Source organism: Aegilops tauschii, chromosome 5 (genome assembly GCF_002575655.3).
Source record: "Aegilops tauschii subsp. strangulata cultivar AL8/78 chromosome 5, Aet v6.0, whole genome shotgun sequence".
NCBI lineage: Eukaryota > Viridiplantae > Streptophyta > Magnoliopsida > Poales > Poaceae > Aegilops > Aegilops tauschii.
Window position 1 is genome coordinate 169,385,771 of NC_053039.3, and position 72,089 is coordinate 169,457,859.

The 72,089-nt window shown below is 46.4% G+C and overlaps 1 protein-coding gene across 1 annotated transcript; it reads left to right on the forward strand.

The window, feature by feature from the left end:
- Positions 1-42,702: 42,702 nt before the first annotated feature.
- Positions 42,703-47,160, forward strand: LOC109742056 (adenylate kinase 3). Its single transcript, XM_020301137.4, has 6 exons — positions 42,703-42,957; positions 43,721-43,866; positions 43,959-44,078; positions 44,208-44,375; positions 46,369-46,458; positions 46,798-47,160. Exons 1-6 carry the CDS (start codon positions 42,855-42,857, stop codon positions 46,894-46,896), a joined length of 726 nt encoding a protein of 241 aa, XP_020156726.1. The 5' UTR covers positions 42,703-42,854; the 3' UTR covers positions 46,897-47,160.
- Positions 47,161-72,089: the final 24,929 nt, after the last annotated feature.

Genomic DNA, 72,089 nt, shown 5'->3' on the forward strand with positions numbered 1-72,089 from the left:
AAATTACGGTGAAATTACGCTCTCCAGGTTGTTACGGCACACACGGTTGGTAAAACACAAATGTTTGCGACATACACCATAATCCAAGACGGTTCACAGAGAGGAAACGTGTGCAAGCATGCACACAATTGCCGTTTGCTAAGCGTGTGCGATGTCAGACAATATCACAAACGGTGCAGGCAAACTAAACGTTTGTGTTAGTTGCCTTATCATACACGATTCGCAACCATGAACTATTTCTGATGAAGTATGCATCGTAAACATTGCACCACTGAATAGCGTGTGCGATAGTTGTCGTGTACGACGATGTTACAACGGTCTGACATTTCGTAATCCTGCCCAACACTCATATGACAATTAGCTAATCTTCTTAACAGTGAACCATTTGTGATGGGTCGCGCATCATACACGTTCTATAATAGTGAACTGTTCGTGATGGGCCGCGCATCATAAACGTAGCACCATAAAATACCGACTATGATGGCAATGCGAGCAGAAACGAGTAGGAGTACTATAGGGGCCCTATCCCCGACGGTTTATGGGTCATGTGGGAAGGACCCCCCTATCGCCCACACTCACTTGGCGACGATTCCAAATGCCGTCGCGGAAAGGGGTTAAAAACCATTTGTATAGCACCGGCACGCACTAGTGGTTGTTGATTGTGAATGTTGGCTATGAATATGAACGTGTCCTGTGAACCTGAGTTTGATACGAATGTTTACCTTTTCTGTTGTACTTGTGTGTGAACTTGTTAGTATGTCTACTGTGGGATTTGTGACGTGTGGGTGTCAACGGCACACCTTCTTCCCGAGAAGAATTGCACCTGCTTTGTTACGGTAGCAACGGCGCATCAGCTTTTTTTAATATTTTTGCTCTGTCTTCCCCCCTCCCCCGCCCAACCCCTGCCGTAATGTTTTTGGCCTCAAAACAAACATAGTACTGCGTTGTTTTGGGGGCTTGATGAAAAATCGAGTGCTGGTTTCTGTAAGTTGGCCTGCCCAGCAAATAGGCTGCTGGTCCACCACGGACTGGGAGGCTAAAAATACAAGTTGTATGGTGCAGAGGCAAGTAAAAAATCGCCAATGAGAGCCATCCACTAAAAGAAAAAAAATCGCGTCTGATGTGCTTCTTCAGTCGCACTGCTGGCCCCCTCTTTAATCCAGTTCGCTCGGGGATCTAGCTGGTATCATTTTTTCCAAAGGGCGAACAAGTATCAGCTAGGCCTAGGTTTTGTTTTTTAACATGTGTAGCCCACGACCTACGGAGACAGTGGTTTCAATTTATTTTTTGATGATAGAGGCGAAGGTGTCCCGATGTTTCGATGAGATAGCAATCGTTTTCTATGGGAGTCGACTTTGACGATCCGACTACGAACGTGTGAAGACGTCGCGCCTTAGCAATCGCTAAACCAACTTCCGAGGGGTTATTGACCACGCTGGAGCACGATCAACCTGACCACGAGGGTCTATTTCCTGCGAGCAAACAAAGAACAAGCAAGAATGAGATTGCAATCTGGATATTGCGAATAAAACAGGAAAGCTTTATTAATGAAGGTGGGGTTCTGTGACGCCTTTGTCTGGTCGTTGAACACAAACGAAGTACGCGAAGTTGCAGCTATGGCGAGCTTTTAATCTAAACAAAACCCAAAGTCTAAACGGTGCCCTAAGGGCTGTATATATGGAGGAAGAGGGGGGAATTTCGTGGCCCTTGGGGATGGGGTCCGAAACCAACCCTATCTCTTGTTTCCCCACACATACGGACTCTAAAAACAGCCTATACTTATGTATTTCGAAATTACATGGGCCTGGCCCAATAATAAGGTGACGCGGCACCTAGAATAGCCTCTGGACGAAATTTATGAAGTGGCATCTTGTATATTTCGTCCAAGGCTTCATGCACTCCTTATGGTGGCTTCAAAGTCCTGAAATCATCACTTGTAACTCCGTTCTTGTTCCCCTTGCTCCAATGTTCATCCTTCTCCAAGCTAGGCCCTTCATTTGTAAGCAAAACAAATGTATCCAATTTAGGCAGCATCATATTCTCATGAACATTAGAATCATTACCAAGAAACGAAAGTACCTGGTAATTTAATTGGCGTGCGCGAGCTCTAGTAATTGGTTCAGTATATGTAACAGTAGGGGCTGTGGGTGTAACAATGGTATTGATGTCCTCATTATTTGAGGTCCATACCGGCCTATGGGCCTCCCAGCGTAGGTTTTACTTTTTCTTAAAGATTTGCAGCCCAATGTATTTTTTTAATAAAACGCAGATCTATGTTCTATTTATCTATATATAAGAATAATAACGTTGTGTCCAATTTATCTTTTCCCTTCTAACCATATTATATATATTTATATTATTACTATTGTCGTATATTTTATAGAGACTTATATATACATTATAAAAACATCCCACGTGTTATGAACTTAGAAAAGTAAATGTTTAACAGAAGTTGGCAAGGAAAATCCTGGTTGTTTTTGACTCACAGGCAAGAAAATCTTGGTGATTGCGTACAAAAGCTTGCGAAGATTTTAAGGACCAATGTAATAATAACGCGCTAATTTTTATTTTGAGCAATAAATCGCTAATTTGTTAATTATATATATATATATATATATAATGTGTCGCTCTGGTTTATTTTTTGATATTAATTGCTCCTTCTAACCTAACATTATATATAGAACGAGCCCAGCTAATTTGTGTATTTCAAGAAAGTGCAAATGGGCTGGGATTTCTTAGAAAATATTAAATGGGCCGCATTGACGCGAAATTATTTGTTCACCCAGCCCAGCAAATGGACTGTACATTCTAGAAAACATGGGTTAAATATATGCCACATTTTTGCAGGCTGACATGTGGGCCAATAGGTCGAAGCCTACGTAGGGCGTTGTCAACTTGGTCAACAAATGATTATGACATCCACAGCCATTGGATTTATACCCAACGGCCGGCATGCACCTTCAATCTCTCGTCTTCTTCCTCCAGCATCGCTGGGACCGCCTGGTCCGGCCTCCGGGGCTAGCGGCTCTGCTTAGCACGCATCGCTACGAAGCACTACCCCACCACCGGCCAGGCTATCCCTCCACACCTCCTGTTATTCTCCACCGACTGCAGCCCCACGCCATACCAGAACCAGTTATAACCCTTGTACTCCTCTCAATCTACGACTCCACTGCCGCGTCTTCCCATCTCCGGGTCGTTCCCGTCAGGGGCCTCGCCGTCGTCCACCGCCTCGCTGCGCTCGGCGCGGCGTGGTCAACAAAAGAGAGTCATCGGAAGAGGACTGTACGTGGAGAGCCTGACGGCTGGGACCCATGAGGTCCATGGTCGCACGCAAGGAAAGTTCCTCCTTATTAAGCTGAAAAAATGTTTCCTCCCCCTGACAGCTAGGACCCACCGGATGTATCTTCGCACGGAAGGAAGTGCCTCCTTGTTATGTGAAAAAACTATTCCTCCCATTCACAGCTGGGACCCATCAGATTTGGTGGCTGACTTGTGGGCCTACTAAGCGGACGTGTACGCAGAGCTTTGTCAACTTAATCAACAAATGATTCTAGCAGCTGGACCGTTGGATGTTAATCCAACAGTCGTGCTCCTTCTTCAACCTCTGTTCTTGCTCCTGTCTCCCGTGGGCGGCACCGCGGCAGTGCTGCCGCGCACCCGAACCAGTCAAGTTTCCCACTCCTCTCCATCTGCGACTCCACTGCCACGTCTTCCCCATCTCTGGGTCGTTCCTGTTTGGGGCCTAGCCGTCGTCCATCGGCCTTGGTGCGCTCGGCACGGTGTGGTCAATGTGGTCAACAAACGAGAGTCATTGGAAGATGACTGTACGTGAGAGGCTGACAGTGGGGACGCACCACACCCATGGACGCATGCATGCAACTGCATCCTTTTTACCCTGAAAATTAATGTTTTCTCCCCCTGACTACTGGGACCCACCAGCTACATTTTCGCACGCAAGGAAGTGTGTCCTTATTATGGGCAAAAAATATACCCCTGACAGTTGGGACCCAGCAGCTATATCTTCGCACGCAAGGAAGTGCGTCCTTATCCTCCCTGACATCTGGGACCCACCCGATCGAAGCGTATGTACCGTTGTCTGTCTTGTCGGAACGTGTACGTACATATTGGTTGATCCATGGCCGAGTAAGTAGCGGCACATGTCATAGTAGAGACCCCCACGTAGCAGTTCAGGTGTCCCGTCTAAACCGTGTACACGTACATATAGCCACACGCCAAAAAATACGGCCACGTACATACATACGTGTGGGGTCGCGAAGGCCTACTCGCGCATACGTACGGCTAGGGCTCGTGTACATGGCTGGGTCGGAACGGAGAAACTGCGTCGTTGTCGTGTTCATGGGGAGGCAACAAAATGCGTCGTGTTCTTCGGGAGGCAACGGAATACGTAATGTTCATCGGGAGCCAACCAGCTTGGACGGAACAACCAATCAAAACGAGGCCTAGCGTACCGCAGAACGGAAGAAACGGCCTTGTGTTCGACCGGCCATGGTCGAAACGGGATCCTGTTCATCGAGAGGGGTCTGGCGTACCGCAAAACGGAGGAAACAGACTTCTCTTGGACCTTCAACAGTCGAAACGGGGTCATGTCGATCGGGAGGGGTGTGGCGTACCACAAAACAGAGGAAACAAACTTGTGTTGGAGCGCTACGGTCGAAATAGGGGTCCTGTTCATCGGGAGGGGTGTGGCATGCCGCAAAACGGGACTCCAGGGGATACTGTTCATCTCCACCGGCGACCTCCTCCAGCCTCCACAGGCTACTGTTCATCCACCGTCGACCTCCTCCAGCCTCCACCTGCGACTGTTCATCCATGGGCTCCTGTTCATCCAGCCTCCATCGCTCCTCCACCGGCTACTGTTCAACCGGCCCTCTCCACAGGGTCCTGTTCAACCACCCCTACACGGGCTACTGTTTCCAGCCCTCCACCGGCTACTGTTCAACCAACCCTCCACGGGGTCCTGTTCATCCACCCCTCCATGGGGTCATGTTCATCCACCCCCAACCGGCTCGATCGGGGTCTTGTTCATCCAGCGGCAATGGCCTCTACTACCACGGGGTCCTGTTCATCCACCCCCCACCGAGAACTGTTCATCCAACCCCCAAGAATGCTCACTGTTCATCAAGAGGGAACAGGTTCGATCGGCTTCAGTTAGCAGCAGTAGTGAAGGAATCGCTCGATCGGGTTCGGTTAACAGCCGTCGATCGATCGCTCGGGTTCAGTAACGCGTAGCCTGTAGTGCAATCGCTCGGGTTCAGTAGGCGAACGCCTCGCTCGGGTTCAGTTAGAGCCCAACGCCTCGCACCCACGCGGATACGTGTATGAGAGCAACGCGCATTGCTCGGCCACCGACCACCCACCGTAACCGGGAACTCCCCGATATTTTCCTCGCCCTCGCTTCTACCACGGTTTTTTCGTCATGGGCGGCCCAAAGAATGTCATGCAGCTGCGTCTCCGGGCCGCCCAGGACGAAAAGCCCATTTTCCGTCATGATTTTTTTCATAGAAGTAGGAGCCCACCACATCTATGATGATACCGGGTTTTCTCACAATTATTGTCATAGAAGTGTCATAAGCATGATAGAAAAAATTCGTTCGACCCAAAATATCACGGATGTGTCTTTTTTTTGTAGTGTGAGGCAAGTCCTTCGTGGGCGATGGACATGGTGGGATAGACAAGGTTGCTTCTTCGTGGACCCTTCATGGGTGGAGCCCTCCGTGGACTCGCGCAACTGTTACCCTTCGTGGGTTGAAGTCTCCACCAACGTGGATGTACGATAGCACCACCTATCGGAACCGCGCCAAAATATATGTGTCTCCAATTGCGTTTGCACACTCCAATCCCATCCCTTTACTTTCTTGCTACTTGCATGCTTTACTTTCTTCTGCTCATATACTCTTGCCATGCTTGCTTGAAATGTATTGTGAATGTTTAAACTTGTGCTAAAACTCCACCTTAACTTGAAGAATTTAAAAACTGCTACTTTTCTTTGTTGAGGGTCTAATCACCCCCCCCCTCTAGACACCTCTTCTCGATCCTTTCAATTGGTATTAGAGCATTGGTCTCCATTTCTTTGGTTTAATCACCATTGGAGGAAGATGGATGAGTCTACGATGGGGAGTTTTAGACGTAGAGTGCCTATGCTTGATGGAGAGTTCTTTAATGCTTGGAAAAATGAGATGCTTGAGATTTTCAATGAATATCATTTGAACAAGTACATTACTAGCCCTGGTGTGCCTCTTGTTGACCCCTTGCATCCTACCCCTGATGAGTCTCTCGACATGATCCGCAATCTTAGAACTATCAATCTTATCATTAGAGGATTGCCTAGAAATTTGATTGTTTGCTTGCCTACTCTTGAATGTGCATACACCATATGGAGATTTCTTGAGGAACGGTTCCCAAACTATTCCTTGGAAAATCTAGATGTGATTCTTCAAAAGTTCATTGCTTTAAATAAAATGAATCCTAATGATCCTAAGTTTGGTGATTGTTTATTTGAGCTTCCTCACCTTATGTGTGCCAAAGGAGATGTTGGAATCATTAGTAACATCATCTCGGAAGTCATTAGAATTCATAAGGATGAACATTGCCATGGTCATACATCTAATGAATCACTCTCTCTAGGTGATGGTCAATCACAAGATCATGTTGAACATGGATACTATGATGAGGATGATGATAGTGACTTTGATCTTGATGATTCTATGAGACACTTTGGTCTTATGGCTAACCTTCCCGGCTACATGGCTGGAGGAAAGGAATGGGTTCTTGATAGTGGATGTACCGATCACATGACCGGAGACAAGGATATGTTTCGTGAGCTTGCTGAAATTGACGACCTTCGAAAGTATGTCACTTTTGGTGATAACTCAAAGGGTAAGGTGGTTGGCCTTGGTAAGGTGGCCATCTCACATGACAGCTCCATCCAAAATGTTATGCTCGTTGAATCTCTTGGCTATAATTTACTTTCCGTATCTGGACTAGCTGACTTTGGATTCCATGTCCTATTTACTGAAGTAGATTGCCAAGTGTTTCAAAGAGATAACATAATATGGTTTTTACCGGTATACGTAGAGGTGATCTATACATTGTTGACTTCACTAAAAAGGCTCAACCTAGAACTTGCTTAATTGACAAATCATTTGAAGGTTGGTTGTGGCATAGAAGGTTATGTCATGTGGGCATGCGAAATCTTGATAAGCTTATTAAAGGTGATCATATCCTTTGAGTGAAAGATGTTATATTTGACAAGGATAGATTGTGTAGTGCGTGTCAAGCAGGAAAATAGGTTGGAGGAAGCCACCTTGTGAAAAACATCATGACCACGAGAAGACCACATGAGCTGCTTCATATGGATCTTTTTGGTCCAAACGCCTATAAAAGTCTCGATGGTAATTCGTTCGGTTTAGTCATTGTCGATGACTTTTCAAGATTTACATGGGTGTTCTTTCTTGATGATAAATCGCAGGTCCAAGAGATCTTCAAGAACTTCGCTAGGAAGGCCCAAAATCAATTTTAAGTGAAGATCAAGAAGGTTCGCAGCGTCAACAGGACGGAGTTCAAGAACGCAAATGTGGACAGCTTTCTTGATGAAGAAGGGATTTCACATGAGTTCTCGGCTACGTACACGCCTCAACAAAATGGAGTTGTTGAGAGGAAGAACCGGACTCTTATTGAGATGGCGAGAATGATGCTTGATGAGTACAAGACGCCAAAACACTTTTGGGCGGAAGCGGTTGAGACAGCTTGTCATGCAACAAATCGTCTATATCTTCACAAGCTACTCGGCAAGACGGCGTACGAGCTTCTCACCGGTAACAAACCCCAAGTTGGATTCTTATGAGTATTCGGCTCAAGGTGCTATATTCTTGATAAGCATCGTCGTTCGAAATTTTCTCCTAAATCTCATGAAGGTTTCCTACTCGGTTATGGCTCAAACTCTCACACATACCGTGTCTACAACAATTTCGCCCGAAAGGTTGAAGAGACGGTAGATGTGAAGTTTGATGAATCTAACGGCTCGCAAGTAGAGCAATTGCCAATTTATGTAGGAGACAAAGACCCTTCGGAAGCAATCCAAGACTTGCCTATTGGCAAGATTCGCCCAATGGAGGTGAAGGAGAGTACCTCGTCCATACAAGTGGAAGCTTCTACCTGACAACAAGGTGAACCACGAGTTGACTCAGAGGCATCCACAAGCGGGACACACCAAGATGAAGAAAACGATGAAGTACACCAAGATGAACCTCATCAACTTCCTTCTCCACCTCCACAAGAGAACATCAACACCAACAACGAAGAAGGCCAAGAACAAGAACAAGATGATGAAGAGGATGTTCCACCCCGATCCAAACAAAAGCTCTCACGAGTTAGAGCAAGAGTTTCAAGAGACCAACCCGTCGAACAAATCTTTGATGATATCCAAACCGGGAGAATTACTCGCTCTAAAACTCATTTGGCTAATTTTTGTGAACATTATTCATTCATCTCTGGTATTGAACCAATGAAGGTTGAAGAAGCGCTTGATGATCCGGATTGGTTGAACGCCATGCACGAAGAACTACACAACTTAGAGAGGAACCAAGTGTGGAGCTTGGTAGAAAAGCCGGACAATAACCAAAATGTCATTGGTACCAAATGGGTGTTTCTGAATAAGCAAGATGAAGATGGACAAGTTGTATGCAACAAGGCCCGTCTCGTCTCTCAAGGCTACACTCAAGTCGAAGGTATGGACTACGGTGAGACATATGCCCCCGTTGCTAGACTTGAGTCCATACGCATCTTACTTGCTTATGCCAATCATCATGATATTACATTATATCAAATGGACATTAAAAGTTCTTTTCTAAATGGTGAAATTGAGGAGGAAGTTTATGTTAAACAACCTCCCGGCTTTGTTAATCCTAAAAAGCCCGATCATGTTTACAAACTTCACAAAGCTCTTTATGGAGCTCCTAGAGCGTGGTATAAATGCTTGACCAAGTTCCTTATTGAAAAAAGGCTTTGAGATTGGAAAAATTGACGCTGCTCTTTTTACTAAAAGTGTTAATGGTGAATTATTTGTGTGCTAGATTTATGTGGATGATATCACATTTGGTTCAACTAACCCTCATTTTAGTGAAAAGTTTGGAAGGCTAATGTCGGAGAAGTTTGAGATGTCTATGGTGAGTGAACTCAAGTTCTTTCTTGGTTTGTAAATCAAGCAAACTAAGGAGGGTACCTTTGTTTCCCAAACAAAGGATACCAAGGACTTATTCAAGAAGTTCAGCATGCAAGAAAGCAAAGGTATGAAAACACCCATGCCTACTAGTGGACATCTTGACTTGACAAAGGATGGCAAACCGATTGACCAAAAGGTTTATCGTTCTATGATTGGTTCATTGTTATATCTATGTGCCTCCCGTCCCGATATTATGCTAAGTGTGTGCATGTGTGCACGATATCAAGCGGCTCCTAAGGAATGTCATCTTAAGGATGTGAAAAGGATAGTGAGATACTTAATTCACACACCAAACTTTGGCATTTGGTATCCTAAGAGGTCTTCTTTTGATCTTGTTGGCTACTCCGATTCGGACTATGCCGCTGACAAGGTCGATAGAAAGTCCACTTCGGGTACTTGTCAATTTCTTGGTAGATCTCTTGTGTCTTGGTCTTCCAAGAAACAAAACTCGGTATCCTTATCCACCACCGAAGCGGAATACATTGCCGCCGGTTCATGTTGTGCTCATTTACTTTGGATGACCCAAACTCTTAAAGATTATGGGATTTATGAGAAACATGTTCCGTTGCTTTGTGATAATGAAAGTGCTACTAAGATTGCTCACAATCCCGTGCAACATTCTCGAACTAAGCATATTGAAGTTCGTCATCATTTCATTCGAGATCATGTTGCTAAAGGAGACATCGATCTTAAGCATGTTCGTACCGATAAGCAATTGGTGGATATATTCACCAAACCGCTTGATGAGAAAGTATTTTGCCGTTTGAGAGGTGAATTGAACATCATTGATGCCTCAAACTTGGAGTAGGAACTCCATTTGGATACATGCAAGGCATGAGCCTTTGACTAATCCTTGATATTTCTCTTATGATAATGATCATATGTCTTGGATCTATACTTGTACCCTTGCATGCTATCTAACCCTTGTAGGTACTTGGATGAATCTAAATCTATGAGATTGCAACTCACTCACATCATGAGCAATCTCTACATCTCCAAGTCTCTAAAATATGGTGGTTGAAGACAAGGAAGCATGAATCATTTCAAGATATCCTTTAACAATTTCTATATATCAAATTTCATTTGGTATCAAATTTCATGATTGTCACTATGGATACACAAGTGCTCTTCCTTGCAATACTAACCCATGTAGGTATATGAACTCAAACTACAAGTGGTGCTCCCAACTCTTGATAAGCTACATCAATCTTGAGCCTCCTACACAAGTTTAACTACATGATCAAGATCAACACCACCACCCAAGGTATGTCATTCCATCTTAGAGAAGCTTTACCCCAAGTCATGGGTCAAAGCAACTCAACAAGATGTGAATACATCAAAATGCTTAAACGAAAAATGGTAACCCCATTTGAGCTTAAACGATGAGTATGACCTACGATCAAGTGTTCTCACTTGACTCCTCAGTCAATATACTCTAACATAGGTGACTTTGTCGCCGACCCATTCTAGATGAAGTTCTCTAGTGTTTCTTCATGTTCTTGCATTTGTGCCTAGCTTGTCTGTTTCCTTTTCACTTCTTCTACATTTCCTTTATTTTCTCTCTTATGTTCTGCATTCCCTGCATCTAATTCATTGCAAATATTTTAGTTAATTCCCTGCAAATCTTTGTGAGATCTTATTTGCCTAGTGAGCTGAGATGACAAAATACTTCCCATGTATTGAACTCGGTCTCACTGATTTATACATCCCGGCTAGACCGAACTACAATGCTACATTGTAGATTGTTCATCGGTTCAACCGACAAGGACAAACCCGGTCTGACCGATATCATCATCTATGACACTGCCAACTCGGTGTCACCGATGAAAATAACTTGGTATTACCGATTTCACTACTAAGATTTTTTTTGCCATTGTCATTGTCATTTTCCTTCCAGCTCCACTCGATGATTCTTGTCCTCTACTAGCATCTTAAATTACATGTTGCTTTGTAATGTGACTCAAGGACCAAACCTACTTGACTCATGCTCCAGAAGATCCCTTCTTGGAATTGATTTAAAAGGGGGAGAGAGAGCACATCAAGGCTTATCACATAAGAGAGAACGCACATCTTAGCTTCTCCAGATGCTTAGCTTATCAACCATAGAGGGGAGAAGTCACATCCTTAAGAAGGGAAAGACATGTTAAGTAAATGTTGTGTTGCTTTGTCCTAATTCTCCTTTTTATTTTTCCCTATTTTCTCCCATTATCCAATATCAGATTCAGGGGGCAAGAGTTCATTTCTAAGGGAAGAAAATTTCTTGGAATTCATTGCATATCTTTATTCTTTGGGGACATGTCTATATCCAAATAGAGTACTAAGTACTCACTCTCTACATGTCATCCCAATCTTGATACTCTTGTGGTTTTCTCAACTTGCTTTGTTTAATAGGTGTTCTTGTGTTATCTAACCCTGTTTTCCCAAGTTCACCTCCTCCAAAGCCAGCTCAAGACCACAAGGTAAATATATGCATCATACTCATCTACATGATGATCTCTTGCTGATGTACATATTGTTTGCAAGAAGGACTCATGAACATGAAGGTACACTTCCTGTATTTTGATGTCTACTACGCAACTTTATTCTTGTAGACACGTGTTGGGCCTCCAAGCGCAGAGTTTTGTAGGACAGTAGCAATTATCCCTCAAGTGGATGACCTAAGGTTTATCAATCCGTGGGAGGTGTAGGATGAAGATGGTCTCTCTCAAACGACCCTGCAATCAAATACAAGAAATCTCTTGTGTCCCCAACACACCCAATACAATGGCAATTTGTATAGGTGCACTAGTTCGGCGAAGAGATGGTGATACAAGTGTAATATGGATGGTAGAAATATATTTTTATAATCTGAATAAATAAAAACAGCAAGGTACCAAATAGTAAACGGGCACACAAAAATGGTATTCCAATTCTTGAATATGAGGCCTAGGGTCCGTACTTTCGCTAGTGCAATCTCTCAACAATGCTAATATAATTGGATCACATAACCATCCCTCAACGTGCAACGAAGAATCACTCCAAAGTTCCTATCTTAGCGGGGAACATAAGAAGAAATCATTTGTAGGGTATGAAACCACCTCGAAGCTATTCTTTCCGATCGATCTATCCAAGAGTTCATACTAAAATAACACCAAATAATTTCAGATTCATAATACTCAATCCAACACAAAGAACTTCAAAGAGTGCCCCAAGATTTCTACCCGGGAAACAAAGACAAGAACGTGCATCAACCCCTATGCGTAGATTACCACAATGCCACCTCGGGAATCCGCGAGTTGAGTGCCAAAACATATATCAAGTGAATCAAAATAATACCCCATTGTCACCACAAGTATTAATTTGCAAGACATATATCAAGTGCTCTCAAATCCATAAAAGTATTCAATCTGATAAAAAAATCTCAAAGGGAAAACTCAATTCATCACAAGATAGAGAGGGGAAAACACCATATAATCCGACTATATTAATAAAGGCCGCGATACACCAAGATCGCGAAATCACAAGAACATGAGAGAGAGAGAGATTAAACACATAGCTACTGGTACAAACCCTTGTAACAGCTGGTTTTTGGCCCTTTTCTTTTTCTTTTGATTTATTGATTTTTGCTCTGTTTTCCTTTTTGGAGTGGTTCTGTGGCCTTGCCACCTAGGAAATCATCCTCATTTCCCCTCCCAAGTGGCTCACCATTCTCAAAAACCTTTCCAAAATCATGTCACTTCACTCTTTGACCAAACCCTAAAATCTTTTTTTAGGAATATTATTTTTTCTATTAAAGGAATAACCCTGTCTGCCCTAGGTTGTGAAGCAACCTATATTTCTGTCCATCCAAAAATTCCCAAATAATTCTCATAATTCCTTTGGGTCATATATTGCTCAAATATGCCTAAACTTTCCTTTCCTAGCCCAAGAATAATTCTCCAATGATTATTCTTCATTTCTGTCCAGTGTGGCTTTCTGTGAAGGAAGTGCCACCTATCCTTTGCTGATTGCTCCCAAACCTTTTGGGCATTCTCTTATGACCAAATCATTGCCTCATGCCAAAATTCAACTTTATTTGCCTAGCCAATCTTCCTCAGCAAATTTTCAAACTTTCTGTCAGACAGAAGGCATTATGAAGGAAGTGCTAGCTAGGGTTATCCAAATGAGTTGAAATTTTGCACACTCCTTCATGTGCTCATATTAACCCCCTCCTCCAAATTTCATCCCCATCCAATCATCTATGTGAGCACAGGACCAAATCTTTGCTTCTGGTAAAATTTTCAGGTTGTGAAGAAGTGCATTTTATATTGCCTCAAAAATCCTGATAAATTACCAGATCATGCTCCTACCTATATAACATCTCTCCACCAAATTTGGCACCATTTCACCTAGCCAATATTTCTCTAGAATTCTTCCAAGATTCTGGTCAGTGAAGATAGCTGTGAAGGAAGTACCATTTTGGTGAATCCAATTGGTATGAAATTTTTACAGCATCATTGTATGACCAAATCACTAAGCCTTGCCAAATTTGAGATCAAGTGGCATCACCATGTGAGTGCATCATCCAAATCTCATTTCTGGACCAGATTTAGCAGTTGCAAAGCAACTACATTAAATCTTGATCCAAATATCCTCAAAGTTACCAGGATGAAAGTCCTTCTTACCCTAAACCTCGAAGACAACTCCATTGCTCCCAATCACCTTCCTGTTGATCACCAGCGCTCACCCAAGTTTACTGCAGTAAACTTCAGAGGGTGATTACCATTTAACCATAGTAGTTTTCACCGAACTACCACCGTAGTTGAAACCTACCCTGGAAGGACTTACCACTAGACAATGTTTGCCAACCTTTGGCACCTTCTCCTCGCCAGCTCATGCGGTCACCACCTCTCTGGCATGCCATGGCCACGTCTAGGATGGTTTCTTGCTCGGGCCCCTCCTCCTCTCATCGTCTTCGCGCTCGTGAGCATGTCCAACAGCTTCACCGCGTCGTCGCCGTCCTCCTGGAGCCATCTCCCCCTCCGTAAGCCCCTCCGTCAGAGCTCGTCGCCGCGCGCCCACGGGCGCACTGTGGCCGACCGAGCATTAATGGCGCCGTGGCCGCTTCCCCTCTGCGCCCTCGGCCCCTCTTGCCCTGTGCACCTCTGTAGCTCGTCCGCTCCCCCTTCGTCGCGATCCCGCGCCTCCCCGTGATCGCTGGCCGTCGCCAGAGCATTGGCCGGATCCCCGCGGCGACACCCGAGCTCGACCTCCCTCGCCCGGCTATAAATGGCCATCCCCAATCGCTCCCGAGCTCACCAACCGCTCCCCCTCACTCCACTACTCCTCCCCGACCTCTCCCGCGAGCTCCAGGAGCTCTCCTCGCCTCTGTTGGCCACCATAGCCGCCGCGGCCATCCGCCTAAATTCGAGTTGCGCCGAGCCCAACCTCTCCTGCTTCCACCTCCAGTAGCTCCCCTCCACCCCGGCGAACCTCTCCATCTACTCTTCTCCTCGCAGGAGTGCCAGTGGCCGCGGCTCCCAAGGATTGGCCGCCGCCTCTGCCCTCGACCACCGCAACCCTTCGTCGCCCCTCGGCCCTCCCCGGCGCCTGATGCTGCTCCAAATGGATGCGGCACCCCTCCCCGAGTCCGCCGGTGCCTCCCGCTCGGCCAGAGATGGCCGGAGCCGGCCGGGCTGCCGCCGGCACCGCGTCCCTCCCTCTGGACCACGGGCAAGCGTGAGCGGGCGCTTGAAGACGAAGACGACCCCGACCCCTGCCCCTAGGCCCCGCCTGTCGGCCTCTAGGCGCTGACCGGGCCGACCCGCTGACGTGGATACGTGGCCGCGTCTTTCCCAGAATGCGCTTTCACTTAAACGAAAGCGTATTTCATTTCTTCTTCGGTCCAGAATGTGTTTTCCTCTCTGGAAAACATATTTCCAGGAGTGGGCTTTCTGTTTTTCCAGCCAAGGGCCTGTTTGTGATGATTTCTTTACAGATAGGTCCTTGATATGTCCATTTTGCATCATTCTTTGATGTCGATATTTATTGTAATATGGGCTGTTATTACACGTTATGTCACAATACTTATGCCTATTCTCTCTTATTTTACAAGGTTTACATAAGGAGGGAGAATGCCGGCAGCTGGAATTCTGGGCTGGAAAGGAGCAAATATTAGAGACCTATTTTGCACAACTCCAAAAGTCCTGAAACTCTACGAAAGTCATTTTTGGAAATAATAGAAAATAATGAACGGAAGAAATACGTCAGGGGGGCCACCACCTACCCACGAGGGTGGGGGCGCGCCCTACCCCCCAGGGCGCGCCCCCTGCCTCGTGGCCCCCCTGTTGGCTCTCCGGTGGCCATCTTCTGCTATATGAAGTCTTTCGTCCAGGGAAAAATCATAAGCAACCTTTCGGGACGAGACTCCGCCGCCACGAAGCGGAACCTTGGCGGAACCAATCTAGGGCTCCGGCAGAGCTGTTCTGCCGGGGACACTTCCCTCCGGGAGGGGGAAATCCTCGCCATCGTCATCACCAGCGCTCCTCTCATCGGGAGAGGGCAATCTCCATCAACATCTTCACCAGCACTGTCTCCTCTCAAAACCCTAGTTCATCTCTTGTATCCAATTCTTGTCTCCAAGTCCGGGATTGGTACTAGTAGGTTGCTAGTAGTGTTGATTACTCTTTGTAGTTGATGCTAGTTGGTTTATTTGGTGGAAGATCATATGTTCAGATCCTATATGCATATTAATACCCCTCTGATTATGAACATGAATATGCTTTGTGAGTAGTTACGTTTGTTCCTGAGGACATGGGAGAAGTCTTGCTATTAGTAGTCATGTGAATTTGGTATTCGTTCGATATTTTGATGAGATGTATGTTGTCTAGCCTCTAGTGGTGTTATGTGAACGTCGACTACATAACACTTCACCATTATTTGGGCCTAGAGGAAGGCATTGGGAAGTAATAAGTACATGATGGGTTGCTAGAGTGACAGAAGCTTAAACCCTAGTTTATGCGTTGCTTCGTAAGGGGTTGATTTGGATCCATATGTTTCATGCTATGGTTAGGTTTACCTTAATACTTTTGTTGTAGTTGCGGATGCTTGCAATAGAGGTTAATCATAAGTGGGATGCTTGTTCAAGTAAGAACAACACCCAAGCACCGGTCCACCCACATATCAAATTATCAAAGTACCGAACGCGAATCATATGAACGTGATGAAAGCTAGCTTGACGATAATTCCCATGTGTCCTCGGGAGCGCTCTTCTCTATATAAGAGTTTGTCCAGGCTTGTCCTTTGCTACAAAAAGGATTGGGCCATCTTGCTGCACTTTATTTACTTTTGTTACCTGTTGCTCGTTACAAATTATCCTATCACAAAACTATCTGTTACCACTTATTTCAGTACTTGCACAGAATACCTTGCTGAAAACCGCTTATCATTTCCTTCTGCTCCTCGTTGGGTTCGACACTCTTACTTATCGAAAGGACTACGATAGATCTCTATACTTGTGGGTCATCAAGACTCTTTTCTGGCGCCGTTGCCGGGGAGTGAAGCGCCTTTGGTAGGTGGAATTTGGTAAGGAAAAATTATATAGTGTGCTGAAATTTACTGTCACTTGTTACTATGGAAAGTAATCCTCTGAGGGGCTTGTTCGGGGTATCTTCACCTCGACCAGTAGAGCAAAGAGTTGCTCCTCAACCTAATGAACCTACTAAAAATGAAAATGAAAATGTTCCCTTTGAAGTTCCTTCGGGTATGTTAGAAAAATTGCTAGCTAATCCTTTTGCACGAGATGGAACAAAGCATCCTGATGAGCACCTAATCTATGTGGATGAAGTTTGTGGATTATTTAAGCTTGCAGGTATACCCGGTGATGTTATTAAGAAGAAGGTCTTCCCTTTATCTTTGAAGGGAGATGCATCGACATGGTATAGGCTATGTGATGATACGGGGTCATGGAACTACAAACGATTGAAATTGGAATTTCATCAGAAGTTTTATCCTATGCATCTTGTTCATCGTGATCGCAATTATATATATAATTTTTGGCCTCGCAAAGGAGAAAGCATCGCTCAAGCTTGGGGGAGGCTTAAATCAATGTTATATTCATGCCCCCATCATGAGCTCTCAAGAGAAATAATTATTCAAAAAATTTATGCTCGGCTTTCTGATAACAATCGCACCATGCTTGATACTTCTTGTGTTGGCTCTTTTATGATGAAGACTATTGAATTCAAATGGGATTTATTGAATAGAATTAAACGCAACTCTGAAGATTGGGATCTCGACGAAGGTAAAGAGTCAGGTATGACAGCTAAGTTTGATTGTGTTAAATCCTTTATGGATACCGATGTTTTCCGTAAATTTAGCACTAAATATGGACTTGACTCTGAGATAGTAGCTTCTTTCTGTGAATCTTTTGCTACTTATGTTGATCTCCCCAAGGAGAAGTGGTTTAAATATCATCCTCCCATAGAAGTAAAAGTAGCTGCACCTATTAAAGTTGAAGAAAAGACTGTCACTTATAATGATCCTATTGTTTCTACTTCTTATGTTGAGAAACCACCTTTCCCTGTTAGGATAAAGGATCATGCTAAAGCTTTAACTGTGGTTCGTAAAAGCAATATTAGAACTCATACACCTCCTGAGAAAATCAAAGTTTAACCCAATATTGCTATTGTTAAAGATCTCTTGGCTGATAATATTGATTGGCATGTTATTTATTTCTGCGGTGAAACTGCTAGAATTGCCAAACCTTGTGCTAAAGATAAACATAGACCTGTGGTAGGCATGCCTGTTATTTCTGTTAAAATAGGAGATCATTGTTATCATGGCTTATGTGATATGGGTGCTAGTGCTAGTGCTATACCTCATGACTTATACAAAGAAATTATGCATGAAATTGCACCTGCTGAGATAGAAGGTATTGATGTTACCATCAAACTTGCTAATAGAGATACAATATCACCCATTGGAATTGTTAGAGATGTTGAAATCTTGTGTGGGGAAACTAAATACCCTACTGATTTTCCTGTTCTTGGTTCCCCACAAGATAGCTTTTGTCCCATTATATTTGGTAGACCCTTCTTGAACACAGTTAATGCTAGGATAGACTGCGAAAAGAATGTTGTTACTATTGGTTTGGGTGATATGTCTCATGAGTTTAATTTCTCTAAATTTAGTAGAAAACACCGTGAAGAGGAATTACCTAGTAAGGATGAAATTATTGGTCTTCCTTCTATTGTCGTGCCTCCTAGTGATCCTTTAGAACAATATTTGCTAGAACATGAAAATGGTATGTTTATGAATGAAAGAAGGGAAGTAGATGAAGTATTCTTTAAACAAGAACCTATCCTGAAACACAATTTGCCTGTTGAAATCCTAGGGGATCCTCCTCCACCCAAGGGTGATCCCATGTTTGAGCTTAAACCGTTGCCTGATACTCTTAAATATGCTTATCTTGAGGAGAAAAAGATATATCTTGTTATTATTAGTGCTAACCTTTCAGAGCATGAAGAAGAGAGATTATTGAAAACTCTGAGGAAGCACCGTGCTGCTATTGGATATACTCTTGATGATCTTAAGGGCATTAGTCCCACTATATGTCAACATAAAATAAATTTGGAAGAAGATGCCAAACCAGTTCGTGATCATCAACGACGGTTGAATCCTAAGATGAAGGAAATGGTAAGAAAAGAAATACTAAAGCTCCTTGAGGCAGGTATAATTTATCCCGTTGCTGATAGTCAGTGGGTAAGTCCTGTCCATTGTGTCCCTAAGAAGGGAGGTATTACTGTCATTCCTAATGATAAAGATGAATTGATCCCGCAAAGAATTATTACAGGTTATAGGATGGTAATTGATTTCCGCAAATTAAAGGCTACTAAAAAAGATCTTACCTTTCATCGATCAAATGCTAGAAAGATTATCTAAACATACACATTTTTGCTTTCTAGATGGTTATTCTGGTTTCTCTCAAATACCTGTGTCAGCCAATGATCAATCAAAGACCACTTTTACTTGCCCTTTTGGTACTTTTGCTTATGGACATATGCCTTTTGGTTTATGTAATGCACCTGCTACCTTTCAAAGATGCATGATGGCTATATTCTCTGACTTTTGTGAAAAGATTTGTGAGGTTTTCATGGACGACTTTTCCGTCTATGGATCCTCTTTTGATGATTGCTTGAGCAACCTTGATCGAGTTTTGCAGAGATGTGAAGAAACTAATCTTGTCTTGAATTGGGAAAAGTGCCACTTTATGGTTAATGAAGGTATTGTCTTGGGGCATAAAGTTTCTGAAAGAGGTATTGAGGTTGATAAAGCCAAGGTTGATGCTATTGAAAAGATGCCATGTCCCAAGGACATCAAAGGTATAAGAAGTTTCCTTGGTCACGCCGGATTTTATAGGAGGTTCATTAAGGACTTCTCAAAAATTTCTCGGCCTCTGACTAATTTATTACAAAAAGATATACCTTTTGTCTTTGATGATGATTGTGTAGAAGCATTTGAAATACTTAAGAAAGCATTGATCCCTGCACCTATTGTTCAGCCACCTGATTGGAATTTACCCTTTGAAATTATGTGTGATGCTAGTGATTATGCTGTAGGTGCTGTTCTAGGGCAAAGAGTTGATAAGAAATTAAATGTTATTCAATATGCTAGTAAAACTCTAGATAATGCTCACAGAAATTATGCTACTACTGAAAAAGAATTCTTAGCAGTCGTATTTGCTTGTGATAAGTTCAGACCTTATATTGTTGATTCTAAAGTAACTATTCGCACAGATCATGCTGCTATTAAATATCTTATGGAAAAGAAAGATGCTAAACCTAGACTTATTAGATGGGTTCTCTTGCTACAAGAATTTGACTTGCATATTGTTGATAGAAAGGGAGCTGAGAACCCCGTTGCAGACAACTTGTCTAGGTTAGAAAATGTTCTTGATGACCCACTAACTATTGATGATAGCTTTCCTGATGAGCAATTAAATGTCATAAATGCTTCTCGTACTACTCCTTGGTATGTTGATTATGCTAATTATATTGTTGCTAAATTTATACCACCTAGTTTCACATACCAGCAAAAGAAAAAGTTTTTCTATGATTTGAGACATTACTTTTGGGATGACCCACATCTTTATAAAGAAGGAGTAGATGGTGTTATTAGACGTTGTGTACCTGAGCATGAACAGGAACAGATCCTACGCAAGTGTCACTCTGAAGCTTATGGAGGACACCACGCTGGAGATAGAACTGCACATAAGGTATTACAATCCGGTTTTTATTGGCCTACTCTCTTCAAGGATGCCCGTAAGTTTGTCTTATCTTGTGATGAATGCCAAAGAATTGGTAATATTAGCAGACGGCAAGAAATGCCTATGAAATATTCACTTGTTATTGAACCATTCGATGCTTGGGGCTTTGATTATATGGGACCTTTTCCTACCTCTAATGGTTATACACATATTTTAGTTGTTGTTGATTACATTACTAAGTGGGTAGAAGCTATTCCAACTAGTAGTGCTGATCATAACACTTATATTAAAATGCTCAAAGAAGTTAATTTTTCCGAGGTTTGGAGTCCCTAGATATTTAATGACTGATGGTGGTTCACACTTTATTCATGGTGCTTTCCGTAAAATGCTCGCTAAGTATGATGTTAATCATAGAATTGCATCTCCTTATCACCCGCAGTCTAGTGGTCAAGTAGAATTGAGTAATAGAGAGCTCCAATTAATTTTGCAAAAGACTGTTAATAGATCTAGAAAGAATTGGTCCAAGAAACTAGATGATGCATTATGGGCCTATAGAACTGCATATAAAAATCCTATGTGTATGTCTCCGTATAAAATGGTTTATGGAAAAGCATGTCACTTACCTCTCGAACTAGAACATAAGGCATATTGGGCTATTAAAGAGCTCAACTATGATTTCAAACTTGCCGGTGAAAAGAGGTTATTTGATATTAGCTCACTTGATGAATGGAGAACCCAAGCTTATGAAAATGCCAAGTTGTTTAAAGAAAAAGTTAAAAGATGGCATGATGAAAGGATACAAAAGCATGAGTTTAATGTAGGTGATTATGTATTGCTATACAACTCTCGTTTAAGATTTTTTGCAGGAAAACTTCTCTCTAAATGGGAAGGCCCCTACGTTATCGAGGAGGTCTATCGTTCCGGTGCCATAAAAATCAACAACTTCGAAGGCACAAATCCGAAGGTGGTGAACGGTCAAAGAATCAAACATTATATCTCAGGTAATCCCATAAATGTTGAAACCAATGTTATTGAAACCGTAACCCCGGAGGAATACATAAGGGACACTTCCCGGAATGTTTCAGACTTCGAAAAGGAATAGGTATGTGGTACGGTAAGTAAACCGACTCCAAAACAATTTTTATGGCAATATTTCTCCATTTTGGAATATTCAGAAAAATAGAAAAATAAGAAGCAGTCCAGGAAGGACACGAGGCCTCCACGAGGGTGGAGGGCGCGCCCTACCCTACTGGGCACGCCCCCTACCTCGTGGGCACCTCGTGTGCTCTCCGGACTCCGTTTTCTTGCATGATACGTATTTTGGTCGGTAAAAATTCATTATATATTCTCCCGAAGGTTTTGACTCCCGTATCACGCAATTGTCTTCTATTCTTGCTTCGAGTTGTTGTTGCTGCAGATTAGAGCAACATGTCGTCCCAGGATTCGGAAGGAGAAAGCTATGTGGATGATTACCTTGTAGATCCTAAGGTCTATGGAGATGTGGAGCATTGTGGTTGGACTACGGAGGAAGAAGAAGACTATGAACCCAAGAGGAAGGAAGAGATGAGCTCAGATGAAGATGAAGCCCCATTACCTCAACCTGGGGACATGCATGTGGAGTTCAAAAATTCAAGCCTCCCTGATAGAGCAAAGAAACCTAATATCGAGTTTATCCCTTTTCGTCTCTTGCAGGAAAACAAGCAGGAACTATGCAAAAAAGATATTAATCCTTGAGCAGGAGATTGACGACTTGAGGGATCAAAATTCTATCCTCAAGCGCAAATTAAGGAAGAAGCCTACGCCATCAACCAAATCATCATCTTCTTCACCAACAAAGAAGGAGATATAATCACATGGGTATGGGCACTCCCCTTGGCAACTGCCAAGCTTGGGGGCGATGCCCCGGTATCGTATCACCATCACACTCCTATCTTTACCGTTTTTCTTAGTTCGATCCTATTAGTAGTATATTGATCTAGTAGAATAAAGTTTTGGTATGATCTAGTTTTGAATTTTGCTTTATGATCCCTCTATGTAATCGAGTCCGTGAGCTATATAATAAAGATTAGTGTTGAGTCAAGGGCTTGATTATTTTGCCATGATCTTGAGTGAATAAAAGAAAAGAATAAAAAGAAACAAAGAGATCATATTGATCTTATCGAGAGTAATGACTTCACATAGAAAGAGTATGATGATTAAAAATTGTTGGGAGTTGGCAAACATAGCTTTGGTCATCGTTGCAATTAATAGGAAGTAATAAGGAAAGAGAGGTTTCACATATAGATGTAGTATCTTGGACATCTTTTGTGATTGGGAGCACTCATTAAAATATGACATGCTAAAGAGTTGATGTTGGACAAGGAAGACAACGTAATGAGTTATGTTTTCTTATATCTGAGATAAAGTATATTGTCATGGATCATCCAACATGTTGAGCTTGCCTTTCCCCCTCATGCTAGCCAAATTCTTTGCACCAAGTAGAGATACTACATGTGCTTCCAAAAACCCTTAAACCAGTTTTGCCATGAGAGTCCACCATATCTACCTATGGATTGAGTAAGATCCTTCAAGTAAGTTTTCATCGGTGCAAGCAATAAAAATTGCTCTCTAAATATGTATGATTGATTGGTGTGGAGGAAATAAGCTTTATACGATCTTGTGATGTGGAAGAAATAAAAGCGACGGACTGCATAATAAAGGTTCATATCACAAGTGGCAATATAAAGTGACGTTCTTTCGCATTAAGATTTTGTGCATCCAACCATAAAAGCGCATGGCAACCTCTGCTTCCCTCTGCGAAGGGCCTATCTGTTACTATTATCTTCTACCTTATGCAAGAGTCATGGTGATCTTCACCCTTCCTTTTTATTTTATCCTTTGGCAAGCATAGGGTGTTGGAAAGATCATGATAGATATATCTAATTGGATGTAAGTCAGCATGAGTTATTATTGTTGACATTACCCTTGAGGTAAAAGGTTGGGAGGCGAAACTATAAGCCCCTATCTTTCTCTGTGTCCGATTAAAACTCTGTAACCACAAGTATTGTGTGAGTGTTAGAAATTATGAAAGACCAAATTGTAGTTGAGTATGTGGACTTGCTGGAAAGTTCTGACATAGACTCTTTCTGATGTTATGATAAATTGCAATTGCTTCAATGACTGAGATTATAGTTTGTTGGTTCTCAATAAAGTTTCTGATTCATACTTGGCATTGTGAATAGATTATTAATTGAGCATAAGAAATCATATGACAATATCCATTTGTGTTGCTGTTATGAGAATAATCATGATGCCCTCATGTCCGTATTTTATTTTATCGACACCTCTACCTCTAAACATGTGGACATATTTATCGTTATCGGCTTTCGCTTGAGGACAAGCGAGGTCTAAGCTTGGGGGAGTTGATACGTCCATTTTGCATCATGCTTTTATATCGATATTTATTGCAATATGGGATGTTATTACACGTTATGTCACAATATTATGCCTATTCTCTCTTATTTTACAAGGTTAACATAAGGAGGGAGAATGCCGACAGCTGGAATTCTGGGGCTGGAAAAGGAGCAAATATTAGAGACCTATTCTGCACAACTCCAAAAGTCCTGAAACTCCACGAAAGTCATTTTTGGAAATAATAAAAAATACTGAACAAAAGAAATACGTCAGGGGGCCACCACCTGCCCACGAGGGTGGGGGCGCGCCCTACCCCCCAGGGCACGCCCCCCTGCCTCGTGGGCCCCCTGTTGGCTCTCCGGTGGCCATCTTCTGCTATATGAAGTCTTTCGTCCAGGGAAAAATCATAAGCAACCTTTCGGGACGAGACTCCGCCGCCACGAGGCGGAACCAATCTAGGGCTCCAACAGAGCTGTTCTGCCGGGGACACTTCCCTCCGGGAGGAGGAAATCATCGCCATCGTCATCACCGGCGCTCCTCTCATCGGGAGAGGGCAATCTCCATCAACATCTTCACCAGCACCGTCTCCTCTCAAAACCCTAGTTCATCTCTTGTATCCAATTCTTGTCTCCAAGTCCGGGATTGGTACTAGTAGGTTGCTACTAGTGTTGATTACTCTTTGTAGTTGATGCTAGTTGGTTTATTTGGTGGAAGATCATATGTTCAGATCCTATATGCATATTAATACCCCTCTGATTATGAACATGAATATGCTTTGTGAGTAGTTACGTTTGTTCCTGAGGACATGGGAGAAGTCTTGCTATTAGTAGTCATATGAATTTGGTATTCGTTCGATATTTTGATGAGATGTATGTTGTCTAGCCTCTAGTGGTGTTATGTGAACGTCGACTACATAACACTTCACCATTATTTGGGCCTAGAGGAAGGCATTGGGAAGTAATAAGTACATGATGGGTTGCTAGAGTGACAGAAGCTTAAACCCTTGTTTATGCGTTGCTTCGTAAGGGGTTGATTTGGATCCATATGTTTCATGCTATGGTTAGGTTTACCTTAATACTTTTGTTGTAGTTGCGGATGCTTGCAATAGAGGTTAATCATAAGTGGGATGCTTGTTCAAGTAAGAACAACACCCAAGCACCGGTCCACCCACATATCAAATTATCAAAGTACCGAACGCGAATCATATGAACGTGATGAAAGCTAGCTTGACGATAATTCCCATGTGTCCTCGGGAGCGCTTTTCTCTATATAAGAGTTTGTCCAGGCTTGTCCTTTGCTACAAAAAGGATTGGGCCATCTTGCTGCACTTTATTTACTTTTGTTACCTGTTGCTCGTTACAAATTATCCTATCACAAAACTATATGTTACCACTTATTTCAGTACTTGCACAGAATACCTTGCTGAAAACCGCTTATCATTTCCTTCTGCTCCTTGTTGGGTTCGACACTCTTACGTATCGAAAGGACTACGATAGATCCCCTATACTTGTGGGTCATCAGTCCCTGGCAGAAAAACCTCTATATCTTTTTGACCACAACTCCAAATGAGGTGAATCCACAGATCACTTCTTCGTTTCGTCAAGCCCGTTCTGTTGGTATCTTTTTCATTATGTTTCAACATTCTGAAAATGACCATTTTGCCCTTGCCCTTATTCAGCCCCCTCCGAGAGAGAACGTTTTCCGGCGATTCTTTCCGCGAGTTTCTCACACTTTCTCCCGGCGGTTTCTTCCACCCCAGGCAAGCCACACCCTCCTTTTGCATCACTGTAATGCAGTGACATGGTTTAATCTGTTTAAACTTGTTTAAAATATTGCTTTAGCTACATGAATTTGTGCATGGCATTTTCTCAAAGTATTATCTTGATCTTGTTGTTGCCATGGTATTGTTTGGATTACTAGGAGTTATGTTTGTAGTTGATGAGTATCATGTTGCCATTGGAGTATTAGTGGTTGATATTATGATTGTTTTCATGATGATATCTGTTATTATATTTTGGAGTATTACTTTGGATGTCATGCTGCCTTTGGATTATTAGTGGTTAGTATGATTATTTTCATGATGCTAGTCGATGTTCTGTTACTGTTGCTTGGAGTATTAATTTCGGAGATGATGTTTACGTGTGGATCTTAGCTGGATAGCTTTGTTCTTGTTATTGGAGTAGTAGGGTTATTGTTTTCAGATTCATCATGATAGAAATGTTATGCTATCCTTGGAGTATTTTGATATGATGATATTATGCTCAGATTATTTGTTGGATATTGCTATGACTTGGATTATAGTTTGATAGTTGATATCGGAGTATCAGTTATCACAGTTATATTTTTGGGGATAAATTCCGTCATTAAGTTGGTCAGGTGCCACCGAACCGGGCTTTCTCTAGTGCAACCACATTTGCCTTTATGGGAAGGCCCTAATGCGATGCTATTGCCGTGTCTCTCGCCGGTGCCTCCAATGAGGGAAGGTTATGGGCGCGCACTACCCTGATCAGGTAGGCGTACATAAGCCTTGTGTGCCGTTGTTGTTGTTGTTATGTGCACATGTCCCCGTTTGGGACGGTTTATTGTTTTGGCCACGACGGTGGCCGTTGGTGTCTTTGGTAGACACGGGGCCACCCAGGACTAGCCCAGTGGGGAGTGAGTCGGAGTGGCCGGGAGAGTGTCATGGCAGTAGATCGGTTTTGTCGGAACGACATTGGTCCACCCGAATGGGAGTGCGAGGCCATGGGTTTCGTGGTGTGGGTAAAGTGCACTACCTCTGCAGAGTGTGTTTGTTTAAACTATCGATAGTCGCGTCCTCGGTCATGGGCATAAGTTCGTACTAGGTCACACCGTTCGATCAACACTCACATGACGGAATGACTTATAGGTGATGTATATGTTAATATTGTGAGCAGTAACAGTTTGGCAGGATGTTGATGATGATGTTTGAGACCAGGTGTTGGTCATGGTAGTGATCGCCGGAAAGATCACCGTTTGAGACCAAGTGTTGGTCATGGTTGTGATCGCCGGAAAGATCATCGTTTGGTTACAAGACCACGAGGTTGGTCCATTTGTGATCCGTGAATGATCACCATTTGGTTTTGATCACGAGGTGATCGAGATGGTATATTGCTTGGCCGGTTAGCCCAGAGAGATATGGTTATGGAGATCTGAGATGGTGATTTATCAGTATTGTAGTAGTTTCATATCATGCTTAGTAGTTGCTTCCTCATGGTAGTTGTTAATTAATTAACCTGTTAATGCTATGTTATTGTCTTGCCTTGATGTTTATGGTTGTTGTGAGCTTGCAAGTACATTCAATGTACTGACCTGGCGTGTCATGCCAGATTGCAGGTGATACCATGATTGCTTGCTTGTTTGTCAAGGTTGCCGTGCGTGCGAGCTAGATCGTGTCCCAACAAGAGCCCCTGCGGAGTGGAGATTCACCACCTTTGTCGTTGTTCCGCTGCTAGAAGTATTCCGCTGCTACGATTTGTTTTGCTGCTAGCATAGAGCAAGTGTAGTATCGCAGGCGTAGTGTCACCGTGCTGATGTGCTTCTTTGTAACATCAGACCCTTGTATTATTATTCTTGTAATAAGAGCTGATTTGTTCTATGTCAAGCAGTGTCGTATTCTAGAGACTTCTCCTCGATCTCTGGGCTGGAATACGGGGCGTTCCAGTTTCTCTGAGCCGGGGTGCCACAACGCTTGGTATCAGAGCAGGTCTGGTTGTAGGACGCCCTAGTCAGCGCGAGCGGTAGAAACCGGTAGTTTAAAGTCTGGCCTGGTTATTGCATTTGGTTGCTGCATTTGTTTGTTGCATAGCATGCATATAGCCTTATTATTTGTTACTAACGGTTTATCTGGTGAGTGTAGCTGGAATCGGTTTAGATCCACTACAGCTCAACCTTTGCATTTCTCCAGTTTTCTTTTGTTGCTCGTTCTTCGCTGTTTGGTGTCATTTATGTCCCAGCAGAGTGATGCCAAGTGATCCCGACACTGTTTGCAAAAATGGTGCTCCGGTATCGCGCCGATTTCTTTCCTTCAGCCCCATTTTGTTTCGGTGCTAGACATGCTTATATCCCGGATCGTCCTTTTTATTTTGTCATGTTGGCAACCCTTAATGATCTTAGTTATCAAGAAAGGGCAATGTCAGCAGCCTCAGTTTTTCCCCGCTATCCTATTCCTTGGATGAGTACGGATCTTTTTCCGTCCGCTTGATAATAATGTGGTTGCGACCTTCGTGCCCCACTACAGGTTTATCGAGTGCGTCCTCGCCTCCGAGCTAGTCCAGGTTGCTACCTGGCTAAGCTAGCACTTGGTGTAACACTGTTTACACCAATTCTTCCACACATTTATTCATCCTCGTGCACATCGTCACAACATGCTAGATCGTAGAACCGGAGATCCCGCGAGATTTGTGTGCTTAAGTAGGCATGCATATTGTGTGACTAGCAGTAATATGTGACATTGATTGTGTGTGAATTAATTGTTGTTGTGTGCTTTTGTTTAGTTGAGTTTGCTTTTGCTTCTTTCTTTTTGGGCCCCGGTGTTACATTATTTTTTCCCTATAAAGAGTTGCTCATGAACTGACACCGGACTCGAAGAAGTAATAAGGAGTTCAAATATTTGGAAATTGAGCTAAACAGAATGGAATTCTTAGCCGACTGCAGTGAAATGGGGAATATTTGATTTTGAGGCTGGTAATCAATTTTGCATTAGTGTGCACTCCTCACAACAGTACTGATAACTCAAGTCTACATCAGTACAAAATACTCACAGCAGTAATAGTCAAGTCAGCAGCAAGACAAGTTAGGTACAAGATCAACGGTATATTTTCAGTCAAAGGTATGGATCATATACAAAGTTTTGGCTCAACAATGCATGATGCTTGAAATATGTTATCATCTGAAAGAAAGTCAGAATGTGACATGCTCGAGGAAGACAGTCAAACCATTTTTCTCATGCAAATAATCAGCCTCAGAATATTATGGGCGTGTGTATGGATTTCAGTCTGCATGTCAGTATGAAGTTTTGGATATAAGAAACCCAGTATTATTCCACACGTTATCGGAAGAAACTTATGATGCAAGGCTCCTCAATTTTCCTCAACATGATATGTGAACAATTTCCGGTCCAAGATACCAGGTCTTTCTCAACAAGATACCTCGGTAAAAGCTTCTGACAGATGGAAATAAAATTTTCTCAACAAGCAAAACCGATGAGAAGCTTCTCAAGTACTAAACCCAGGCTTCTCCAGCACAATACTCAGGTCAAGCTTCGTGTGTAAGCTATTGAGATTTCTTCTGCACGATACCCAGACAAAAGATTTGCGCAGAAGCTAACGAGTCTTCCTCAGCAAGCTACTCAGATGGCTTCTCTCGTAAGCCACTCAGTCCACGTCAGTACCACACTATTGCACCGTCCTTAGTGATTATGCGGTGAGTTGGCAGTATATGGCAGTACATCTCAAGAGTCAGATCGGCAATATTTTGGTCAGAAGTACAAGTCAGTCAAGGCATAGGTCTTCTTCAGAAATCAAATGTTCGGCTACATACCTTTCCACACATATGGTGATCATGTATCCCCAGTCAGGTCAGTCACTCATACAAGATGCAGCAAGGATCCAGCAGATATACCTAAGGAAAGGAAGGATCCCACACCCTCACGAGTCAGGCAAAGGAAAATAAGCAGAAATACATCTCATGAATTACAAGGATCGCCAAGATCTGGGGATGACATCACAGAATCGACCATCTTGACAATGGTCATTAAGGTCATTATTCCCGCAACTGACAAGGGGATGTCCTAAAACCTTGTCACCTTCTTGTATGATTGGCCTTAGCAATGAGATCCGTACAACTACAAACCCCGAGTATATGTCATATATGTGCGGACACAGGTCAGAAAAACAAGCACAAGGAATAATGTCAAAAATATTAATCAGATCCATGGTCATACGAAGAATCAAGGACAGGCGTGGCCAAGTTATTTCAGCAAGGTATCCTGACAAAGAAAATCATGACCGTTAAAAGGTGAGACCGATAACAAAGGTATGCTTATTTTCACGACCATCAGGGTCCGGATACCCCAAGTCAGTTGGAGGCCATAATTCCATATGGATCCACAAAGACATACACCTTCAACGGCCTACTCTATTTACAAGGGTTTCATATCTCGCTGACCCGCTTGAAATGGTTAGTGTGGAATATCCAAGTCTGTTATGTCACATCCAAGATTCCTTCGCAACCTCAACAGTTTGACCTCAGCGGCAGTGTTAAAACATATCACAGCGTATTACCAAAGATGGGTATACAGACAAAATGAGAAAGTCAAAAGCCGGATAATCAGCTCAGACGCGGTATACTTGCCGACGGAATCAAGTACACGGCCAGTCTGTCAGGAAAAGCATTTCTCCGTCGGCCCCCTGTCGGGCAAAGTCTCAAGATGTAAATATTTGAGGTATGACATAGCTATAACTCCATACACCGTTATATTGCTCACGACAGAAGACAGTCAAATCTCTGGTATATGGCACATGCTCGAGCCAAAGGAAATAAATCAAGATAAATCAGTGCCACCTATGAGCAGTCAGATCCCGTCAGAAGATGGCCATGATTAATTCTAAGCATTTATTGAACCCAGAAGGCTTGCATTTATTTGAAGCAACCCCATGACAGAAGTAAAAAGGTTTTCATGACCAAAGGAAAATTTATGCTCAGATCCATTGGATATCACCGCAGATATGGAAGAATCAACGTCAGCAAAAGGATTTGGTGTGTGAGCAAAACCCGTCAAAATTTGGGAAAAGGTGAAGCAAACCACCCCCGAGCGAAGATAATCAAATCATCTGAAATTCTCGAGGGAACAATAAATAAAGGAAATGGATACCCGAGTTGGAAACGGTGTCCTCAAGTCATACTTGTTCCCTAAGCCACCAAATATTGAGGACGAGATTTCTTTAAGGGGGAAGGTTTGTAATAGCCTGGTTTTTTGCCCTTTTCTTTTTCTTTTTGATTTATTGATTTTTGCTCTGTTTTCCTTTTTGGAGTGGTTATGTGGCCTTGCCACCTGGGAAATCATCCTCATTTCCCCTCCCAAGTGGCTCACCATTCTCAAAACCTTGCCAAGATCATGTCACTTCACTCTTTGACCAAACCCTAAAATCTTTTTCTAGGAATATTCCTTTTTCTATTAAAGGAACAACCCTGTCTGCCCTAGGTTGTGAAGCAACCTATATTTCTGTCCATCCAAAAATTCCCAAATAATTCTCATAATTCCTTTGGGTCATATATTGCTCAAATATGCCCAAACTTTCCTGTCCTAGCCCAAGAATAATTCTCCAATAATTATTCTTCATTTCTGTCCAATGTGGCTTTCTGTGAAGGAAGTGCCACCTATCCTTTCCTGATTGCTCCCAAACCTTTTGGGCATTCTCTTATGACCAAATCATTGCCTCATGCCAAAATTCAACTTTATTTGCCTAGCCAATCTTCCTCAGCAAATTTTCAAACTTTCTGTCAGACAGAAGGCATTGTGAAGGAAGTGCTAGCTAGGGTTATCCAAATGAGTTGAAATTTTGCACACTCCTTCATGTGCTCATATTAACCCCCTCCTCCAAATTTCATCCCCATCCAATCATCTATCTGAACACAGGACTAAATCTTTGCTTCTTGTAAAATTTTCAGGTTGTGAAGCAAGTGCATTTTATATTGCTTCAAAAATCCTGATAAATTACCAGATCATGCTCCTACTTATATAACATCTCTCCACCAAATTTGGCACCATTTCACCTAGCCAATATTTCTGTAGAATTCTTCCAAGATTCTGGTCAATGAAGATAGCTGTGAAGGAAGTACCATTTTGGTGAATCCAACTGGTATGAAATTTTTACAGCATCATTGTATGACCAAATCACTAAGCCTTGCCAAATTTGAGATCAAGTGGCATCACCATGTGAGTGCATCATCCAAATCTCATTTCTGGACCAGATTTAGCAGTTGTAAAGCAACTACATTAAATCTTGATCCAAATATCCTCAGAGTTACCAGGATGAAAATCCTTCTTACCCTAAACCTCGAAGACAACTCCATTTCTCCCAATCACCTTCCTGTTGATCACTAGTGCTCACCCAAGTTTACTGCAGTAAACTTCAGAGGGTGATTACCATTTAACCATAGTAGTTTTCACCGAAGTACCACCGTAGTTGAAACCTACCCTGGAAGGACTTACCACTAGACAACGTTTGCCAACCTTTGGCACCTTCTCGTCGCCAGCTCACGCGGTCACCACCTCTCTGGCATGCCATGGCCGCGTCCAGGATGGTTTCTTGCTCGGGCTCCTCCTCCTGTCGTCGTCTTCGCGGTCGTGAGCATGTCCAACAGCTTCACCGCGTCGTCGCCGTCCTCCTGGAGCCATCTCCCCCTCCAAAATCCCCTCCGTCTGCGCTCGTCGCCGCGCGCCCACGGGCGTACTGTGCCGACCGAGCATTAATGGCGCCGTGGCCGCTTCCCCTCTGCACCCTTGGCCCCTCTTGCCCTGTGCACCTCTGTAGCTCGTCTGCTCCCCCTTCGTCGCGATCCCGTGCCTCCCCGTGATCGCTGGCCGTCGCCAGAGCATTGGCCGGATCCCCGCGGCGACACCCGAGCTCGACCTCCCTCGCCCGGCTATAAATGGCCATCCCCAATCGCTCCCGAGCTCACCAACCGCTCCCCCTCACTCCACTACTCCTCCTCGACCTCTCCCGCGAGCTCCAGGAGCTCTCCTCGCCTCTGTTGGCCACCATAGCCGCCGCGGCCATCCGCCTAAATTCGAGTTGCGCCGAGCCCAACCTCTCCTGCTTCCACCTCCAGTAGCTCCCCTCCACCCCGGCGAACCTCTCCATCTACTCTTCTCCTCATCGGAGTGCTAGTGGCCGCGGCTCCCAAGGATTGGCTGCCGCCTCTGCCCTCGGCCCTCCCCGGCGCCTGATGCTGCTCCAGATGGATGCGGCGTCCCTCCCCGAGTCCGTCGGTGCCTCCCGCTCGGCCAGAGATGGCCGGAGCCGGCCGGGCTACCGCCGGCACCGCGTCCCTCCCTCTGGACCACGGGCAAGCGCGAGCGGGCGCTTGAAGATGAAGACGACCCCGACCCCTGCCCCTGGGCCCCGCCTGTCGGCCTCTATGCGCTGACCGGGCCGGCCCGCTGACGTGGATAAGTGGCCACGTCTTTCCCAGAATGCGCTTTCACTTAAACAAAAGCGTATTTCATTTCTTCTTCGGTCCAGAATGTGTTTTCCTCTCTGGAAAACATATTTCCAGGAGTGCACTTTCTGTTTTTCCAGCCAAGGGCCTGTTTGTGATGATTTCTTTACAGATAGGTCCCGAGCAGAAAAAACCTCTATATCTTTTTGACCACAACTCCAAATGAGGTGAATCCAAAGCCCACTTCTTCGTTTCGTCGAGCCCGTTCGGTTGGTATCATTTTAATTATGTTTCAACATTCTGAAAATGACCATTTTGCCCCTGCCCTTATTCAGGCCCCCTCGGAGAGAGAACGTTTTCCGGTGATTCTTTCCGCGAGTCTCTCGCACTTTCTCCCGGTGATTTCTTCCACCCCAGGCAAGCCACACCCTCCATTTGCATCACTGTAATGCAGTGACATGGTTTAATCTGTTTGAACCTGTTTAAAATATTGCTTTAGCTACATGACTTTGTGCATGGCATTTTCTCGGAGTATTATCTTGATCTTGTTGTTGCCATGCTATTGTTTGGATTACTAGGAGTTATGTTTGTAGTTGATGAGTATCATGTTGCCATTGGAGTATTAGTGGTTGATATTATGATTGTTTTCATGATGATATCTGTTATTATATTTTGGAGTATTACTTTGGATGTCATGCTGCCTTTGGATTATTAGTGGTTAGTATGATTATTTTCATGATGCTAGTCGATGTTCTGTTACTGTTGCTTGGAGTATTAATTTCGGAGATGATGTTTACGTGTGGATCTTAGCTGGATAGCTTTGTTCTTGTTATTGGAGTAGTAGGGTTATTGTTTTCAGGTTCATCATGATAGAAATGTTATGCTATCCTTGGAGTATTTTGATATGATGATATTATGCTCAGATTATTTGTTGGATATTGCTATGACTTGGATTATAGTTTGATAGTTGATATCGGAGTATCAGTTATCACAGTTATATTTTTGGGGATAAATTCTGTCATTAAGTTGGTCAGGTGCCACCTAACCGGGCTTTCTCAAGTGCAACCACATTTGCCTTTATGGGAAGGCCCTAATGCTATGCTATTGCCGTGTCTCTCGCCGGTGCCTCCAATGAGGGAAGGTTATGGGCGCGCGCTACCCTGATCAGGTAGGCGGACATAAGCCTTGTGTGCCCGTTGTTGTTGTTATGTGCACATGTCCCCGTTTGGGACGGTTTATTGTTTTGGCCACGACGGTGGCCGTTGGTGTCTTTGGTAGACACGGGGCCACCCAGGACTAGCCCGGTGGGGAGTGAGTCGGAGTGGGCGGGAGAGTGTCATGGTAGTAGATCGGTTTTGTCGGAACGCCGTTGGTCCACCCGAATGGGAGTGCGAGGCCATGGGTTCCGTGGTGTGGGTAAAGTGTGCTACCTCTGCAGAGTGTGTTTGTTTAAACTATCGATAGCCGTGTCCTCGCTCATGGGCATAAGTTCGTACTAGGTCACACCGTTCGATCAACACTCACATGACGGAATGACTTATATGTGATGTATATGTTGATATTGTGAGCAGTAACAGTTTGGCAGGATGTTGATGATGATGTTTGAGACCAGGTGTTGGTCATGGTAGTGATCGCCGGAAAGATCACCGTTTGAGACCAAGTGTTGGTCATGGTTGTGATCGCCGGAAAGATCACCGTTTGGTTACAAGACCACGAGGTTGGTCCATTTGTGATCCGTGAATGATCACTGTTTGGTTTTGATCACGAGGTGATCGAGATGGTATATTGCTTGGCCGGTTAGCCAAGAGAGATATGGTTATGGAGATCTGAGATGGTGATTTATCAATATTGTAGTAGTTTCATATCATGCTTAGTAGTTTCTTCATCATGGTAGTTGTTAATTAATTAACCTGTTAATGCTATGTTATTGTCTTGCCTTGATGTTTATGGTTGTCCTGGCTCTGATACCAACTTGTAACGCCCACGATGCGGCTATATCTCCCATGTGTCGAGGCACGACTTGGAGGCATAACCGCATGGTGGTTTTGTCGCAAGAAGGGTCATCTTCACACAATCCCATGTAATGAACAAGAATGGGATAAAGAGAGTTGGCTTACAATCACCACTTCACACAATACATAAATCAAACATACATCATTTGGAGTACAATCAAGGTCGGGCTACGGAACCAAAATAAAAGAAGACAACCCCAAATGCTAGATCCCCGACCGTCCCAACTAGGCTCCACTACTGATCATCAGGAAACGAAACATAGTAACGACCAAGGTCCTCGTCGAACTCCCACCTGAGCTCGGTTGCGTCACTTGCACTGGTATCCTCGGCACCTGCAACTGTTTTGGTAGAATCTGTGAGTCACGAGGACTCAGCAATCTCACACCCGCGAGATCAAGACTATTTAAGCTTATGGGTAGGAAAGGGGTAATGAGGTGGAGCTGCAGCAAGCACTAAGCAAATATGGTGGCTAACATACGCAAATAAGAGCGAGAAGAGAAGCAACACAACGTCGTGAAGCTAGAAGTGATCAAGAAGTGATCCTGAAACTACTTACGTTCATACATAACCCAAACCGTGTTCACTTCCCGGACTTCGCCGAAAAGAGACCATCACGGCTACACATGCGGTTGATGCATTTTAATTAAGTCAAGTGACGTGTTCTCTACAACCGGACATTAACAAATTCCCATCTGCCACATAACCGCGGGCATGGCTCTCGAAAGTTTATACCCTGTAGGGGTGTCCCAACTTAGCCCATCACAAGCTCTCATGGTCAACGAAGGATATCCCTTCTTTCGGGAAGACCCGGTCAGGCTCGGAGTCCCTGTTACAAGACGTTTCGACAATGGTAAAACAAGACCAGCAAAGCCGCCCGATGTGCCGACAAATCCCGATAGGATTTGCACGTATCTCGTTCTCAGGGCACACCGGATGGGCCAGACGTCGGGTTGGCATAGACCCTGGTTGCCCAGGGGGCGCCGGACATTGCCTAGGTTGGACCAGCACTCGAAGGAGCACTGGCCCGGGGGTTAAAATAAAGATGACCCTCGGGCTCGCGAAAACCCAAGGGAAAAAGGCTTAGGTAGGCAAATGTAAAACCAAGGTTGGGCCTTGCTGGAGGAGTTTTATTCAAAGCGAACTGTCAAGGGGGTCCCATAAATCCCCAACCGCGTAAGGAACGCAAAATCAAGGAACATAACACCGGTATGACGGAAACTAGGGCGGCAAGAGTGGAACAAAACACCAGGCATAAGGCCGAGCCTTCCACCCTTTACCAAGTATATAGATGCCTTAATTAAATAAGAGATATTGTGATATCCCAAAATATCCATGTTTCAACATGGAACCAACTTCATCTTCACCTGCAACTAGCAACGCTATAAGAAGGGCTGAGCAAAAGCGGTAACTTAGCCAAACAACGGTTTGCTAGGAAAGGATGGTTAGAGGCTTGACATGGCAATATGGGAGGCATGATAAACAAGTGGTAGGTAGCACAAGCATAGCGATAGAGCAAACAACTAGCAAGCAAAGATAGAAGTGATATCGAGGGTAATGGTCATCTTGCCTGCAAAGTTCTCAGAGTTGTCGAAAACTTGCTCCTCGTTAGCGTACTCAACAAGTTCCTCATTCACGAACTCGTCTCCCGGCTCTACCCAAAGCAAAAACACAAGCAAGGGAACAACAATCAATCACGGAGCAATGCACAAGCAACATGATGCAAGACATGGCATGGAATGCAAGATATGACGTGCAATGCATATGGGTACTCGGAATGGAAAGGCTGAACAAGGCATCCACTTGGCAAACCAAGTATGCCGCTGGATAGATGAGTTGATTTCGGTCGAAATCGATATAAGGATCGACGGAAACGGATACATGGTTTGCAAATGACAAGCAAAACAAGATATGATGCAAACTGCTTAAAACAGCAACATAGCCACTTGGATGCAAAGTATAAATATTCTACAGCACCCAAACATGTGAACAAAAGACATGGCAGTGATGTACAGAAGATGCTCTACAAAACATGAACACTGAGCTAAAGCTATAAACCACTAGAGCATGGCTAAAACAACATGGCAATAATGCAAAAGATAACAGTTTTACAGACACTGAAAATGCTAGACATAGCAGAAACAGATTCAACATGGCATCTTTACAAGCTTGATTAACTCACTACAAGGCATGTCATGGCATGGAACAAAATCTAGCATGAAGTAGACATGAAAATGAAGCTATCCATGTGCAAAGAAACCTCATGGCATGTTTGAATTAAATCACACGAATATGACAAAACATCATCATGATGTAAAATGGCATGTTTATGAACTTGCTCAAATGCACAAACTAATGCCGCCACTAGATTGGTGGGATTTTTCTACCCCAAAAACATATATAATATGTCTAGGTTAGTGTAGGAAAATCATCACAAATATGCAAAAACAAATACTGACTAAAAAGGAAAATAAACAGAAATGGGTATCTGCCTAATATGGAATCTGCAGAATTTGGCATGGCCAGATATGGAAAGGTGCTACTTTCCAGAAATGGAAACCGCGGGGTTACTGAGAAAGAAAGGGAGGGGGGCTGAGATGAACAGGCAAGTGCCAAGTGGGCTGCGGCTGGAAGAGGCCTCGGCTGGGCTGAGGCTGCTGCTGCTGCTCTTCTCTTTTTCCTCAAACAGGAAATGAGACAGAAAAGCACAGGGGAAATGGAGAGGAGTTTGAGAATAATGAAAAAATGCTCAAGCTCCTGGAATTGTGCTCTATTTAATAAAACTGGTTTGGACTTTTTTTAAAGGAAGTAAAATAATTCAAGTTTGAATTAAATCCAAACTTGAACCATTTTAAACCCTAACCAAAACAACTTAGATAAGGCTGAGATTCAGCAGAGAGGTTTAGGACATGATGACTGAATTGTGAGGAAGTGTTGAACATTAATGGAGGAGGACAAGATGGCACTTGCCAAATAGAAGAAAGAGAAGGAGGGGATGGGTGATGCAAGGGGTGCTCATGCATGAAACACACAATGCACATGATGAAATGCAACATTACAAGAAGCACAAATGCAGCACTTGAAATGATCACAATGCAAACATGGATGACAAAAGCAATACATAAAAGGAAATGACATAGCAATGCAACAAATAACAACACAAAGGCAACCAAAAGAAGCCAACCATGATAGACCCAAAGAATTGGATGAAGACCAAAAGTGATACATTGCCAAAATAAAGAAGGTTTTACATCTGGGGTGTTACATACATTCAATGTACTGACCTGGCGTGTCATGCCAGATTGCAGGTGATACCATGATTGCTTGCTTGTTTGTCGAGGTTGCCGTGCATGCGAGCTAGATCGTGTCCCAGCCAAAGCCCCTGCGGAGTGGAGATTCACCACCTTCGTCGTTGTTCTGCTGCTAGAAGTATTCCGCTGCTACGAGTTTTTTCGCTGCTAGCATAGAGCAAGTGTAGTATCGCAGGCGTAGTGTCGCCGTGCTGATGTGCTTCTTTGTAACATCAGACCCTTGTATTATTATTCTTGTAATAAGAGCTGATTTGTTCTATGTCAAGCAGTGCCGTATTCCAGAGACTTCTCCTCGATCTCTGGGTTGGAATATGGGGCATTCCGGTTTCTCTGAGCCGGGGTGCCACAACCCTCAGGCCCGAGGGTGGACTACTCCCTCCTCATCTTGGTGGCCGCCGGGATGATGAAGATGGCCACTAGAGATGACTCCCCCCTCCGACAGGGTGCCGAAATGGGGTCTAGATTGGTTTTCGGTGGCTACAGAGCCTTGCGGTGGCAGAACTTCTGATCTAGGTTAACCCCGATGGTTTTTGGAATATTTGGGAATTTATAGGGTAAAGAGGGGGTGCGAGAGGCCATCGAGGTGGGCACAACCCACTTGGGCGCGCCTGGGCCCCCAGGCGCACCCTGGTGGGTTGTGCCCCCCTTGGGGAACCCCCCAGGTGCTTCTTTGGCCCATTGGTGGTCTTCTGGTCCATAAAAAATCCACAAAAAGTTTCGCGGTGTTTGAACTCCGTTTGATATTGATTTCCTGCGATGTAAAAAACAAGCCAAAAACAGCAATTGGCACTGGGCACTGGGTCAATAGGTTAGTCCCAAAAATGACACAAAGTTGCTATAAAATGATTGTAAAACATCCAAGAATGATAATAAAACAGCATGAATACTTTATAAATTATAGATACGCTGGAGACGTATCATATTTACATCATTTGATCTGATGCATATAACCAAGATACATGTAACTCATTGCTTGCTCTGACATGCTTATGCATCCACATGCTCTTATATTGTATATTTACATGATTGCATACATGTAGGGGGGAGCCTATGCATGTTACATGTCTTTCCAAAGCTTTACTTGTTATTCTTCATATCTTTATCTAAGGCTTTGATGTATGTTGTCATCAATTACCAAAAAGGGGGAGATTGAAAGCACAAGTGCTCCCTGAGTGATTTTGGTAATTAATGCCAACATAATCTCTTGTTGGACTAATATTTTCATCTAGTATATTTTAGAAAGTTCAGCAAAGGCGTGGCATGGACAAGAGGATGTGGAACCACTTCAAGATGCTAAGGAAAGAAAGTTGGCAAAAGCTCAAGACTCTTTATTTTCTAATTTAGTGATCCAAGATCACATTGAGTCCATAGGAAAGCCAATACTATTAAAGGGGATGAGGTGTTGCTTAATGGTTTACTTGCTCAAAATGCTTAGTGATATGCTCCAAAGCCCTCAACCACTTTGTCAGTTCCAAACATGTCCTAAACCTAAAGTCAAACTCGGCCCCACCAATTTGATTCATCTGGCGCCACCGAGTTCACTTGACATAGCCACTGCTAGAAACCCTAATCAGTTTGGTCTCACCGATGGGATCTCGGTCTCAACGAGATGGGCTTGCAAACTCTCTGTTGCCTGTTGCAACTATTTCGGTCTCACCGAGATATGCAGTCGGCTCCACCGAGTTTGCCTGACCAACTCTCTGTTTGCTTATTACCTAGATCGGTCTCACCGAGTTTGTGTAATCGGTCAAACCGAGTTTAGGTTTTAACCTAACCCTAGCACATCGGTCCCACCGAGTTGATCATGTCGGTCCCACCGAAAATCCTAACGTTCACATTTTGAACAGAATCGGTCTCACTGAGTTCATATATTCGGTCTGACCGAGTTGGCTCTTTTGTGTGTAACGGTTAGATTTTGTGTGGAGGCTATATATACCGCTCCACCCTCCTCTCCATAAGAGCCATCAGAACGTGCCTACACTTCCAACATTCATTTTCTAAGAGAGAACCACCTACTCATGTGTCGAGACCAAGACATTCCAATCCAACCACAAGAATCTTGATCTCTAGCCTTCCCCAAGTTGCTTTCCACTCAAATCATCTTTCCACCATAGCCAAATCTGTGAGAGAGAGTTGAGTGTTCGGGAGACTATCATTTGAAGCACAAGAGCAAGGAGTTCATCATCAACACACCATCTATTACCTTTTGGTGAGTGGTGTCTCCTAGATTGGTTAGGTGTCACTTGGGAGCCTCCGTCAAGATTGTGGAGTTGAGCCAAAGAGTTTGTAAGGGCAAGGAGATCACCTACTTCGTGAAGATCTACCCAAGTGAGGCAAGTCCTTCGTGGGCGATGGCCATGGTGGGATAGACAAGGTTGCTTCTTCGTGGACCCTTCGTGGGTGGAGCCCTCCGTGGACTCGCGCAACCGTTAGCCTTCGTGGGTTGAAGTCTCCACCAACGTGGATGTACGATAGCACCACCTATCGGAACCACGCCAAAAATCTCCGTGTCTTCAATTGCGTTTGCACACTCCAATCTCATCCCTTTACTTTCTTGCAACTTGCATGCTTTACTTTCCGCTGCTCATATACTCTTGCCATGCTTTCTTGAAATGTATTGTGAATGCTTAAACTTGTGCTAAAACTCCACCTTAACTTGAAGAATTTAAAAACCGCTACTTTTCTTTGTTGACACCCCCTCTAGACACCTCGCAACACTTCGTTTATTAGGTTGTAGACTCATCTTGTCTTGGTATGTGTGATATTACCCATATTATGAGTAACTAGTTATGTTACTCAAATCATCTCTCTCCTCATTAAATCATTGCCACATAAGCAAATTTGCTAAAATGGACCTTATGTTACTATTGAAGTGATTCCCACTATGGGTAGTCTAATGGGAATATCATACTCCATCCGTTCCTAAATATAAGAACTTTTAGGTCTCCTTTGGTTTGTAGGAAGCTTTTAGGAATTTCATAGGATATGATTTTTGAAGGAAATATTCATACGGAGCCCTTTGGTTTGTAGGAATAGATTCCTATTCCTATGTAGGATAAGATTCAATTCTTCACATTTCAAAGGAAAAAAACATTAGCCTAGACTCAATGGAAAAATCCCGATCCTATGCATCAAATGATATCCCTTTCTTTATAGGAATTGAGATGCATGTCATCTCACTTCCTATGAAGTTCCTATTCCTACAATATTTCTATCCTATGAACCAAAGGAGGCCTTAGAGATTCCACTATGAACTACATACAGATGTATATAGACATACTTTAGAGTGTAGATTTACTCATTTTGCTCCGTATGTAGTCTATAGTGAAATCTATAGAAGGTCTTATATTTAGGAATGAAGGGAGTAACTAGTATCATGCATGCGAACTCAGCAAAATGGGAGTATCATAACTAGTATCATAGATAAATAAGGTTGCTTATGATACTATGTCTTACGAAGGTAGTATCATACACTAGTATCATATGCATGATATTTCTACCGTTCCTAAATATAAGACCCTTATCTATATACGGAGCAAAATGAATGAATCTACACTCTAAAACATGTGTATATACATCCGTATGTAGTCCATATTGAAATCTTTATAAAAGAACTTATATTTAGAAACGGAGGGAGTACTAAGTTACGATACTGTCCACTACAGGCAGCCTTATGTTACTCCCACTATGTGTAGTCTTATAAATGATGCAAGTTAGCGTTAAAACAATGGAAATTCAATTCGGCTCTTGGGAGCACGTGCTCCCAGGCCCAAAAAATAACTTTTGAAATGTTAAAAAAATCAAGACAACATGTGTATGTGTTCTTAGTCACATCTAAATGCTACCTGCAAAATTTGAGACAAAAAGGTTAAGTATTTTGGCCCGTGCAAAGGAAAAAAACAAATTGAACACCAAATGTTACCCCAAATGTCACCCCAAATTTGTTTTTTCACAAACGAATCACTGTTGATCCGTTTCGCATGAAAATTGTCAAACATGCTTGACAGTTTGTGTTAGTGTCTCAAGCATGCTTGACAGTTTTCATATGAAACGAGGCAGCAGTGTTTCATCGATGAAAAATAAATTTAGGGTGACATTGGGAGTAACATTTGGTGTTCAATTTGTTTTTTTTTTCACAGGCCAAAATGCTTAACCTTTTTGCCCCAAATTCTACAGGTAGCATTTGAATGTGACCGAAAAAACATGAAAATTTTGTCTTGATATTTTTTACATTTAAAAAATTATTTTTAGGCCAGGGAGCACGTGCTCCCGGAGCCGAATTGAATTTCCGCGTGGAAAGAAGAGAAAAGAGAGCAGCATCCCGGCTAGGCGCTCACCAAACCCACTCTATTACAAAACCCCGATCAGAGCCGACGCGAACTGAACCCAGGGAGGCACGCAGCAAGAGAGATAGGACTTGTGCGCCGCACGCCAAACAGCAGGCACGCGAGTCGAGTCGTTCCCGTTGTTGCGGCCGGCGGAGGAAGAGATGGCGACGAACATCGAGGACGTGCCTTCGGTGGAGCTCATGACCGAGCTGCTCCGCCGCGCCAAGTGCAGCTCCAAGCCCGACAAGCGCATCATCCTCGTCGGTAAAACCCTAGCCCTTCTCTTCTTTCCCAATTCTCTTCTTCTACACCAAAAGATCCCAACTGCTCGGCCCCGGCTTCGCTCTCGCCAGGGTGACTCTGCCGCCGTTCTAACCCTAGCCCGTGCGTCGTACGGCGGCGGCGGGGTCTTTCCAGCTCGCAGCGTCTGGTGGGTTCGGTGGCGCGTAGTTCCGCAGGCGGTGGCGGTGCGGGTCCTTGCGGTTAGTGTCCTTGGTGGTCGGCGGCTTCAGCTGCGCGGCGCTCGAGGCTCGGCGGCGGGCGTTGTTGAGGAAGGCTCGGCGGCCGGCGCAGTTGGACTTCCCACGTCCATCAACGTGCGATCTGGTCGTTACGGATCTGAAGCTGCAGTCGTGGTGCCCCAGTCGGTCGCGCCGCCAGATCTGTCATCGTTGGCGCGATAGGGTCGCTGCTGCTCGCAGCTTGTTGCTGTTGGCTGGATCTGGAGCTGGGGTTCCTCGTCCTTGCTGTCCCTCGTTTTGGAAATAAGTGGACGTACCCTCTGAAGTTTTATGATTCAGCTACATCACTCCCTCAACTCCAAAATAGCTACTTAATCCCCCCAACTATCGAATACCAGACAGATTACCCCACAGCCCCCCTAAAAGAATATAGTATTGCATGCGCGTTTGATTGTGTATGCTCTGGTTCATCTTTAATTCCTGAACACATAGTGCCACTGTTTATGTTCTAAATTGCACTATGCTTGGGCAATTTGACATATGCAAGTGCTTTACAAATTCTGTAGGTCCACCTGGCTCTGGAAAGGGAACACAGTCTCCCCTTATTAAGGATGAATATTGTTTGTGCCATTTAGCCACTGGCGATATGCTGAGGGCTGCTGTCGCCGCTAAGACTCCTCTGGGTATCAAGGCTAAAGAAGCTATGGACAAGGTAAGGTTTCAAGAACATACCAAATAGCAATTTAAAACTAGCAAAAACCGTGTCTATCAACTTCTTTATATCTTGACTCTTATTGTTTTTAGGGAGAGCTTGTTTCAGATGACTTGGTTGTTGGGATTATTGATGAAGCCATGAAAAAGCCTTCATGTCAAAAAGGTTTTATCCTTGATGGCTTCCCTAGAACTGTTGTTCAAGCACAAAAGGTCTGGTCAGGTCCTTGGTCAATATGCATTGAAATGAAAATTCCTTCTTTCTGTTTATATTGATGGATGATTTGTGCCTTTGGAGCTTAGTGTTTGTTTTCTTATGGTTTGGTTGAACAATGACTGCAGCTCGATGAAATGCTGGCAAAGCAAGGTGCTAAGGTTGACAAGGTTCTAAATTTTGCAATTGATGATGCAATATTGGAAGAACGAATTACTGGCCGTTGGATACACCCATCGAGTGGTAGATCTTACCATACAAAATTTGCTCCTCCTAAGACTCCAGGAGTTGATGATGTAAGTCAAATGTAGAATACTGGGTAGTGCCTTCATATGTCATACTTGCATGCTTTATTTTTTTTATCGTGATCATTGCTTCCACAAGGTTAAGTTCCGAGCAGTTCAATGTCTTCTTCTGCATAACACTCCCTCAGTTTGGTTGTCAATAGCCATGCTAAGCTGGTTACCATACACATTCAATCTTGGGAAAAAGAATTACCAATTGTGTTGTGGGTGATGAGTTTACTAGTTCGCCAGATGAACTCGATGTGCAATCTTTTTGTGGTCTACTTCTGCTTGTAGGCGTAACTTATTTTGTATTGACTACTAGATTCATGTTATGGTTTGTTTAAACAGTTCAATATCCCCTTGTGTCTCCTGTCCTTATGGATATGTTGCCCAACACTGTATTTCCTTGAGTGATGCTAGAGCTACGGACCAAATCGTATGGGGTTACGCACTAACATGTCAACTTGTGGCTGGATGTTAGGGGGAATGGGGGAGGGGCACCCCTGAAAATCAGAACGGGGGGGGGGGGGGGGGGGGGGGGGTAGTGATGGGTCGTAAACCCAGTCCGTAACTTACCCGGAAGTGTAGGATTATTGATATTTCCTCTCCTTCATTGACAATATGGTCTTTCCAAAAATTAATTTTACATGCTTTTGCAATAAGTAAATAATGCTCCCTCCGTCCCAAAATAGTGTGCATTAGATATTTTTTTCAGTCAAACTTTATAAACTTTGACTAAGTTTATGAAAAATATTGTCAACATGTAAAATACCAAATCAATACCATTACGCTGCGTTTGGATGTCTCCATTGGTGAGCTCTGTATTGAATCGGTCTGGAATTCCAAATCAGTGAGGAAATTGAAATGGCACGAATACGAATTTGCCTGTTTGGTTGTTCACTGAATTGCCCCTTGAAATACCTCTGAGGTTTCAATACCAAATCCTGTTTGGATGACAAACTTTGAAATTGCATAGCTATATTGCCATGAACATTATACCTTGTTCTACATGACTCAAAAATGAAATCTGGTCACATGTGACTACAATTAAATGAATATATAGCAATAAGATAATAAATATTCTAGCGATGCATCTCCTTTGGCCATGGAGCAGAAGAGGAGCAGCAGTTCCTTCGGCCATGGAGCAGAAGAGGGGCAGAGGACGGCGGGCCGGGAGGACGGAGGGGCATATCCGAGGAGGGCGGGGCATGGTGGCCGGGGAGGACGGCGGGGCGTGGCACAAGGGAGCAGGGCGCGCCGATCCCTGGCCGTTGCCGACATCCATGGCGGGGTGTGGCTCAGTGGGGCGGAGAAGAGGAGTTGGGGAAGAGGGGAAGGACCGGGGAGGAGGGCACCTGTGCCGCCGTCGGACTCCATGGTGGTTACCGCCGCCACCTACCTGCTAGGGCGCCGCCGCCGCCCGCCTACTACCTGCTAGGTCGTCGCGAGGTCGCCTTCTCGTATCCCCCCCTTCTATTTTTTGGTCACGGGCTCGAACAGGTACGTTTTGCGTGAGGTTGGCCATTTCAGTCCAATTCGAAGGGGTAGCCCTCCGAAACGTGCGATGGGGATTTACGTGGTAGCCAAGACAGGACTGAATTGGTTTTTCATTTCCAATACGAATTCAGTGTCCAGCCAAACAGCTGTATTGATGTGAGATGATTGCCAAATCCATTTCCAGGGCTCCAATGGAGACATCCAAACGCAGCGTTAGATTCATCATGAAATATGTTTTCATATACTATACAAACAATGGTCAAAGTTTGTGAAGCTCGACTTTTGCGAAAACCAATGCACACTATATTATGGGACGGAAGGAATATACATTATTGTTGTACATTGATCTTTGGTTGTGGGCTGTTGTTTTCAACAAGAGCTCGCATGTTCCATTCAGAAATTACGTGGGCACGTGTGAATTTTTTTATTCCATTGACAATTTTTTTTCTTAAGCTAGCATTTTGCTGCACGCCATTGACCTCTGATACTTCCCTCTTTTGTCAAGGTTTCGGGAGAACCCTTAATTCAAAGAAAAGATGACACAGCTGAGGTCTTGAAGTCAAGGCTTGAAGCTTTCCACATACAAACTGAACCTGTATGTTTTCTCAACCATGTATTCTCCATTCCTTGTGTTGCACCAGTGTTTTTCCTGCTAAACGCTGGTTTTGCTGTCTTGATGTATTTCATTTCTAGTATAGTGTTGCATAAGATTTTCACTGTGAATTTGGTGGACCCTGACATTTCTTTTCTGCTTTCTCTTCCAATCTTCCATTTAACTAATCTTTTGTTGGTCGACATATCATCATATGGCCTGAACTTCTGTTGGTAGAACTGAGTTTCTAACTGTGGAAGGACTGTTTGTCATCTGGCATCAAGCAATGCAGTTGCTTTTACAGTCAATGTTCTTAATCTGAAAACTGTTTGCTTCTCACAGGTGATTGACTACTACTCCAAGAATGGCTTAGTGGCAAATCTTCATGCGGAGAAACCACCAAAGGAAGTGACCGCCGAGGTGCAGAAAGCTCTTTCGTGAAGGGCCTGTTTCACCTTGAAAGTGACATGTAACAAAACCCCGGCTGGGTTTCTTACAAGTTTTAAACTCATACCGGCATCCTATGTTTCTCATTTTCTGTCTGCATGTGCACTATTGCACAATTTCATTACAGCTTTTGCTAGCTCAGAATTTTTCTGAATAATTTTGTTTGGAATGAGAAGTTTTTATTAGCGGTACAGAGATAATTACAGCAACTCATCCTTAGAAATATTTCTTATAATTACAGCAACTTGTCCTTAGAAATATTTCTTTGCGATCATGCCCCTTTGTTTTGATCATTCAGTTTTGGTACGTTTCAAGCAACCAACTGGGATTTTCTCATGTATCAATCGATTCAGAGAAGTATTGAGAGCAACTCCAGCAGATTCCCTAAAAAGGACCGCCGTAAACATGAAAACTTGGCCTTTTAACTCGCTCAAGAGTTGGTGTGCAAATTCGGATACCCAAGGCCAACTCCAACGTGCCGACCCATTTAGTCTGCTTGTGTCCGTTTGAGTCTAGATGGACAAAAAACATGGCCCAATATGCTTTGTGTCTGTTTGAGTCTAGATGGACAAAAAAACACGGCCCCATATGCTTCCTGCCGCCACCTCGTCTTGGCTGACGCTGTCACGGCCGCCCACGTTGTTGGCCCGAAGAAGGCGCGCACCGTGGTGGAGATGGCTGCCGTGATGGCGAAAAAGAAGCTGCTATAGCTAAGGCCCAGACCGTCGCTGTGGAGAGCGATGCCCTTGTCGCCAAGGCCGCGCAACGGTACCAAGGGCCGACCCTTATTGTTGCCGCGGCCACCACGAGCTCATCGGCGGCCCGTCCACCCAAGCTTTCAGAGTCGCCACGCATGTCAACGACCCCGTCAACCTTTGGTACCGTCTCGGACATGACCCGATCGCGTCCTGCTTCTCCATTCGCCTCAGGACGGTTCGTCTGAAACGGGTGACTTCGTGCCGATCATCCTCGGTGTGCCTCCTCTTTGATCTCAATGCCACCCGTGTTGCCGGTCAGTTCACTTTGTGGGTTACCAAACGTCACTTCGTAACTGGATGATCATAAAGTAGCTCTACAGGTATCTTGGAAAATGTTTGTTGGGTTGCATGGATCAAGACTGAGATTTGTCGCTCCGTGTGACGAAGAAATATCTTTGGGCCCTCTCGGTAGTACAACATCATGAAATAGCTTGCAAGCATGTGACTAATGAGTTTAGTCACGGGGATCTTGTATTACAGAACGAATAAAGAGACTTAACGGTAAAGAGATTGAACTAGGTATGGCGATACCGACAATCGAATCTCGGGCAAGTAATATCGTCAGACAAAGGGAATTGTAGACGGGATTAACCGAATCCTCGACACCGTTGTTCAAACCGATAAAGATCTTTGTTGAAAATGTGGGAGCCAATTTAGGAATCCAGGTCCCACTATTGATTATTGATCGGGGAGGAGTCTCGGTCATGTCTACATGTTCTCGGACCCGTATGGTAGTATTGGGTATTCATATGGTAAGTCCAAAAATAGTTCCGAGTCCCGGGTGGGATTCGAGACGTCACAAGGAGCTCCAGAATGGTCCGGAGGTAAAGTTTTATATGTAGGAAGTCATATTTGGAGTATCGGAAAAGTTTGGGGGTATGCCAGCAATGTACCGGAGGCACCGAAGGGTATCGTGGGTCCACCAACCCCGGGGGGCCACAGGGTCTGTAGTGGGGCGCCCTGGCCTGCTTGGGCCAGGCGCACCACCGCCCTAAGGCCCATGCGCCTAGGGTGGGGAAACCCTAGGGTAGGGAGGCACCCCCACCTGGCTTGGGAGGCAAGCCTCCCCCTAGGCCGCCCCTCCCTTTGAGGAGGGGCTAGGGCTAGCCGTCCCCTCCCTCACCCCTATATATAGTGGGGAGGCGCATGGGGGCTGCACCCTTCCACCCTTGGCCGCCCCTCCCTCTCCCTCCACCTCCTCATTTTGTCAACACTTGGCGAAGCCCTAGCGGCGTCCCACTGCCACCACGACCACCACACCATCGTGATGGTTCAGATCCCATCTACCTCCTCTCCCTCGCTTGCTGGATCAAGGAGGAGACGTCATCGAGCCGTACATGTGCACATCTTGGAGGTGCCGTTTGTGTGGTGCTCAGATCGGATTGGATCGCGAAGGAGTACAGCTACGCCAACCATGATCTCTAGATCGTTAACCTTTTTGGACTGCAAGGGCATGTAGACACTCCCCCTCTCGCTGCGAGCATCTCCATGGAATAGATCTTGGGTGTTTCATATGATTTTTTTTGTTTTCCATGCAACGTTCCCCATGAGTGGCATCATGAGCTAGGTCTATGCATAGATGTTATGCACGAGTAGAACACAAAATGGTTGTGGGAATTGATGTTCAAATTGCTTACCTCCTTTGTTATTTTGGATTTGGTGGTATTGTGGGATGGAGCAGCCCGGACCAACTTTACTTGTCCTTGCACAAGAGACCGGTTCCACGACTCCTAGGAGGGGGGGGGGGGTGCATGCGAGATTCTTAGAAATTCGTCAAACTAATGAATTTGGCGAAGATCAGAGTGAAGAAATAGAACAGGGGTGAAACTAATTCATCACAGAACAATAAATCATGCATACAAGATAGATGCAGGTGAAGAACATGCAATCATACAAGCATTCATGCTACACAAGATGAACTGAATAAATGAAAGGCATGATGAAATTCTTTAGTACAAATTCGTCAGAATAGATCACAAATACTTCAGTAGCGGAATAACAGTAAGTAAAGAGTTGAGGAATTTGAAACCAGGTAGGCTCGGTGAAGATACAACGATTTGGTAGACCAGTTCCAGTTGTTGTATGAACTGTACGTCTGGTTGGAGTGCTTGAGATTCAACCCAGAAGACACTTAGTCTTCACCGTATTCTCCTTGAGCTAAGGTCACTGGAGACCTCGCCCAATCACTCGTGGTAGTCTTCAAAGGTAAACTTACAAAACCTTCATAGACTTGTTCACCAGCACGCCACAATTATGAAGGAAATATGCCCTAGAGGCAATAATAAAGTTGTTATTTATATTTCCTTATATCATGATAAATGTTTATTATTCATGCTAGAATTGTATTAACCGGAAACTTAGTACATGTGTGAATACATAGACAAACAGAGTGTCCCTAGCATGCCTCTACTAGACTAGCTTGTTAATAAAAAATGGTTAAGTTTCCTAGCATAGACATGTGTTATCATTTGATGAACGTGATCATATCATTAAAGAATGATGTGATGGACAAGACCCATCCGTTAGCTTAGCACTATCATCGTTTAGTTTATTGCTATTGCTTTCTTCATGACTTATACATGTTCCTATGACTATGAGATTATGCAACTCCCGAATACCGGAGGAACACTTATTGTGCTATCAAACGTCACAACATAACTGGTTGATTATAAATATGTTATACAGGTGTCTCCGATGGTGTTTGTTGAGTTGGCATAGATCGAGATTAGGATTTGTCACTCCGATAGTCGGAGAGGTATCTCTGGGCCCTCTCGGTAATGCACATCACTATAAGCCTTGCAAGCAATGTGACTAATGAGTTAGTTACGGGATGATGCATCACGGAACGAGTAAAGAGACTTGCCGGTAACGAGATTGAACTAGGTATGATGATACCGACGACCGAATCTCGGGCAAGTAACATACCGATGACAAAGGGAACAACGTATGTTGTTATGCGGTTTGACTGATAAAGATATTCATAGAATATGTAGGAGCCAATATGAGCATCCAGGTTCCGCTATTGGTTATTGACTGGAGATATGCCTCGGTCATGTCGACTTAGTTCTCGAACCCGTAGGGTCCGCACGCTTAACGTTCGATGACGGTTGGTATTATGAGTTTATGTGATTTGATGTACTGAAGGTTGTTCGGAGTCCCAGATGAGATCACGGACATGACGAGGAGTCTTGAAATGGTCGAGACATAAAGATTCATATATAGGAAGGTTACATTCGGACACCGGAATGGTTCGGGTTGTTTCAGATAAGTTTCGGAGTACCGGGCTTTACCGGAACCCCCCGGGAAGCTAATGGGCCTCATGGGCCTTAGTGGAGAAGAGTGAGGGCTGGCCAGGAGGTGGCGCGCGCCCCACTTTCCCCAATCCGAAATGGACTAGGGGAGGGGGCGGCGCCCCCCTCCTTCCTTCTCTCCTCCTCCTTCCCTCTTCTCCTACTTGGACTAGGAAAGGGGGGAACCTACTCCTACTAGGAGTAGGATTCCTCCCCGCTTGGCGCGCCCCTTGTGGCCGGCCGGCCTCCTCCTCCCCTCCTTTATATACGGGGGAGGGGGGCACCCCATAGACACACAAGTTGATCTTTAGCCCTGTGCGGTGCCCCCCTCCACAGTTTTCCACCTCGGTCATATTGTCGTAGTGCTTAGGCGAAGCCCTGCGTCGGTAACTTCATCATCACCATCACCACGCCGTCGTGATGACGGAACTCTCCCTCGGCCTCAGCTGGATCTAGAGTTCGAGGGACGTCACCGAGCTGAACGTGTGCAGATCGCGGAGGTGCCGTGCGTTCGGTACTTGATCGGTTGGATCGCGAAGACGTTCGACTACATCAACCGCGTTACTTAACGCTTCCGCTTTCGGTCTACGAGGGTACGTGGACACACTCTCCCCGCTCGTTGCTATGCTTCTCCTAGATAGATCTTGCGTTATCACAGGATTTTTTTTGAAATACTATGTTCCCCAACAAATTACTCTTGGGTGCTCAGAACATGATGCCTGACCGTCTGAAAGAATGATAGTCTTCAAAGGTAACAAGCGTCGCGTCACACCGATCAATCTCTGGAGTGATTCTCAATCACCTTGGCTCTAGCTGGGTTTTCCCTCACTTAGGTTTCTCACAAAGTCGTCAGAGGAAGGGTTGCTCTCAAATGACAAGTGTCAATCTCTCTCTAGGGCAGCCAAGCAACAAGTGGTTGTGGGGGTGGCTATTTATAGCCAGGGGCAACCTGGCATGAATTGTCATAAATGCCCTTTCGAACATGACCGTTGTCATGATGAGGATCCACACGACAGCTGGCACTCAGCACAGCAATGGTCGGAATTTGGACTGTCACATTTGTCGGGGCACTCAATTTCCTCACGGTAGGCAGATCGCACTGGCGAAACCCTAACTCCTCAGTCAGAAAAATTTCCTCATCAACCAGAAGAACTTTGTCTCTGTCCAACAAACTTGTTAGCACTACCGAAGATTTCCAAAGTCTTCATCTGGAAGAAATATGTCTTGTATAGGTTTTGAGCATCACTTCGGAAATACGATTATGTATCACCTTGACCCCCGGTGGGTATTGTTATAAATAGATTGCAATAAAAACAGAATCTGTCTAAAACAGAATAGTACATGATGTCTACTACGCAACCTTCTTGTAGACTCGTGTTGGGCCTCCAAGCGCAGAGTTTTGTAGGACAGTAGCAATTTTCCCTCAAGTGGATGACCTAAGGTTTATCAATCCGTGGGAGGTGTAGGATGAAGATGGTCTCCCTCAAACAACCCTGCAACCAAATAACAAAGAGTCTCTTGTGCCCCCAACACACCTAATACAACTGTAAATTGTATAGGTGCACTAGTTCGGCGAAGAGATGGTGATACAAGTGTAATATGGATAGTAGATATAGGTTTTTGTAATTTGAAAATATAAAAACAACAAGGTAGCAAGTAATAAAAGTGAGCAAAAACGGTATTGCAATGCTTGAAAACAAGGCCTAGGGTTCATACTTTCACTAGTGCAAATTCTCTCAACAATGATAACACAATTAAATCATATGGCAATCCCTCAACGAGCAACAAAAATCACTCCAAAGTTTCTATCGGAATGTAGGACAAAAATGTGCATCAACCCCTATGCATAGATTACACCAATGTCACCTCAGGAATCCACGAGTTGAGTGCCGAAACATACATCAAGAGAATCAATAGAACATCCCATTGTCACCACAGATATCCCATTGTAAGACATACATCAAGTGTTCTTGAATCCAATACTCAATCCAACATAACAAAACCTCAAAGAGCAAGACTCAATTCATCACAAGAAGGTAGAGAGGGAAGAACACCATAAGATCCAAATATATTAACAAAGCTCGCGGTACATCAAGATCGTGCCAAATCAAGAACAAGAGAGAGAAAGAGAGATCAAACACATAGCTACTAGTACATACCCTCAGCCCTGAGGGTGAACTACTCCCTCCTCATCATGGTGGCCGCCGGGATGATGAAGATGGCCTCCGGTGATGGTTTCCCCCTCTGGCAGGGTGCTGGAATGGGCTCCCGATTGTTTTTTCGTGGCTACAGAGGCTTGCGACGGCGGAACTTTCGATCTAGGGTTCTTTTTCGAGGGTTTTGGTATTTATAAGAATTTTTGGCGTCGGTCTCATGTCAAGGGGGTGCCTGAGGGGCCCACAAGCCAGGGGCGTGCCCTAGGGGGTGGGCGTGCCCCCTAGGCTTGTGGCCTCCTCGGTCACTTCTTGGCCTAGCTCCGGTGCTTCGGGGTCTCTTTTGGTCCATAAAAAATCACTGTAAATTTTCAGCCTATTCCGAGAATTTCTATTTTTGCACAAAAAATGACACCACGGTAGTTCTGCTGAAAACAACGTTAGTCCGGGTTAGTTCTAATCAAATCATACCAAAACCATATAAAATTGTTGTTAACATGTCATGAATACTTCATAAGTTATAGATACGTTGGAGACGTATCAATACGTAATGAGAGAATTGTTATCCATACTTCTGCATCTCCAAAAATTCTTAAAAACTAGAACAACGTAAACAATTTGTAACCCAATGTTGTGTAAAAAATTCAAGATTTTATCTCGTTCCAGTATAGAATAAGAATTCCAATACTAGGCACAAAAGTTCATGTTTCTGCACAGGATCAAATCAACTATCCAAATCACCCTAAAGCTTTACTTGGCACAAAATTCAAACACAAAGATACAAACAAAATCATTACAATAGCAATAGTCATGTTGACACATCAAAATAAAAAGAAAATAATAAAGATAACTATTGGGTTGCCTCATAACAAGCGCTATTGTTTAATGTCCCTAGTTAGGCATAATGCATAGTTTCGAGTTGTCGTGGTGATCTCACGACAGATGCCATGGGATGGCTAAAGAGAGTGTCGGTGTGGAACGACACCTATGGGATCACAAGAATCCCTACTATGGTTGCCGGGGCGCAGGGTTGCGAGGAGAGCAGGGCTAGTAGACAGCACATGGATCGTTTACCCAGGTTCAGGCCGCGAGGATGCGTAAAACCCTAGTCCTGCTTTGGTGGGTGTATTTCTGAGAGTTCTTGAGCTCTCGAACTAGCTGTGGTCAGTGCGTGGTTCGAAAGAGCCGAATCCTTCTCCAGTATGCCATGGGCCTCCTTTTATAGTCAGAAGGGGCTGCCACAGTGGCACACAGGAGGTGGAAAGGCGTACAGTACCCTAAGCCTATCGCTCGTATTACAGGACAAGACGCATTTAATGCGTGGCTTAGGTGTCGCCTTGGTTTATCGGGGACGGGGGCGAGGCCCGTCCCGTCCGTCGCCACTCCTCCTCGCTTCGACACGCGCCCCGGCCAGTGATGCGTGCGGTGCCATGTAGGCAGGCAGGCAGCTGAGGTGGCGCGGTGGTGGAGCCTTCACGAAGATCTGCATGCCGCCATGCAGGCGCTTGATGAGTTGGCCTGGGAGCTGCATGTTGCCACGCAGGTGCCCGCCCAGCTGGTTGGGCTGGCAGCTGCATGGGAACGGCGGTGGAAGCTTGGTTGGCGCGGGCCTGTCGGTGGTCCCGCTGGCGTCCTTGGTGAGGGCCTTGCCGGGTGGCCCGGCAAGGGTCTTGCCGTGTGGCCTGGCAAGGGTCTTGCCGTGGCGCGTTGTCGTCCCCGGCAAGGGTCTTGCCGAGGGTCTGGTCGTCCTTGCCGAGGATCGTCGTCTTTGAATCCTCATCTGATCTTGAAAATGTCTTCACAAAGATCTGCATGCCACCACGGAGGTGCCTCCCGAGCCCTGGCCCCACGTGAATGATGGTGTTGGGGATCGTGGGCTCAAGGGTGGCTCGCTCTGTTGGTGTGGGGCAAGCTGTCCCGGCAAGGATCTTGCCGGGGCCGCTGAGGTTGCCCCGGCAAGGGTCTTCCCGGGGGAACCTGCTTCGTCCCTCTGCTCTTTGTGGTCTTGGCCTTGGCGTTGCTCTGATTATCTTGGGCTTCGGTCTTACCTTGGCTCACCTCCCCTACTCTGTTTGGTGTGACCGCGGGCGCGGCCCCGACTTCCCATGCACAGGTATTGGGGTACAAAAACGCACCCCTCTTTTTGTACACCAACAGGAGCCCCCGGGCCTGGGCCACACATAAGTGCGACACGTTGTTGGGTCAGGCCCAAAACGGCGCGCGAGCAGGCGGGGCGGTTTTTACCGCGGTAATACTTTTCGCGCGTGGCGCTTCCCACGACCCGCGCGCGTGGCACGGCGTGGAGGGGTGTGCGTGACGTGGGCGGCATGCGTGGGGCGGTTTTCACACGCATGCGTCACATCGCAGTAAAGAGGCGGCTCGCGCCTTCCCCGTAAAAAGAGGGAGGCGTGGAGGCGCGACTCATTTACTGAACGGGGCCGGGGCGCGGTCTTCAAGGCGTCCACTCCCCACAATCACGGGGTGGGGAGAGGTCGCTTCGCCCGTCCCCTTGGTTCTGCACGTCTGCCGCGCGTCCCCCATGCACTTGGGGTAGCAAACGGCGGGGGCGGGAAACCGGGCCGTCGCTGGTTGGGGCAGCGGGTCGGTCCAGATTCCGCGCGCCTCTGGTGGCTGGATTGGCCGAACGGGGCGGCCGAGCCCCGATCCCGCTCCTTTATAAGGAGGGGAAAGGGGGGATGGTGTCCCGCACTCTTCTGTCATCTATCTCCTCTTGCTTCTGCTTCTTCCTTTCACCCGCCATGGAGAAAGGGAATCCTGGTCCTTCAACGGTGGCGGCGAGGGTCGCCGTTCGACAACGCATCCCTCCTCCTCCTGAGCCCGCGGTGGTGGAGCTGGCTGCGAGGGGAAGGGGGAGGGGGCTAGGCCGTGGGCGAGACCGGGGCAGAGGTCGCAGTCCTCGGGGAAGAGGAGGACGGGGCGGCACGCCGGCTTCGCCCCCGCCAATGATGCCTTTCCCGATGGAAGGCCACGTCGGAGACCAGCCCCGCGAGTTCTTCATCAGGCTGCGCCGGCCTCCGCGTCGCCGTCTTCGTCTTCCCGCCCCGTTTGCTCGGGAGATGGAGCGTGTCTGGCCCCAATCCCTCAGATTGCACATGAGGGGTTGCGGGAACGGGGGCACGCGGGTCGACGTCGACTTCCCGGCTCCTCGAGTCATGTACCTCCGTCGTGGGTGGAAGACGTTCGCTCGCATCCACAGCCTGACGGCGGGGCTCGTCCTCTACTTCAAATTAATGGAGGACGGCCTACTCTCCGTCAAGGTCTTCGGAGAGTTTGAGACTCGCCTGAAGTGCTGCGTGGAGAGCTCCTCCGATGGAGATTCTGACGATGGAAGCTCTTCCTCGAGCGAAAGTGATGAGGAGGACAGCGGGGCGGATAGCGGGGACGAGTCCGACTAGGCGTCGGACGCCCTGCGCCTGGGCGGGTGCGGCAGCAGCAACATCTGCACCTGGCCGCTCCTCCGGCAGAGGTTTGCCGGGGGCGGGGCCAGCTCCTTGAACTTCTCAGGGCCGTCTCCTTGGGCGGCTGGCGTCGGGAGGCTGCGGAAGAGGAAGAGGGCGGGCGGCAAGGCCGTCAACTTGGGGTACGCGGGCACCGACACCTTCATCGCGTATTGCCGGTCCTGCCGCCTCGTCTTCCAGCTCCTTTCCCGGCACCATCATCACCGGCCCACCCGTGGGCGGCCACCGAGGTGTTCTCTTGGTGCTTTCTGCTGCTCGTAGCTCGCCTAGGCGCCCCTTTTGCCCTTTCGCCTCCTTGACCTGCCTCCTGAGGAGAGGGACAAGAAAGGGATTACGGGCATCTTATCTCTTTTTTAGTTTGTAATCCTGCGGGCCTTTGTTAAATTTAAAACTTATAATCCCCTTGCTCATGTTTTTCATCTCGCACGAACTGTACCTGTATGGGATGTTTTTAATGAAAAAGGGATGCTTGCCGGGTTTTTCGTTCGTGGGTAAATCCCGCGACAAGGAGTGAATCCTTGTTATTGTTTAAGATAAACGTTTTTCGCCCGACAACAGGCCTTGCCGTCCCCCACTCCTCTCGACCGTTCTAGTGCTCTTGGCGGAGGCAGGGATGAGGTGGGCTTTAGGCTCCTCGTTTTACCTCGCCGCCGCGGCTACAACCAAATCCGGACCCAGGAAATAATCCTTAGGTGTAGGAAAAAGGGGAGCACGGCAGCCTAGAGATAAAAACGAGGTTTCACATACCCCAGTCCGGTTTCGAAATGCATGACAGAGGATAAAAGACTTATCTGGATCTGCAGCCCCCGGCAATCTCATCTTGCCGCGGTTGGATCCTTGTGCTTGCAGCCCTCGGCAACTCTGGTTTGCTGGGGTCGGGGCGCCGGTCAGTTTCCTTCTTTCCAAGTAGCTCAGCAGAAGTGCTCATGTGCCCTGCGAACCAAAGGAGGATAGAAAAGGAACAGATAGATGCGCACTCGACCTATAGGATAGGGGTTAGTCGCCGCTAAGCACTATCAACCCTAACCAAGGAAGAGACTCGACCTAGCATGCATACTATAACTTAGGGCGCCCGCGCTTCATTTATTTATGCTCAGGGTCTGCGCCTGGCTTTGTACAAAGGGTCACATGCCTTGCCGGCAAAGCTTGTACAAAAGGTGGCTTGCCGGGAGGCCCGACAAGCCGCGCCTTACGGGTAAAACTTGCGAAGATGCTCGATGTTCCAGGAGTTGCTCACTGGGACGGCATCCTCGGTCTCCAGGCGGACTGCGCCAGGCCTGGTGACTCGCATTACCCAATAAGGGCCTTCCCACTTTGGCGTCAACTTGTTGGAATTCTTGGCCGACTGAACGTGCCGAAGAACAAGGTCGCCTTCCTCAAAGCTTCGGGCATGAACCTTGCGGCTATGGTAGCGGCGCAAGGCTTGCTGGTAGCGTGCCGCTCTCACAGCCGCCCGAAGACGATCTTCCTCAAGGAGCGCCGCGTCATCTTGGCGCAACAGCTCTTGCTCAAGCTCATCATAAGCGAGCACTCGAGGTGACCCGTATATGAGTTCCGTGGGGAGAACTGCTTCTGCCCCGTATACCAGGGCAAAAGGTGTCTGGCCGATGGCTCGATTTGGCGTCGTCCTGATCGACCAAAGAACCGTTGGAAACTCATCAATCCAGCGCCTTCCACTCTTGTGCAGCTTGTCAAAGGTCTTCGTTCTCAAGCCTCACAATACTTCAGCATTTGCCCTCTCCGCTTGGCCGTTGCTCCGTGGATGTGCCACGGAAGCAAAACAGACCTTGCTGCCGAGGTCTTGGATGTACTGCATGAAGGTGTGGCTTGTGAACTGCGTGCCGTTGTCGGTGATGACTCTGTTTGGCACACCAAAATGGCAGACCAGTCCTTTGAAGAACTTGACGGCTGACTGAGCAGTCACCTTCCTCACTGCTTCCACCTTCGGCCACTTTGTGAACTTGTCGATTGCAACGTACAAGTACTCAAAGCCCCCGACAGCGCGGGGGAAAGGGCCCAGTATATCGAGCCCCCAGACCGAGAATGGCCAGGAGAGAGGGATTGTTTGAAGGGCTTGGGCTGGTTGATGAAGCTTCTTTGAATGGAACTGGCACGCTTCACACTTGGTTACTAGTGCCGTCGCATCCTGGAGGGCGGTGGGCCAGAAGAAACCTTGCCGGAACGCCTTCCGGCAAGGGCCCTCGACCCTATGTGGGAGCCACATATGCCTCCATGTATCTCCGCCAACAGCTCCAGTCCTTCCTTCCGGGGGATGCACTTGAGTTTCACACCGTTCGGCCTTCTCCGGTACAGGACGTCATCGACGAATTGGTACAGGGCGGACCGATGGGCTACTTTCTCCGCTTCTTCCTGCTCCTTAGGAAGCTCCCCTGTTTGGAGGAATTGGACGGTATGCTGCGCCCATGCCGAAGCCTGGGGCTCGACGGCAAGGACCAAAGGCATCTCTTCCGCCATGGGAGCGGCTGTCTCTACGGCCAGGGCTTGACGCCCTGCCGGAGCCAGCTGCTCTTGGGCAGGCTCAGCGTCCGCGACAGCACCCTTGTCGGCAGCCCCAGGGGGCTCGGTAGGAAAGTACTTGCCGGGACCTGATTTTCTCCGCTTGCTCTGCCCCGCTGATGGTTCAACGGATGGTTGAGTTAACTGGAGCAAAAGGTACCTGGTTCCACAGGTAGCTTGAATGCGGCACGCTTTGACAGGTAATCGGCGATGTCGTTCTCCGCTCGGGGGACGTGCTCCGCCTGGATACCGTCAAAGCGTTCCTCCAGCTTCCTCACCTCATCTACGTAAGCTTCCATCAATGGGCTCTGATAATCCTTGTTGACCTGCCTGACAACGAGCTGCGAGTCACCCCTGACGATGAGCTTCTTAACCCCGAGGTCTGCCGCGATCCTGAGACCGGCAAGAAATCCCTCGTACTGAGCGGTGTTGTTGGTGGACATCTCCCTGGGGAAGTGCTTCTGGATCACGTACTTGAGGTGTTCTCCGGTGGGTGCGACGAGCAGCACACCGGCACCGGCGCCTTGCAGCGAGAAAGCCCCATCAAAGTACATGATCCAGTCGCGGTCTGCTTCCTTGCCGGGGAGAGTGGTCTCCTGGATTTCTTCGTCAGGCGTCAAGGTCCATTCTGCGATGAACTCCGCCAAGACTCTGCTCTGAATTGTCGAGGTACTTTCAAACTTTAAACCGAAGCTTGACAGCTCCAAGGCCCATTCCACAATCCTTCCGGTTGCGTCCGGGTTGCGCAGTATCCGTTGCAACGGGAGGCGGGTGACGACAGTGATCTCGTGGGCTTGGAAGTAGTGACGCGGCTTCCTCGAGGCCATAAGGAGGCCGAAGAGCAATTTTTGCATGCCGGAATACCTCGACCTAGCGCCCTGCAAGAGGGAGCTGACAAAGTAAACCGGGTGCTGCATCATCTTCTTCTTTGGCACCACTTCACTCGACTGCGCGGGCACTACCTTGGTGGCACCAGACTCTGCCGGGGGTCGCGCCTTGTCGGCACCAGGCCCTGCCGGGGGAATCTTTGGCTTGCCATCCGCTGGTTCTGCCGCCATTGCTGCCTCCTCGTTGACCTCCCTCTGTGCCACCAGTGCGGCGTTGACCACTTGATTCGTCGCCGCCAGATACAGCAGCAACGGCTCTTGTGGTTTAGGCGCAACCAGATTGGCGTGGAGGAAAGGTATCTCTTCAGATCCTGCAGTGCTGCCTCGGCTTCTGGGGTCCACTCTATTGGGCCTGCCTTCTTCAAGATTTTGAAGAAGGGAAGGGCACGCTCGGCGGACTTGGAGATGAATCGGCTCATGGCGGCAACGCAGCCGGTGAGCCGACGCACATCCTTGATCCGCTTGGGCGCCTCGATCTGCTCAATAGCCTTGATCTTGCCTGGGTTTGCCTCGATCCCGCGATGCGACACAAAGAACCCGAGAAGCTTGCCGGACGGAACACCGAAGACACACTTCTCAGGGTTCAGCTTGAGGTTGATCTTGCGCAGGTTAGCAAATGTCTCTTACAGATCTTGCACAAGAGTTGGCCCGTCCTTGGTTTTGACCACTATGTCATCCATGTAGGCCTCCATATTTCTATGGAGCTGAGGTTCAAAACCAATTTGGACTGCTCTTGCAAACGTTGAGCCAGCACTCTTCAACCCGAAAGGCATCCGTAAAAAGCAATACGTACCACATGGGGTGATGAATGCTGTCTTCTCTTCATCCTCTCTTGTCATGAAGATCTGGTGGTAGCCTGAGTAGGCGTCGAGGAATGATAAAAGATCACACCCGGCTGTGGAGTCAACAATCTGGTCGATGTGCGGCAACGGGAAGGGGTCCTTAGGACAAGCCTTATTAATATCTGTGTAATCAATACACAGCCTCCACTTCCCATTCGCCTTGCGCACCACTACCGGATTGGCCAACCATGTCGGGTGGAGCACTCCTCTCACCAAACCTGTTGCTTCCAACTTCCTGATCTGCTCTGTGATGAACTCCTGCCTTTCCAGAGCCTGCCTTTTGACCTTCTGCTTGATGGGCTGCGCGTGGGGGCAGACAGCTAGGTGGTGCTCAATCACCTCCCTGGGAACACCGGGGATGTCGGACGCTTGCCATGCAAACACGTCGACATTTGCCCGCAGGAAGGTGACGAGCGCGCCTTCCTATTTGCTGTCGAGGGTGGAGCCTATGGTGAAGGCCCCTCCCGTGCCATCCTCCCCGACGGGCACCTTCTTGGTCTGCGGTGGCTCGGCTCTGGATCTCTTGCTCTTGTTGGTAGAGCTCTCTGGCACGTCCTCAACGGTAGCACAACACTCCAAGGAGGTGCGCTTGCCGGAGTGGGTGCGAGAGGTCTTGCCGGGCTCCTTCTTCCCTCCCGGGCCTTCAGCGGCAGGAGCAGGTGCCTTGACGGCAGCTGCTGCAACTGCTTCCCGGTAGAGTTGGTCGGCACAGATCAGTGCGGCCTTCTTGTCGGAGGGGACGGAGATGATGGTCAACAGCCCGGGCATCTTTAGCATGTTGTAAGCGTAGTGTGACGCCGCGATGAACTTGGCTAGTGCCGGGCGGCCGAGGATCCCGTTGTAGGGCAAGGGGATCTCGGCCACGTCGAAGACGATCCTCTCCGTCCTGTAGTTCAACTCTCCTCCAAATGTCACGGGCAGTGTGACCTTTCCCTTCGGCTGGCTCCTCCCCGGATTGACACCTTGAAACGTGCCCGTTTCCTCAAGGTCTCCATCAGGGATTTGCAACCTTTTGATCACGACAGGCGAGATCAGGTTCAGGCCGGCCCCGCCGTCAACCAACATCTTGTTCACCCTGAGGTTGCGTATCGTTGGCGAGACCAACAATGGCAAACACCCGACCGCGGTAGTGCGGCCAGGGTGGTCCTTAGCGTCAAAGATGAGGGGCGTGCTGGACCACTTCAGCGGCTTCTGAGCGTCGAACGACGGCTCTGCTGCTGTAATCTCACGCCCCACTGCTTGAGATGGCGGTGAGAGGTATGCAGCGAGGCGCCGCTATCGACGCACATGGCCTCCGTAGCCTTCTGGAACCCTTGCTCACCAGACTCGTCGTCCTCGTCGTGATCATCGTCTTCTTGTTTCTTGTCGCGGCCCCGGGCGGGCCTCTCTTGCTGGTTGTCCTTGCCGGGGCGGCCTCCTTGGCCGCCATGCTTCTTGCCGGATCCCTCAGGACCGTCTTGGTCCTTCTCCTTGTCCCGCCTTTCGTACTCAGCCTTTTGCTTCTCAGCAAGCAGCTCGACTTGTCGGCAGTTCTGGAGGTCGTGGCCCTTGGTGTGGTGGATCTTGCAGTATTGCTTGCTGGAGCTTCCTGGTTTGTCGGTAGCCGCCAAGGCCCGGCAGGCTGCGCACCCGGCAATCTCCTTGCCGGGGGCGTCTGCCTTGACCTTCTTGCCGGCACCGGTATTGTCAGATCCCTCAACGGCAAGCACGGCCTTGCCTTTGCGTTTCCTGTTGCGATGCCGGCTCTTCTTCGTCGGGGTGGCGGCGTCTTCATCGGTAGAGTCGGTTTCCGCGCCGGCGTCTTTGCCGGGGTACTTCCTTACCTCTTCAGCCCGGGCGCACCTATCGGCCAGAACGTAGAGCTCGGCCACATCCTTAACCTTGGTCATCGCCAGCTCCTCGTGCATCTTGCGATTGCGCACGTTCTTGTGGAATGCGCTAATCACAGCGGCGGGATGAACGTCGGGGATGTTGTACTGCACCCGGCTGAATCTCTGGATGTACTTGCGCAGGGTCTCCCCTTCCTTCTGGGGAATGATATGCAGATCACTGGCCTGGCCATGAGCTTGGTGGCCTCCTGTGAAGGTGCCAACGAACTCATGGCACAGATCTGACCAAGAAGAAATGGAATCCACCGGCAAGTGCATCAACCAAGACATCACATTGGGTTTGAGCGCCAGCGAGAAATAGTTGGTAAGCACCTTGTCGTCGCGAGCCCCAGCGGCCTGCATCGCGATGGTGTAGATGCTGAGGAACTCGGACGGATGGGTCTTGCCAGTGTACTTCTCGTCGACGCCGGGATTGAACGTGCGGTGGGACGGCCACTGGAACTGCCTCAGCTCACGGGTAAAAGCCGGGCAGCCCACCTCGTAAGGTAGGCCGCCGGGGCCCCCCGGTGCCGGGTGGTCCATAGCGGGTCCCGCCCGCTTGTCCGACTGGCGGCGCGTTTCGCGCCGGCGCTCGACGGTGGTTTGAGCGTCTTCGTGAGCTCGCTCCCGAAGGACCTGGCGCTGGTCGCGGAGGGTCCGCGGGTCGGACGACGCTATGGAGATGTTATCACAAGCGTCGTCGCGACGGGCCGACGCCCACGGCGGCTGGCGAGGAGGAGGAGAGTGCACCGTGGGCGCAGCTCCCCCGGTCCTCCCAGCGCCAGCATGTGGTGGCTCGGTGGAGCGCCGACCCGAGGGCCCCGCCGGTTGCGGATCGTCTTTGTTTGCGATGGCGACAAGGCTCCGGATGGTGGCCCTCCACTCGTTGAGCTTCTCCGCAGCAGGAGGGAAGTCGAGGAGTAGCTGTGCGCGCGCCAAAGCTTCCGCTGGCGTGGGCGGCGGCGACAGCTGCGTGGATCGCGGCGCGCTTCGACTTCTAACTACGTTAGAAGGAGCTCCGTTATGACCCAGCGGCTGCGTGCCATTTCCGCCAGCGCTTCGGCGAGCGTGCTGGACCCCTTCATCTTGCAGGTGACGCACAGGGCTCTTCCCACGGCGGTGCCCAGGGTCACCAACATGGTGACGCTGCTCGGCGCGCACACCATGGCAAGAGCGCGCGGTGGTCGCCGGTGTGAGCGTCTTGGAGGCCGCAGCGCCGCCCGGAGGTGGCACAACGACACCCCTGGAGGGCCCCGCGCCGCCTGGAGGGGCCCGGCTCCGTCTTTGGATTTGGCGGCGTGCGGCCGGTCATCTGGCGCTCGAACAACGCCGCTCGCCAGGCTCTGACTGCTTGGGCGATGCTGGTGCTCGCGGACCGCGGCCCGGGTCCTGTCCGCGACCGGTCCACTGCTCGTCCGCACCGGCACGGGCCGTTCGGCTCCCAACGAGCTGATCGCCGTGGCCGTCTTCTTCTTAGGAGCCATGGCGACGAAGAACTGCTAGGCTGACTACTAGACCGGATTCTCACAATTGCGCCCCCTACATGGCGCGCCAAAGATGTCGGTGTGGAACAACACCTATGGGATCACAAGAATCCCTACTACGGTTGCCAGGGCGCAGGGTTGCGAGGAGAGCAGGGCTAGTAGACAACACATGGATCATTTACCCAGGTTCGGGCCGCGAGGATGCGTAAAACCCTAGTCCTGCTTTGGTGGGTGTATTTCTGAGAGTTCTTGAGCTCTCGAACTAGCTGTGGTCAGTGCGTGGTTCGAAAGAGCCGAATCCTTCTCCAGTATGCCATGGGCCTCCTTTTATAGTTAGAAGGGGCTGCTACAGTGGCACACAGGAGGTGGAAAGGCGTACAGTGCCCTGAGCCTATCGCTCGTATTACAGGACAAGACGCATTTAATGCATGGCTTAGGTGTCCCCTTGCTTTATCGGGGACGGGGGCGAGGCCCGTCCCGTCCGTCGCCGCTCCTCCTCGCTTCGACACGCGCCCCGGCCAGTGATGCGTGCGGTGCCATGTAGGCAGGCAGGCAGCTGAGGTGGCGCGGTGGTGGAGCCTTCACGAAGATCTGCATGCCACCACGCAGGCGCTTGATGAGTTGGCCTGGGAGCTGCATGTTGCCACGCAGGTGCCCGCCCAGCTGGTTGGGCTGGCAGCTGCATGGGAATGGCGGTGGAAGCTTGGTTGGCGCGGGTCTGGCAGTGGTCCCGCTGGCGTCCTTGGTGAGGGCCTTGCCGGGTGGTCCGGCAAGGGTCTTGCCATGTGGCCTGGCAAGGGTCTTGCCGTGGCGCGCTGTCGTCCCTGGCAAGGGTCTTGCCGGGGGTCTGGTCGCCTTCCTCGGGAAGGATCTTGCCGAGGATCGTCGTCTTCTAATCCTCATCTGAATATGTCTTCACAAAGATCTGCTTGCCACCACGGAGGTGCCTCCTGAGCCCTGTCCCCACGTGGATGATGGTGTTGGGGATCGTGGGCTCAAGGGTGGCTCGCTCTGTTGGTGTGGGGCGAGCTGTCCCGGCAAGGATCTTGCCGGGGCCGCTGAGGTTGCCCCGGCAAGGGTCTTGCCGGGGGAACCTGCTTCGTCCCTCTGCTCTTTGTGGTCTTGGCCTTGGCGTTGTCTGATTATCTTGGGCTTCGGTCTTACCTTGGCTCACCTCCCCTGCTCTGCTTGGTGTGACCGCGGGCGCGGCTCCGACTGCCCGTGCACATGTATTGGGGTACAAAAACGCACCCCTCTTTTTGTACACCGATAGAGAGGGACAGACACGAGGGCGCCGGTGGGCCCGAGAGGCGAGGTTGGTACGAGTGAGCGTGAGACACAAGACCTACCCAGGTTCGGGGCTCTCCGTAGAGATAACACCCCTTGTCCTGCCGAGAGTGGTTTTGTATGAGGTGGATACAAGCTTGCTCCTTGAGCTATTCTGGGGAGGAGGGAAGACTGGCGAGTGCATAGGCAGCTCCTTCTCCGTGTGTGTGTGTGTGTGTGTGTGTGTGTGTGTGTTTGAGTGTTCTACTAGATGCCAGCCCTTTGCATGGATGGGCTCCGGGGGGTCTTATAGGCTGGCTCCTCGGGGTTACAATGGTAATGTTACATGGGCGTGGGGTCCTGATGTCAGTGTCTAGGAGCCCGCAGTGGGGGCCGTCGGGTCTGCCGGGTCCGTCGGGTGCGGGTCTCACTGGGTCCGCCGGGTGCGGGTATGGCTGGTTGCTGGATACTGTTTGCATGCCTTGATGGACGTCACAGGATGGCAGCGCCGCCTCGCTACAGGGTTGCGCATCCAGGACGCCGCCCACCCCAGGCGGTGGCTTGGTCGGCACGACTGCCGCGCCTGCCGGGGCCGGGACAAAGGAGGGAGCACTATGGCCATGCTTACTTGTCGCTGGAGGTTGACTTCCTCGGACAGGCCGGCATGCATCAGCCGACTGGCCGGGTTGCGGAACCTAACCGGGTTGCGCTGGGAAGCCGGCCAGGGTGAGCCGGATTGAGGGGCGTTGCTGGCCCTGATGTTTTTGAAAAGGATCCGGGTTCCGTTGCCTGCCCGGGGGCCATCCCCCGACACGAGTGTTACCATCTTCTAAAGTGATGTCAATCGTCCCTTTCCCAAAGAATTCATAGTTATTTCCAATCTTACGCGTCCCTTAATTTCCTTACATTCCTTGATTAGATGGATTAAATGGTCAAGCTTCCCTTTGATGGTTTCTACCTCAGCATTCAGAATGTGGAAATTCTCAACTGTTTGTTCCAAGGCATCATACTTCCTATTTTTATGACTATATTACCGTTTAATCTAGTGAAAAGATTGTACAACCCTTTAAGATGTGCATCCATACTTGCTTTGGTTACCTTAATCAACTCTGCTTGTCGATAGCTTACTAGAATAGAGGGTTCAATAGTTTCTATTTTGGGTTGTCCTAGCAAAATTTTCATCCTCTCATATGAGTCAAAAGCATTATTTCCAATAAAATCTCCCTCAAATATTAAATGCAATATGTGTCTTTGACGGAGGGATAAACCAACGTAAAAGCTTTTAAGTAGGGTTTTGACATGGCATTTAGGAGTAGCCCTTGCTTGCATTTCTAGCAGTCTATCTCAATCTTCTTCTAAAGATTCATCACTCAATTATTTAAAATTTAAGATCTCAAAACCCTCCGCAAGGTAAGGAGGAAGGGAATCATCCATGATAACAATTCAAGCAAGGATAGCATAGAAGATATTTTTGGTATTTTTAATCTCTTTAGAGAAGTAGAGAAGGTGAATAAAGGAAAATGCAAAGAAAAGTAAAACAAGTAAATCATAAATGTGTGTGAAGGAACCTGTATTTGTTTGTTGAAGTCTCCCCAGCATGGGTGCCAGAAATTCTTTTTTTACTTGTGATAGGCGTTGGGATTTCCCTGAAGAGGAAGGGTGATTTAGTATAGTAGCAGATAGTATTTCCCTCAGTTAAGCACCAAGGTTTATCGAACCAATAGGAGACACCACGCAAACAAGGTAAGGGTACCTACACACACATAAAGCAAATACTTGCACCCTACACGGGCAAGAGGGTTATCAATCCCCTTATACTCGTCAATTGACAAGGTGTGGAAGTCCGGTCTTTGACAGATCATAGAGGACATGCTCTTGCTGAAAGGCATGATAGCTTTGAGGAACTTGCGCTTGATCCAATTGTCATCTGTGTCCTTGCTCCCATGATCTTGGAGTGAAACCGCAAGAGCCAACCTCTGGTAATGCTCATGAGGATCTTCATCATTCATAACAAACTCATTGGCCTCATCAAGGATCACCTCAAAGTTGGAGCGTTGAATGCTTGAACTTCCTTTGCACAAGGAGTTGATGTGCTCCCATGCATCTTTGGCAATCGTGAATGGGCCCAAATGAGGAAGCTTTTCGGGAGTCATGGCGGCTTGAAAAATGAACAAGGAGGATGCATTGAGTTGGTTGTCCACTTCTTCTCCTGGGGACAAATTGCTTGGATCATGCGGATAGAAGTCTTGGTTGATGACCCTGCAAAGTTGAGTTAAGCTATAATTCAAATGAGACTTAATAATAAAAATCCAATTAGCAATGTTAGTCAAATCAAGCTTAGGAGGAGGTCCATGAGAGTTTATATAAGGTGAGGGGACTAGTCCACCATAGGCCGGAGGAGGGGCATCCATGACATGGGTGCCCTACCCATTCTTTCCTTTAGAAGGATTTGGATTTAAGCTATTAGTCATCTCCTAGACGGAGTTGGCATCCATTTCCAAGGAAGTAGGATCAACTACTTGGGAGCGGTGATGGGTTTCATGTCCTCAAGTAATTTACTTAACATGTCCTTGACCTCGTCCACCACAGTTGATTTGAGTGAGGCCATAGCCTCATTCAAATCACCTCGGGTGACCACGGTCGTGTCCACAGCCGAGGGGTTCTCCTCAACCCTATCCCCTTCATCAACCATACTCTTTAGGTGGTAAAGCCCTTAATAAAGAGACGATGCTCTGATACCAGTAGAAAGGATTGGTATGGTCGACTAGAGGGTGGGGGTGAATAGGCGACTAACAATATTTCACTTATTTTAACAAATTAGGCTTAACAAGACAATAAGTTGTATAGATATGCAACTAGATGGACAACCTATATGAGCACAAGGTAGAAACATAGTATAAGTAGCATAAAGTAAAGGTAAGATGTAACCGCAAGTGGAGTAGATGGAGACGAGGTTGTGTTTCGAAAGTTCCCTCCTTTTGGGGGAGGTACGTCTCCATTAGAGGGGTGTGGAGGCACAATGCTCCCCGAGAAGCTACTAGAACCACTGTATTCTCCTCACGCCCTCGCAAAATTCAAGGTGTCGTGATTCCACCAGCAGTGCACTTGAAGGCAGTGATTGAACCTTTACAAACAAGGTTGGGGCTCTCTCCACAACTCAATTGGAGGCTCCCAACACCACCATGAAGCTTCACCATAATGGAAAGTGGCTTCGAAGTGACCTCTTCCATCTTGGGTGCCCAAACACCCAAGAGTAAAAGGACCCACAAGTGAAAGTATGGGGAAATCAAATTTCCTTTGGTGGATATAATTCATAGCATCATTAAAACAAGCAAACTATGAAATAGAAAATAGAATCTGTCTAAAACAAAACATTATGTAATGAGCTGAAAAATACCATACTTCTGTAACTCCAAAAATTCTGAAAAGTAGGACAAAATGGGAAATTTGTATATCAATAATGTGTGAAAAATTCAGAATTTTATCACTTTCCAGTGAATTATGATAATTCCAGTACTGGGTGCCAAAGTTTTTGTTTTTTTCACAGAATCAAGTCAACTATCAACCAAATCATCCCAAAGGCTTTACTTGGCGCAAACACTAATTAAAGCATAAAAACACAATCATAACAACCTCATAATTATGTAAAAGTAAAAAAATGAAAGAAAAAACAAGAAAATTAAGATAACTATTGGGTTGCCTCCCAACAAGCGCTATTGTTTTACGCCCCTAGCTAGGAGTAAGGCATGTTTCAAGTATTATCATCTTTCACATTAATTCCCTAGGTGGCCCTCATAATAGATCCGTATGGTGGTTTAATTCTCTTTCTAGGTAAGTGTTCCATCCCTTTCTTTAATGGGAATTGGAACCTTATATTTCCTTCTTTCATATCAATAATAGCACCTATGGTTCATAGGAAAGGCCAACCAAGTATTATAGGACAAGACGGATTACATTCAATTTCATGCACAATCAAATCCATGGGCACATAATTTCTATTAGAAATAATAAGCACATAATTTATTCTACCCAATGGTTTCTTAATATGGAATCCACTAAGTGCAAACTAAGGGAACATTCATCCATATCAACAAGGCCTAGCACATCACATAAAGGTTTTGGTATAGTAGAAACGCTAGCACCTAAATCACATGAAGCATTACAGTCATAATCTGTAACCTTTACTTTAATAATAGGTTCCCATTCATCACGCAATTTCCTAGGTATTGAAACCTCCAACTCTAGCTTTTCTTCATGGGCTTTTCATCATAACTTCTACAATATGTTTAGTGAAAGGTTTATTTTGTTCATAAGCATTGGGTGAATTTATCATGGGTTATAACAAGGAAATACATTCAACTAAAGAAGAACTATCATAATTAAAGTCCTTGTAATCCAAAGTAGTGGGCACATCACTAGTTAAAGTTCTGACCTCTCAACGCACTTTTATCATTTTTATCGCTAAGATTATCACCCTCCGAACAATCGGGACACCTTCTAGATAAAGTTGAATCATCTCCAGTCCCTTTTTCATTAATTTTTATATTTCTAAACAAGGATTCAATGGGCGAGACACCAATCATTTTAATATCTTCATCATGATTACTGTAAAAACTGGGTGGAATAGCCTTTTCTAGGAATTCTCGCGTAGCTCTCAACCTAGGACTTCTCTCTTTACTTTCATTAACGGAGACATAGATAGACTCATCAGTGTCATGCTTATGTGGCAAAATTTTAGATTTAAGAGTTTCCACATCATGAACAATTCTATCCATGTTTCAGCCATATCATCAAGTTTATTCATTTTTTCTTCTACCATGGCATTAAAAATCTTTTGAGAACTAATGAATTATTTAATATTGTTCTCAAGATAAGTAGGTATCCTATTATTTTCATTATAAGAATTTCCACAGGAATTACCGTAATTATTAGAGGAATTTCTGGGATACGATCTAGGATTAAAATTACCCCTATAAGCATTGTTGTTGGAATTATTTCTAGAAAAAAATTCACATCAATAGCATCATTATTTTGCTCCATCTAAGTAGATAATGGCACATCATTAGGATCAACATGAGAATTTTTAATAGCAACCATTTTGATAAGAGCATCCATTTTATCACTCAAAGTAGTAATTTCTTAGGCAAAATTTACCTTCTTACTATTTGGAGCTCGTTTTGTGTACCATTGAGAGTAATATGCTATTATATTATCAAGGAGTTTTGTAGCTTCTCCAAATGTGATTTCCATAAAAGTACCACATGCAGCAGAGTCTAGAAGATTTCTAGAAACAAAGTTTAGTCCCTCGTAGAAATTTTGTATAATCATCCATAAGGTTAAACCATGAGTGGGACAATTCCTAATCATTAATTTAATTATCTCCAAATATTGTGCAACATGTTCATGCTCAAGTTGCTTAAAATTCATAATTTGGTTTCTAAGAGAGATACTCTTAGCGGGAGGAAAATACTTGGCAATAAAGCATCCTTACACTTATCCCGAGAATCAATACTATTTGGAGGCAAGGATGAAAACCAAGTTTTAGCACGATCTCTTAATGAGAAAGGAAATAACTTCAACTTTATAATATCATTATCCACATCTTTCTTCTTTTGCATATCACATAATTCAACGAAAGTATTAAGATGGGATGCATCATCCTCATTAGGATTTCCAGGAAATTGTTCTTTCATAACAAGATTTAGCAAAACAACATTAATATCATATGACTCCGCACTAGTGGCGGGAGGAGCAATTGGAGTAGTAATAAAATCATTATTATTAGTATTTGAAATGTAACACAACTTGATATTTTCTTGAGACATAGCGGCAAAGCAAGCACGCAAATGAGTAAACAAGAAAGCAATTCTTTTTTCTGTTTTTGTATTTTTATGAGAAGTGGGGGGGGGGGGGATGAAAATGAGAGGCAAAGGCATAGAAAAAGTAGATCAAGTAGATGATAGTTTGTGTATAGGTACTTGATAGGTTTTGATGATGTCTCCCCGACAACGGTGCCAGAAATTCTTCCAGCTACTTGTGAGCTGCGTTGGGATTTTCCACGAAGAGGAGGGGATATGTAGTATAGTCACTACAAAAAAAAGACACATCCGTGACATTTTGGGCCGAACAATTTTTTTCTGTCATGCTTATGACACTTCTATGACGATAATTGTGACAAAACCCGGTATCATCATAGATGTGGTGGGCTCCTACTTCTATGACAAAAAATCATGACAGAAAATGGGATTTTCGTCCTGGGCCGGCCGGAGACGCAGCTGCATGACATTCTTTGGGCCGTCCATGACGGAAAAAACCGTGGTAGAAGCGAGGGCGAGGAAATATCGGGGAGTTCCCGATTACGGTGGGTGGTCGGGGCCGACCGATGCACAGAGGTTTGCGCGTTTCTCTTGTACACGTACGCGCGTGTGTGGGAGGCGTTGCACTCTAACTGAACCCGAGCGAGGCCTTGGGCTCTAACTGAACCCGAGCGATTGCACTAGCTACGTTACTGAACCCCGATCGATCCCTTGCTGTTAACTGAACCCGAGTGATTCCTTAGCTACTGCTGCTAACTGAAGCCGATTGAACCTACTGCCTCTTGATGAACAGTGAGCGTTGTGGGGGGGGGGGTTGGATGAACAGT

Bases quoted from the DNA above. Each gene is read 5' to 3' on its own strand.
- LOC109742056 (XM_020301137.4), top strand. From the start codon at position 42,855: ATGGCGACGAACATCGAGGACGTGCCTTCGGTGGAGCTCATGACCGAG. The intron at 43,867-43,958 runs GTAAGGTTTCAA...TATTGTTTTTAG, and splicing joins CTAAAGAAGCTATGGACAAG to GGAGAGCTTGTTTCAGATGA. The intron at 44,376-46,368 runs GTAAGTCAAATG...TCTTTTGTCAAG, and splicing joins AGACTCCAGGAGTTGATGAT to GTTTCGGGAGAACCCTTAAT.